General features: G+C 41.3%; 1 protein-coding gene and 1 long non-coding RNA gene across 2 annotated transcripts; both read right to left on the reverse strand.

Annotated features, from left to right (window-relative positions):
- Positions 1-6,720: 6,720 nt before the first annotated feature.
- Positions 6,721-31,002, reverse strand: LOC115007274 (uncharacterized). Its single transcript, XR_003832165.1, has 4 exons — positions 29,989-31,002; positions 15,262-15,350; positions 10,017-10,080; positions 6,721-6,739 (listed from the first exon to the last, which is right to left on the reverse strand). It is a non-coding gene; the product is annotated as an uncharacterized LOC115007274 (long non-coding RNA).
- Positions 31,003-32,167: 1,165 nt separating this feature from the next.
- Positions 32,168-58,797, reverse strand: LOC115006572 (guanine nucleotide-binding protein G(q) subunit alpha-like). The gene is made up of 7 exons (XM_029428842.1): positions 58,662-58,797; positions 44,909-45,093; positions 44,129-44,283; positions 42,863-42,991; positions 39,753-39,882; positions 37,804-37,957; positions 32,168-37,152 (listed from the first exon to the last, which is right to left on the reverse strand). Exons 1-7 carry the CDS (start codon positions 58,795-58,797, stop codon positions 36,962-36,964), a joined length of 1,080 nt encoding a protein of 359 aa, XP_029284702.1. The 3' UTR covers positions 32,168-36,961.
- Positions 58,798-72,089: the final 13,292 nt, after the last annotated feature.

Below are 72,089 nucleotides of genomic sequence, written 5' to 3' on the forward strand. Positions count from 1 at the left end.
ACACCAGAGGCTGCCACACCATGTGCCCCTGAGCAAGGCACTTAACCCTGAGTAGCTCCAGGGAGACTGTCCCTGTAGGTAGCTCTAGATAAGAGTGTCTGCTAAATGACCTGTATCATAATAATGATGCTATTTGAATGTGTTACTGTATTTACACGATGGTTCCTTACACTGGCTACCTGTTGCCTTTAGAATTGATTTATTGAAGTTATTCATCAGATGTCTTATTGCCCCTCCTCTTCCTGCACCCTGAGACCCTCCGAGGTGACAGAGACTTTGCAGTCAGGGACCTCCCTGAGGAGATCACGCCTTTAAATCACTTTATTTTAGCGTTTATGCATTTAGTTAATTTCATTTCATTCATATTTATTGTAAAACAACTTTCTAACTGTGTTTTGAAAGATGCTTTACAAAATAAAGTGTATTATTTATTATTATTATTATTCATACCATGTATGAGCACCGAGCACAAGAGCAAACCAGCATCGCTTGGTGTCAGTGACGACGGATGAACTCCCCCAAACAACTTGCCGTATCCTTTTTAAAACGTGCTTTTCAGAGCAGAATCAGAGGCCTCCCGTTCTCCCACAGATCTGTGTCGGTGTTGTTAAAACTCAGCAGACAGCACTGTACAAATATAGCTGAGTAACTAGGCCTACTGCAAATAGAACAGAAGTGAATTTAATCAAATCAACACAGCATGCTCTATGTTCAACATTCACCCTCTGGCTGCACCCCTCCTCCTGCTTCCTCTTCCTGTCTGCTCTGTCTGCTTCACTTTCTCACTCTTGCCTCCTTGCAGACGCTGAAACGCACATGCACAAAACATGGCCTTATTCGCCCCCCAACAAACCCAAACGTTCAATCCCTGAGCGAGCTCACGTGATTGCACGAGGATTCAACGGTCAGACTATCATCAACGTTGTTTTAATTAAATGGGTTGTTTTTCCAACATATAGGCTGATTCATCTTTGCTAATAATGTTACTGTACTGTGTATTTTAATTTACATTTCAACATTATTGAACAGGTCCTCCTGCAGTAACTCTGGTGACCCCCTAGGTGTCACGGACCCCCTGTTGAAGACCCATAATTTACACCGCTTTCCTTCATTTCTGGATATAATAATGTCATTTCCTCTCTTTCAGTTCATGTCCACCAGCTATGTGCAGCTAAACGCACACTTACCCACATGCAACACAGAGCAGCACCTTCTGCATTTTAACAACATATATCATAGTTCCCTAAATCACTACAAGTACCTCGAGTCAGGACGTTAATCACGCTCAGCCTCACTGACCAGCTTTCTGCAGGATGCAAACATCTCATGATAAACGCTGTTTGGTGGTATTGTCGGATTATTTAGACAACAGGGAGCATTAAGCTGGAAACAGAGCAGCAAGGTGACACTGATGTCTGGCCTGCGTCTCCACTGACACACACTATAGTTTATGACAGACTCGTGGGGTTGGTAGTGTGTATATGTGTGTGTGTGAGTGTGTGCATTTGCTCGACCGCCTCAATTACTGTACGCAGCCGTCAGTCAGTCAGCAGGCCGACCGGCTGGGTCCAGACGGGGTGAAGCAGCAGGCTGGTGAGCAAAGTGAACCTCAGCGGCAGTGCAAACAGACCACAGTCGGACCACATCACAACCACACAGCCATTTACAGCGTCTGCAGGGAGGGAGAGCAGCACGGATAGAGAGAGAGAGGAAGAAAGGGAGGGAAGGAGGACTGGTGGGACGACGAGGGCCAAGTTTAAAGGAGGAAGAGTGAAAAGGGAAGGACACAAAAAGGGAGAGGAGGAGAGGCGGTAAGAAACGTTAAAGGGAGAAATAGAAGAGCAGACATTTACACAATCCAAGAACCCAATTTAAGCATTAAAAAAAGAAGCTTTCCATCTTCACCCCATCTGTCGGATGACGGCTATATTTACTTCTGACAACTGAGTCACCTGACACAGTGTGGAGAAACGATTTATTTTAATAGCCACCTTCATGCACCCATAACGACATATTGCTCAGGTAAGCAGAGATATCTACACGGCAATGCAACCAGTTCATTTGAGGTTTTCTGTTTCAGTCCCACATTGAAACTGTGGTTACATGAAAGGCTGACGAATATACTAAAGAGGTTTAGATTTGGTTCATCGTGGATGTGCTGCAGGGTTGTGTTTGGACCCTTGTAGCATCTAAACATCCAGCCTTTGAACATAACCTTAGTCAACAGCATGTCGTTCAGTTTAATCCGTGCAGTTAAAATAATCCAATGTCGTTCTTTATGAACAGTTTTTAACAAACAATAAATGTTTCCAACTCTAAAATTAGGTTCACATACAACTCAAGGGTTAATATATTGTAAATTATTAAAAAAAAAGAGCTACTAAGAAGTACGTTTGTGATGTTATGTCAGCTGTGGATGTAAATTGAAAGAAGTGGTTTTACATCAATCCAGCCTGTGCTCCTTTCTATGCAGACGTCCGCAGACTATGATTAGAAGCGTGTTCACGATACGACAAAAACAAACATAATCCAGGAGAAAAACGTCCCATCAAAACGTAACTGACAGTGCAAGCTTCGTTATGTGGAAACTTTATTCTTCAGGAGAGCGGGCTGAGTTCAGACACGGCTGCAACAGGGACAGGGAGGAGCAGAGTTGGAGATTATGAATAAGGGAAAAGCCAACAGTTCTGATGACGTACGCTTCCACAGGTCACCGGCCCGCCCAAAACACTTGACCTGACGATGACACTCACTCAAAACCAGAAATGTAAACCTCATGGTGACAGGATCTCCACTGTGGATGATTTATTCTAGACACTGACGTCTCTAGTAGAGCTGCAACTTCATTAATAATCGACTAATTGGTTATATAATCTTTCATGCAAAAATGCCTCAAATTAGGAGATTCCTTGTCTGAACATCTTTGGGTTTTTGGATTGACAGAATAAGGATTTTGAGAAGACATTTTTGACACTTTATATAAACCTTTTTACAGACCAATCGATTAATCTACATGGGCAGATGAACCGCTCATGAAAACAATAGTTTTAGTCCTAATCCCTAAAACGTTCCGCTAACACGGGTGTAAACCAGTGTGGACAGACTCAGATGGGCTGTGGGTTGGCGAGCTGACATCGGGCAGCACATGACAGATGACAAGCTGAAAACACTTGTATTACAGAATAATCATCATTTCAGCTATTTAGCCAACCTAACATTTTACAGCCTGACACACCATATATTTATGAAGTCATGGCAAATGATTTTGATGTAAAAAAGAAAAAAAAGATTCAAACTTGATTAAATGCCTTCCACTGCAGGAGCTTAACTTTGATCCCTGCGCAACAGGCATGTACATTTTTAATATGAACAACAAACCCTGAAAACCAACATAATTATAATTCTCAAGTACAAGTTGGCAGGAATATATTTGTGAAGCACACAGAGGAGCTGAGAGGATCTAACATTAGCATCGCTGTGTTTAGGAGAGTAACTACAAGCAGACCATTATCTTGTCTTTGGCACTCACTGTAATGCCTGCTTTTAGGAGCGAGCGCGGATAAATGCTAGAAGAGAAAAGCAGAGAGAGAGGGGAGAAAAAGAAAAAGGCAAAAATAACAGTATAAACAGAGAATAAAGGCAGGAAACAAACAAAAAAAAAACGTGGATAGAAACAGAGACATGTGATGACGGTATTTTCCTCCAGGTGTATCAGAGGAAAGGAAACAGAGAAGGTTTCACAGTGTGAGGAGGAAGCCAGGCCGCTGCTGTAGTGCGTTAGCCCGAGGTGTTTTCATACTTCAGCTAGCGCTGATGGATGGAGGTCATAAGCAGATGAATTAGTGATGAGGATCAGGATGAAAGTGCTTTCCAGAAATCTACAGGGCTGAGCAGACAAAGGGATAGACACGGTAGTGCCCTGCCGTGAACTGTCAACACATATGATACGTGCCAACACTTCAGTACAATCTGTAGCCTGTCAGTGTGAGCGCTGGTTCATTTTAGGACAATCTGTATTTCAGCTGAAGTTTTTTTACTTGATTTAAAGCAACATAATGTAACAATTGCTATTTGTGTAATTGCTGTAACAATACATGTGCATTTGTTAGATATTACTTATGCTCACAGTCAGACATCAAGCCAGTTAACAACTAAAGATATTGCAATCCAGCTAATATTACTAATGAGTGCTCCCAGGCAGCACAGCTAACTGAGCTAACAGCTAACTGAGCTAACAGCTAACTGAGCTAACAGCTAATTAGCTAACAGATAACTAGCTAACAGCTAACTGAGCTAACAGATAACTTAGCTAACTGAGCTAACAGCTTAACTGAGCTAACAGCTTAACTGAGCTAACAGCTAACGGCAGCTACAGTTAGCAGCAGTTGGCGTACATTTGGCAACAAGTAAGGTTTCTGTCCATCAGGAAACTCCGTAAATCACAGAGTCGAGACAGAGAAGCTGGATGAAACTTTTCCTCCGTTAAATATGATCCAGCTTGATATTAGCAGTCGAGAAAACAAGCTAATGAATGAACCTGATGAGTTGTTGCAGTGGCAGAATGTTAGCATTATAAGTTCAAAGTTATTTTTGAGCATCAAACACAACATTTAGCCAATTTATTTAAAGAACATTTATATTCGTAGTAAAATACCTTTAATTTAACATGAAACTCATCATCAGATAGTAGACAGAAATATTATAACAATATCAATTTGTGACTTTCAGATATTCATTTGCGAAAATTTTTTAGCACTTTCACAGAATAACTTCACGAGAGAACAGGTGAGAAGATTTACTGCCAGCTTGTTCTGGCATGCATTTATCGCAGGACGGCCTTTGTCTAAATATACACGTGTCTGCAATGTGCTTTGGTATTTTAAAGCTTCTGTCAGTGGGAAGTTTGGTATCCACCTCCTCTCCGATGAATTTTCTCTGTAGGACTGTGAAATATTGGCAGCAAGCTTTGACCTCGTTCATGAATTTTGTTCAAACTGCCGTCAAAGTCGGAGGTTTGCTGTCGACATTTTAGGCATCTGAGAAGAAAATAGCCGTCAGACATTTTAGCCAAACTGGAAATATGTAAAAGGGAAGTCAAACTTATCACGTGGCCAAAGTACATACAGTATCCATGACATGGTGAGCAAACTCCAGCTGTCGAGGAAGATCAGAAATAATTGTTTGAGGGTGAGAAACACAGAAGCAAAAGAAAGGGAATAAGAAAGAAAAAGAACAAAGAGAGAGTGTGAGCGATTAAACATGTGAAAGAAGAATTAAAAAAAGATGAGACTGAAGTTAGAAGAGAAAAAGAAGATCTGGTTTCTGCTCTAGGAGCCAAGAGATGAGGAAGAGGAGGAGCAGGAAGAGGAGAAGGAGGTGGAGAATGAGGAAGAGGAGGAGGTGGAGAATGAGGAGGAAGATGAGAAGGAGGGTTAGTTGCAAAAAGAGCAGGAGAGAGAAAGCAAGGGCACTTGCTAAATTAATTTGGCTTTCAGCAATGGGGGGTCTACTATATCCTGCTGTTAATGTGTGTGTGTGTGTGTGTGTGTGTGTGTGTGTGTGTGTGTGTGTGTGTGTGTGTGTGTGTGTGTGTGTGTGTGTGTCTCTTGTGTGTGTGAAAAACATTAGCATGCATGCTTATAGATATCTTTTGGACAGAAGACTAAATAATGAACCTGAACTCTGGTGTGTCAGGAGAAGACAAGGCAGGGGTGTGTTCGTGTGTGTGTGTGTGTGTGTGTGTGTGTGTGTGTGTGTGTGTTTAGGTGCACTGCCACCAGGATTGGAAGTGACAGGCAGGAAGTATCAGAGGCAGCTGTGTAACAGCCCACTAACCACACAGGGGAGGGCTCTACACTGGAAAACATTACCAGGGGGTGGGGGGGAGAGCAAGACTGTAGAGAGAGAAAGACTATAGAGAGAGAGAGAGAGAGAGAGAGAGAGAGAGAGAGAGATAGAGAAAGAGAGAGAGCAGAGACAGACAGAGACAGAGAGAGACAGAGAGACAGAGAAGAGAGAGAAGAGAAGAGAGAGAGAGAGAAAGAGAGAGCGAGAGCGAGAGCCAGAGCCAGAGCCAGAGCCAGAGAGAGAGAGAGAGAGACAGAGAGAGCGAGAGAGAGAGACAGAGACAGAGACAGAGAGAGAGAGAGAGAGAGAGAGAGAGAGAGAGAGAGAGAGAGAGAGAGACAGAGACAGAGAGAGACAGAGAGAGAGACAGAGACAAGAGAGATACAGAGAGAGACCATAGAGAGAGACAGAGAGAGAGAGAGAGAGAGAGAGACAGAGAGAGACAGAGAGAGACAGAGAGAGAGACAGAGAGAGAGAGAGAGAGTAGATATATAGTATATATTATTCGACACACACATACATATACATACACACACACACATATATATCTATAAATACGTGTCACATTTGTGAAGATTTTCAATCATGAAGTTAAATCTCGGTAATAAAAGGCTGAAAATAAAGTATCCTTCAACACAACGTCGACAAAGACACCTGCATGCACACATACAAAGAGAAGAGAAGACAAATAGGAAAAGGAACTGAGAGAGAAAAGGCGATAGTAGAGAAAGAGCTTCTGTTGTGAGTGAGCGTGAGAGTGTGTGTACGTGCGTGTGCGTGTGAGTTCAGTGTTAATGAGAGGGCCACCCTCTAGGCGTCAACCCTGTTAATCACCCACTCTGTCTGCAGGGGGGGACTGGCTCTGTCACTGGAAAACAAACAACACACAGATCTCTCACACACACACACACACACACACACACACACACACACACACACACACACACGCACGTTTCTGTCACAAGCTTCCTCTGACTCACGCGCACACACCATTGTTGTTTCTATTGGATCTCACACTGACACTATCTTGAAAGTGCACGCACATGCATAGACACACTAAACACACACAAACACACACACACACTTTTTCTCTGTAGCTGCTCGCGCCCACGCTGAAGCTCCCTAAAGTAATTACAGCGCTGGGGAAATGGAGGTGCTGCCGCTGGCCGGGGGAGTGGGGCAACCTGATATGCTATTAGAGAAGGAGTGGGGGGAGGTGGTCGTTGTGGGGATACAAGGCCGTGCTTGCCACTGATGGAGTGGAAGTGCAATTGAAAGTGTGTGCGTGCGTGTGTATGTGTGTATGCATGTGCACGGTGTGTCTGTTTGTGCGTGCATGTGTTTAGGGAGGGTGTGAGTGAAGGAGGAGGGATAAGCTGTATTGCATTCATCGTTCAATTTGATCGCAACATTTTGATTTGAATCTGAAGACGGTTTTGACTGGAGAAAAATATAACATTACAAAAGCTTCCATGCTAAATTTGGTTACAACTAGATTAAAACCTGGTTTGTAGCGAGTGCTGCCTCACACAAGTATCACTCATGGGGAAGCCACTTTAAAAAACACATACCCTAATCGTAAAATACGTCGCAGAATTGTTTAATTTGTTGTCTCGTGAGTGACAGGTGACCATGGTCAGTTGCGTTTTTAAAAATGTTGGGAAACAGCGCTACGATTTTTAGCAACATAATAGATTGCATTTTGATGGAAAAGCTAAGGTTTATAATGCATGCATGTCGAGGTGGAACATTTAAGGGGTTAAATCCTACACAGAACAGAGAAGACAGAGCTGAAGTTCCCCATCAATCTTTCAATTACTCTTTGCATGTATACAGCGTCGTCTGGAATCTCTCAGGGTTTGGATTTGGCACATGCACACATTAGGTCAGAGTGAACTGGAAACAACGCAGTGTTTTTAAAACCTAAAAAAGACATGCTATGGCTAGCAGTGAAAACTAAACTATTCTAGGAAAAATAAAAACCCAGCTGAGTCGCAGTGCTCTTTATGGTACACTACAGACCGATCATTACAAATACCAAACATAATGAAAACTCTTCATTTTCCTTTCCTTACAGATAACATCAGCCTGTAGGCGAGCACACATCCTGCCGGACATTTATCCTACCATCAAAGAAATCATGTAAACTCGGGAAGCTGTGTTTCTGCAAACCATGTAAATGCTCACTTCAACCCTTAACTTAATCAGGATATATTACATGCAAAATAAAAAAGTTAGTAATAATTTAGAGACGGAAAAGTTTGCGTCCGTTTCCATGATTGTGCTTTCCTGTTCGAACGTGTGCGTTTATGCGTGTGCGCGACTGCTATCAGGCAAACAACGAGTGTATCTGTGTGTGTGAGATTGTATGCACTCACACCTACCTGAAACGCACAGACAGGAAGTGTGTATGCGAGTGTGTGCATATGTGTGTGTGTGTGTGTGCCTGCTGGCTGGCTGATGGTGGAGAGAGCGGTGCGGCGGCACAGATTAGATGAGATTAAAGCCAGTCAGAGGATCAATTAGAGGCAAAACATCAGACGGCAACACAGCCACGGCCAGCAACAATGAGATTAGCCCTGAGGTGGGGCAGAGAGCGAGCGAGCAAACACATCTGTGTGTGTGTGTGTGTGTGTGTGTGTGTGTGTGTGAACGTGTATGTGTGAAGAGAGATGGGGGGAAAGAGAGGAAATGAAGGGGGTTGGAAAGAGAGAAAGCACACAGTTCCTCCAGAAACAAAAGGAGAGGGAATAATAAAGAACGATTCCGATTTATTGCAACTACGGTCTTATTTTTGTCGCTTTGGCCAACGTTGCTTAAGATGCAATTGTCCTATCGTAGTTAACTGCTGTTAATAACGTCACCTGACTTCCTTCTTTGTTCTTACTGGTCAATATTTCTATGGCCACTAGGGGCCTTTGTCACTTTAATGTAAACTTTGTGAAAAAACAATCTGGAGAATCTTAACTTAACATCAAACTTTAAGCACTTTTCAAACATTTCAAGGTGCATTTTTTTCAAGCATCTTACCGCCGTTGTAAATAACATATCTATAGACAGTAGATACATGCATTATATTAAAGTTTCATGTCTCAAAATGCGCCACCTGTTTGTAAGTAGACCTGGCATCCTATGCAACTGTTTCATTCAAAATACAAGCACTTTTCAAACCTTGAAACATTAAAATTCAAGTGTTTTTAAGGATTTCCAGCATCTGTAGGAACCCGATGTATTGCAAGAGCACAGAGCAGCTTACAGACACGACAGTCACCTAGAGTTCATCTTGAATTAAGGCAACTGCCTAGCATGCTCCACTTCAAGAGATCTACGCCCATTCAGTGCTGTGGAGGTCGATGGGTTTCCTCGTTACACAGAGAACGTCCTCCACTGCTGGAGTTATAACGTCAGTAACAGCACGGTGGAGCACTCGTATTCCATAACACGTAGTTAAACTTCCGAGAGGCGAGACATTCCAGTAAATTACACTTTAATTTCTTTATTTCACAGAAAGGTTATTATGAACTTCTTTTCATATAAAACACACTTTTCTTTGCTTTGTGTGTTCGGTCAGACAGTGACAAGGCCAGTTAGTTGGGCTTTTATTCAATTTTATATATGAATGAATGGTTTAGCACACGGTAAACTGAAGCACGGGCGCGTTCTTTTCCATTTCTTGAATCAATAATGCATTACGAATTGAAAATCTTGACACCAAGAATGATAATTGAATTGTGAGAATCTGACCCCTTTGTGTTTGTTGTATGACAGTTCATACTGTCTGACTTGTGTAGAGCAAGGTCATCGCATTTAAAGATCTCAGCAATCTTCTGACGGTGTGCAATTTCTGTAAGTACAAATAGATGGCCAAAGCTAAAGAAATATGAAACAAGTTGTAATAACCCAGAACTACCTTTTAAGGAGAGGCTTTTTATAACGAGTAGCAAGAAAAGAGAGCTATTGTAGTGCAAAGGAAAGGTGGTGGGGGGAGGGGAAGGTAGAAGTAAAGAAGGGCTATTCATTTACAGAGAGGGTGAAAAACATATAACATATAAACATCAACATGTAAGAATCAAATAGTACATTGCTCAAACACACTGTGGCAACATGACACAAACCATCATCTCTGGTGCTCAACACACACACACACACACACACACAGCTTCACTCACCATGATATAATGGCGTTGCATCTCTGACTTCTCACTGGCCAACTTGTCACACTCAAGCTTCAAACTGGGGAGAGAGAGAGGAGAGAGAGAGAGAGAGAGAGAGAGAGAGAGAGAGAGAGAGAGAGAGAGAGAGAGAGAGAGAGAGAGAGAGAGAGAGAGAGAAGAGAGAGAGAGACAGAGACAGAGAGAGAGAGAGACAGACAGAGAGAGAGAGAGACAAAGGGAGAGACAGAGGGAGAGAGACAGAGGGAGAGAGAGAGACACAGAGACAGAAAGAGAGACACAGAGAGAGAGAGAGAGAGACACAGAGAGAGACAAAGAGACAGAGAGAGAGAGACACAGAGACAGAGACAGAGACAGAGAGACAGAGAGAGAGACAGAGAGAGACACAGAGAGAGACACAGAGAGAGAGAGAGAGAGAAAGAAGAGTGAGACAGAGAGAGAGAGAGAGAGAGAGAGAGAGAAAGAAGAGTGAGACAGAGAGAGAGAGAGAGACAGAGAGAGAGAGAGAGACAGAGAGAGACAGAGACAGAGAGAGAGACAGAGAGAGAGAGAGAGAGAGAGAGAGAGAAGAGTCAGACCTTGTTAGTCAGCTCGACAGTCCTCCCTGTAAAGTGCTGACACCAGGTGACTTCTACCCCTTTCATCATTATCACCAACAGCACTGTCATCCCTCTCATCATCACTTCTTCAACCCTCATCATCAGCACCACCTCCGTTGTCATCATCTCGGCTGCCATCACTGCCTCCATCATCATCATCATTACCGCCGTCATCATCCTCACCTTTACTAGTCGCAGTGGCAGCGTTTCCACAGAGCTTGACAAGGTGCTGTTTGACACGAGGAGGTCAAACTGAACTCCGGAGATGGTGTCTAGCCAAAATGTCTGCTTTCTAAAACTGAGAAGATGCAGTGAAGTAAAAAAATAAAAATAAAGTCTAAATATAGTGTTGGGAGCATTTCCCGCGACCCAGTCCCTGTGACAGCCATTAGCTGTAATCATGTCAGCGCTGATGTCACGCGAGGCGACAGGACAAAGGAGGACGCGTCAACAAGTCACCCAGATCGTCAAATGAAAAAGACAGGAGGGGGGGGGGGAGAAATTCCCCTCGCTGCCTTTTGACTGAAGCAGCCAGTTACGACGTGCCAGTCTCAGAAGGCGTCATCCGATGTGAGGACGGGATAAGACTCAGATCAAATAAAGATATGCGCACGCACACGGTGGATAGCTTCAGATTTAGGATAAGTCTGAAACCTGTTTGATGGTGTGTGTATATTTATGCTGGGATGTTCTTTTCAGCTGTCTGCAGGAATGACAGCTCGATTACAGCGAGCGCTGGCTGAATCTTCATCGCTGTTAGTCTTAACTGGCAGACTGAACACAGTGTTACACGGGGCCAATAATGTGAGCTCACACATACACGTATTGTGCTTCTTCTATAATTATCGCAGCAGCTGCAGTGTTAGCTGGAGTTAACTTCAGCTTTGGTTGAGTGTTCATCCTCGTTTGATGGATATTTAACACTGAAACATATTTATCTTATTTGATACCTTAAAAAGAGTTGAGTTCCTGCTTGTGCTCATGTTTTATATATTAAAATCTGTATTTTCTTTGTCTTATTTGTTCTTCAGAGCATGCTGAATTAATAAACTGTCTATTTTTCTATCCCTACAGAGGGACTGGAGCCTATTCAGCATGTATTGGGGACATGTTGTGGGATAACACAAGACAAACACGTTCACAATTTATCAGAGAATCCAGGAATCCCTCCAAATGTGTAATGTGTGAGGACCTACTTTCTGCATGTTGACGGCCCCACCATGCCACCCAGTTAAGAAACTATTGCTTAAAATATTTATTCTGAAAGAGAGCACAGAAATCATGTAATGACCCAGAATCCCTCGGCGCTCATGGTGCTCCAAAAAAACTCTCATTATTCAGTCCACTCAGTCCAGAGAAGCTCTTTCCAAATGCAAACGTTAATAGCCTCATGTCAGCATCCTGATGCGTTCTGAATTTTGCAAAACGTGACTGTCAGCTGCTCATTCACGGCGATCAATTACCTTCACGGGAGTGGTTTTTATTCCTTCTGAAATTGAATAAGGACAAGCAATGGCCTAGTGTGCAATTATCATTATTTGAAATTATCTTGTGGCACATTAAAAGTAAAAAAGAAAATGCTTTTAACAATCTCAAATGGAGTAATTATTCTGCCTAACAGTTGTGTCATTGTTTTAAAGATGTTTCTGCACCACGTTGACCAGAGGTGAGTCTGCAGTTAGGGAATGTAACCAGTTTTGTGACATTTAAAGATGATTCTCTGCTGTGTGTTTATGAGGTTATTGCAGCTGATGCTAACTGCCTGTTTCTCTGTTGATTTCCATCAAACTGTTCTTGTAGCGGCTGAAAACCAGGACATCACTAGGTAGGCGTGATAATATAATGCAACATTTGCATTAAGGATAAAGAGAAACAATAAACGACTTAAAGGATTTGTACAGGAAACGCTCATCGTCGACTAAGTCGCCGTGGCAAGCATCTCATAGCCAACTCCTTTTTGAATATGAACAGAATCTACATGTAGATATGGATCAACTTTCAATAATGCGAACAGATGCAGCCAGAAGCAGTTTGATGAAGATGTGCAGCTGACAGGCGCCTGGAAGCCCAATACATAATCAAGGTGAGAATGTGTTCTGCTGTATGGAAACAGTCCGCCACTTTACAAGATATCTGTTGTTTATGCCACGGCACGCAACAGATATCCAACCTGATCGACAGTCATGGAGGGGGGGAGGGGTATTCTGCCACCTATTCTTGTGTGTGTTTGAGCACCCTCCACTTATCCAAAACGCTCCCCTTCCCTCCTACATGAAACCCTTCCTGCCATCCCTGTGTACATGCGTAGGCCGTGTGGTGGGTTGTCATGACGACTGGCCTCCCCACTGACAGTCTACCTGGGATTGGCTTTGTGCCTCCTCTGATTGGTGCTCAGCAGCCCCCGGGCCTGCACCGCTGCTCTCAAACGACACTTTGATGGAGTTTTATTGCCGATTCTTCCGTCTCTAAATCGCTCCTGCTGTCATTTTTATTTTGATTTATGTATTCCCTGATCTATTTATGCATGTGAACGAGGGGGGGGGAGAGAAGAGAAGGGGAGTGGGAAGAGGAAGACAGCGACAGCTACAATGCTCGCTACTATACCCGGGGGAACGCCTGCGGTACATTTGCCTTTTAAAGGATTCAGCAACAGACAAGCACGGCGCAGCAGCAAAGTGCTACAAAGCCTCGTCTGTGGCTCCCGAGCCCCCCGCCTCATCTCAGCCCCCCTCCTGAGTCAATAGGCACTGTATGCATGTTCTGTATGCTCAGACAAAAAAGGTATTCTTTCAACTGTGCCCCGGCTCTCTGAAGAGGGTTAAACGGTGCTGCTCACCGTTGTGGGAATTACAAAAACCAAAAGGCGAGAAAAAACACGCACCGGGTGTTATTGCCGCTTCAGAATCCTCCGCAAACACGAGCGATCAGACCAGAGCGGGGATTTTGCACACAATTTGCCAGGCTTTCATCTGCCTTCGCCCGTCTCTGTAACCGGCAGAGGCAAGCCTCTGGAAGGTTCTGGGAGAACAGGTACAGAGGAACAAACCATCCTCCTCAGGAAGGAAAGCGGGCTTCAAAGACTCCGCTCTCACAAAGAGAGGATCTCTCGCTGAGATGCCCCGTGGCGTCCCCCTTCTTTATAACTGCTATCAAACAGATCAGCTGAGGTCGAACCGGGCACATTGGAAGTGCCTCAGACTTCTGGTAGTGCAGCGGTATTTAAGCAGCAAAGGGAGATCAATGAGCGAGGGTAAACGAGATTGATTAAGGTACGAGTCAATAAAGGATGTTGCCTGTGTGCAGCGTGGTGCTAGAGTGGAGGAATGGTGGAATAAAGGCAGACGTCTTCTTATTTTTTTATCACAGTTGACAACTATGTCCCTCAAGCTCATGCTCATGCTCTTCTGCAAAGATTTATTTTACGACTTATTTCCTAATAATTTCAAAAAAGTTTCTTTAAAGTCAGCCCCCAGGCACGTCATAAAAATACTCTGTTATGATTAATATGTGGGTTTACCATGGGTATCCCCACATAGATATAAAAAATAAAGTGTTTGAAGATTCAGCCGTACACGTTTGACTCGGATGAGTCTGCTGTGCACCAAAATCGGTAACGGATCAGAATGCTAAGTGTAGTTAGCATCTTTTATTTGTTTACGTCATTTGTTAGCTTGTAGGATGTTGCCGACACAGCGTTAGTGGTTGTGAAACATACAACACTATCTAGGGGGTAGATATGGAAGGAAGCTTCAGGTCTCAGTCCTCGACACAAAACTGCCAAAGAAGCCCGTTTCCCTGTCGATATGTGTTTCAAACAACCACCAGCGGTTTCAAATTTGTGACGTACCTAATCTAGTTTGCCCAGGGTTTGTTTGAACCTCAGATTTTAGGAACAGACACCTCGCCCTTCAGCAGAAGGGAATGTGACAACACCTCTCAAGGGACACACTTTACACAGATACAAGTCGGTATAGTCAAGGTCGGACATTTTAGGGAAATAAACATAAGAAAAACACATTTTTGAGTGCAAGTACAAATTAAATTCATGATATAAATTGGAGAAAGAGACTGAGAAATCATTTGAGTTGTTTGTTTTTAGTTGTGTTAAGTAGTAAACATTTATTTCAACTGAGCTTGCCTTTAGACAAAACGCATATTTTTGCATGTTCATCTGATTTACTGTGCACTGACCAAAAGTTACAGTAGCTTAGCATCTGATAGGAATTTATTTTTTGGAAGTGTACCAACTGAACACTTTATTTTACTTTAATTAGTGTCAAAACTCTACATTTCTTTCCAGGGAACTTTCTAGGAAAGACAAGCGAAGTAAAAAGCGGGATAGTTTCCAAGTATATGTGACATTATGTGAAATGAAGTGTTAGAAAAGGCCATACATTTTCATTAAAACCTATTTCTGGTCAAGATTTGGCAGCCATTTTGAAGCTCAATTCTGCACTTTAACATTGGCTCCCGTTACAAAAATGTGTTCAATAAAGAACAACACAAAGTGATGCATGTGTAGCCTGGAGATAGGCTCCTTATTTCAAAGAGCTGCGGTCATCAGGCTGTGGTATGCGACGGCTTCTTCTTTGTATTCGTGTGCGTTTGCATGTCAGTGTGCATGGATGTGTCTCTGTTTGCACCTGTGGTATTGTGCTTGGAGGAACTGGAACTCATCCTTGATCCTGTCACAGGAGTCCGAGGTTGTGAATTTCAGCTGCTGCGATGAAGCCTGCCAAAGAGAGAAACACAAGAGAAGGAAAAAGTTAAAACACGGTGAAAAGAAAGAGTAAGTAAGATGAGAAAGAGAGCAGAGTGAGAGAAATAATTAAAAACATGAACATGAAATCAAGCAGCTTTCAATTTGATGCAGTCCAATAGGTACGACATTACTAAGAAATTGGTTGCCAAGAATGTTTCATCACACAAGGGGCCAAATGCATAAAACCGTGTCGATTCAAGACTAAAACTGTGCACGCACAAAAGCAGAAACATGCATACCTATTGTTCCTGACAGATTTTTAAACCCCTGTGTATGCACTGTTCTGTTATATATCTCAATCACTATGAAATTATGCGCCTGCACACGAGCCTAACCCACACACCGACACAATTAACCATAAATGGAAGTCGACACACCCCTAGTTAACCTTCTATATACACAACCCAGACTCTTTCTGTCCGCGGTCTGGCTCCGGCAGCGTCTTTACAGTGTGGAAGCAACCGTAAGGAGTTATTACACACGGCCATTGTGAACAAAAGCATGTGTTGTGAGCCATAACAGCCTGATGATTGATGACACATGGAGTCAAAGTTAAAATCCAATGTGTGATATTATTCCAACATTCCTTATGTTTTTACAACAAATTGGGCGACAATACATAAACCCTCTTGCTCAAGCTAGAGTAAACATCGCAAGTATAAATAATGACGCAACACACATTTATAAATATTATTATTACAGGGAACTTGGTTGAGTCCAAGAAAAGATTTACCTCCAAATACAAAAGTCTCTTCAAACATAGACACGCTTGTTGTAAAGCATTAGTGGAGAAGGGGGAGGTGCAATGGACATATTCTTCAACGTACAGGTAGTGATGTACGGTATAATATACTCAAAGTCGATTCAAACATCTTACAGAAGAAGAATAAGGTAATAAACACTAAAATAAAAAAATACACAAAGATTAAGGTTTGTGTCGCAGATGCGTCAAAACAAGGACGCCGAACAACTGGCGTGTCGCAGAAGTAAGGACACTACACACGGCCAGGCAGGGGAAAGAAAGTTGGAATAAGATTACAGCACAATAAATTAATACAATGCACGTAATGGAGCAGCTGAGGAAATTAAGTGGGTTGAAATGGAGATTAAACAATGAGTTGGTTAATCTTTTAGCCAGTGGACAAAATATTAATCTGAAATAATTTAGATATCGTTAGGAGTCATTTGCTGCTTTTCTCGATTTTATGTAGTAAACAGAATATCTTTGGGTTTTAGACTGTAACACATTTCATTTTATTGACAATTATTAACTAACAGAGAAGTTTGGACATTAATTCATAATGAAAATAATGAGTACCAGATTATTTTGGTAATGATTACTAACGTGTTCCTGTGTAACCAACAGAACTCTCGTGAGGGTTGGTGGTTTGTTTCATAATTTGGCCTTTCATACTACGAATGTTCACAGAAAAGGTAAAGTGGATAGAACTGTGCATTCATTTGCATATATGTCATGTCAAAAAGACTTTGTTTGAGCGCTGATGTAGCTTGCTGTGAGCTCTTTCACCTAGCCTGGAAGTTGCCATTAGCCCTTATTGTAATTCTGTCCACACTACATTCCCCAGGCAGTGGTGGATGGCCTGGCTGTATGTTAGAGCACAGAAAGCATCAAACCCAAATAGGGACAAAATCTCATTATTTCTCAGCAGGCTGCATAATGGGTCAGGTGGGGAAAGAAAAGAAAAAGCAACATTTTCCCACTGCGATTGAGCAGGCATAAAAAACACCATCAGAAATCTGATTGCAGCACTTACGGGAAGCTAGCCCTCCGCTGTTAGGAATGACCTGTCGCTTTGTACCCTGCTCCCCACGGCATGTTGCTCAGCTTCATCTTTAGCTACAAATATGCTGCTTTGCATTCACAGAACCATGGCCAGAGAATATGCTAAGCAACAGGATTGCTTCAGGTTGTAGGGAAGAACCGGCTTGCTTCAAAGGCTGAATTATTTCTTTGCTTTGTGGCTCAGCAGGCAGAGCTCAGCTCTAACATGGTTAAGGGTTGGGGGTGAATTCTTAGTAAAGCCTCCCGGGGTAAACATACATACTCATGGTATTATATTGGTCAGTCAAAAAAGACAACAAAAAAAACGACAGTCCCGCAAAACAGGGATGAGCACAGTGACCTCAGCTATTACATTTTCAAATGTCATGAGAAGTGCTGACATTATCATGCTCACACTCACACACACACACACACACACACTCCGAATGTAAAGCAGAATAACCTTTTCCATTATCTCTCCGGCCGGTATGGCATGGACCAAAATCAGCAAACAGCTCAGCTATATGAGTCTGTGCCACGTAACTCACACTGCAATAACTATTCCCTGCACCGGTATGGATCCTGAACACTGTGTGTTTGTGTGTGAGCCTGCCTACAGGTTACCCCCTGTGCCTGAGGGTAGAGTTGTTGCCCTAGATCCGATTTCCTCCCTGTGTAGTGCAGTATGCAAACGTTTAAAATACCAAAGTTTCTCAGTCAACAGCCCCAGGTAGGGCATGCTGTTCCACGGGGAATACAGAGAAGACCGACAGAAGAAGACAAGGCAACAGAAAGTGGTGGACGGACCAACGTTGCCGTCTCTAGAGCCAGTCAGAAGAATTTCTAAATTTACTGCATTGATTTGGCTGTTTTCTGGGGCTTTTATCACCAATATCATGATAGTGTGAACTCCTGAACGACAACTCTTTGTTATAGTTTGTTTTGATCTTTATAAGCATCATTATAGTTCATAACAGGCCTTTATGTCATGAAGAAGAGCTCTAGAAACCCCAACATCGTCAAGCAGGGCCCAAAAACAAGTTTTAAAACTGGCTACAAGGTTGTCACCTTTTGTTTGTTTGATTGCTACTAAATTTGAAATATAACTGGAGTAATGCTAGATCCGTGTATGCAGTAATCAAGCGTATGCTATATACAGAAATGGTTATAGGGCATGTTTTAATGTGGGTGTAATGGTTGCAACCAGACTAAAGAAAATAGTTGGCAGAAGTCTACATCTGGATGCCTGGGGGAACCAGATAACCGTCACACTTCACCTTCTACTGGAAATGTTTCACAGATTTCTAACATAGATCAGAACTCTACAGCGAAAAGGATGCATTTACTGACCCCAGCTCAAATGTGGCTATATTTGGCTGACGGCTGGTAATAATTTGAAAGCTTGGCTGGAGGTGATGTTAATGTGCACATGCTAGCTTAAGACCCTGCTAACAGGACGGGAAGCAGGACGATTTAAGGCCAGTTTTGTTGTTAAAAAAAATACATGAAACACAGAACCCCTGCACCGAGGAGAAAACACCCCCACAACAATTGTTTTGTTTACCTAATGATGTAAAATGTGTTACTAAGTACAGTGTAACATCAAGGTCACAAGGCAGTCAGAATCCTGGATAAAACGTTGAGCAACGAGGAAGAGTTTGAAGGACGATCCTCACAGTGCTGCCCTGATACTTTTACCTCTACACGACCAGACTATGCAGGCCTCTCCTGGCTCCATGCAATATACACAGCTAACAATGTTTATTATCCTTCTCTCTGTCAGTGACCAAAACAAGGTGCTCTATGGGGGCCTGAGAGCCCACAACAGATGGATGCCCATAATGTTAATGAAATACTGCCGTAATATTGTGACACATGCCATCTGCTGTGACAAAAAAAAGGTGCCTACACGCTGTGAGTGAAAATGTGTTTGCGCAAGAGAGAGGCTTACGTGTGTGTGTGTGTGTGTGTGTGTGTGTGTGTGTGTGTGTGTGTGTGTGTGCTCTTTTGTTTGTGTTACAGAGGAGTAGCCTAGACAGTTTGAATGTGACAGAGAAAGATATGTGTGTTTTAGAGCAAAACAGAGAGCCTTAACATTGAATAGGTGTGTGTGTGCGCGCATCTGTGTGTGGGGTGTGATAAGCCGGAGAAACAAATATTCACTGCTATGAATCATACACAAGGATACAACAGCCCACACACACTCTCCCTCACATACAAAATTTGCATAGCGCGCGCACACACACACACACACACACACACACACACCCTAAATGTAGGACAATCTCTAATTTGATTCTGCCCTGCTCCTTTGAGACGTAATTAAAGCATTAAAAAGCTTTGTGCGCTGGTGAGGCAATTGAGACAGTCTTCAGCGAATAAATGGGATTCATCGTTTCAGGAAATTGCTGCCCCACCCCCATCCTCCACCCACCAACCAACCCAAAGCCCCCTCATAGTCACCCCCCCCACACACACACACCCCCCCCCCTCCTGGCCTCATCATCTGGTCCAATCCATGTGAAATCTACTGTGAAACATAATGTCTATTTTAAATAAGAATCAGGCTAAAGCCGTTTCTGCTTCATAGATCAGTCGACAAAGGCGATGGGAAGAGATGGCGATTACAGTGGGGGGGGTCGGCTTCACACACACACACACACACACACACACACACCGACCAGTGATTAGACACACCAACAATACAGTACATATATCCAGTAGAGTATTTAAACACACATGCAGAGCACATACACAGTTACAATACGCTCAGATAATAACAGCAGGATACATCGGAAAACATCCTTCTCAGTATAAATCCTGCCTGAGGGTAGTGGCAGTGTGGGGATTGCGTTTCCTGGAGCACTGCCTGACTGTTTACATCTCAGTTGGAGTGTGTTTGAGTGTGTTTGAGTGTGTTTGTGTTGGGGGCAGGGATGGGGCCTTGGCATTGTAATCACTCACTAATGACTGGATGTTATCTCACTCCCACTTTTAAATGAATGCAGAAGATCTTCACTGTTGAGCAGTTGGCCTATTTCTCAACGCCAGGCTGTCTGTTTGCTCCATAGCAACAGTCTCATGGATGCCATTTGAGCCATCCTCCTCTGTCCATCTCACACACAGACACATTATTATTCAAAAGATAACACTATGACTGAGAAGTAGGGAGAGTATTTCTGCTGAAAGCAAAATAATCATGAGCCTTTTGGTGGCGAGATTTGAAATCATAAAAGTAAATTAAAGCCTAGAGCGCAGTATGCGTGTGGTTTAGAAATATGCCTTTGTGAAAAGTGCTGAGAGCTGGTACAGAAAGTGGTTTTTAGATGCGATACATTTGGAGTAATTCAGCACAACTCTGCATTTTCTGGCATTCACCCTACTGAAGAGGATAATTATGTCCGGCTCTGTGTATTGGTGAATACAACACGTGGGGTATGTGTTTAACATGTAGGCAAACCTCTCAGCAAAAATCCATCATGACATGATTCACTGAGCCAGACGTTGAGGGCTTAAGCCTTTTGCTAATACACCAGCACCAAACAAGATCACATCCTCCATCTAAGAATAGCTCCAACCAAACAATTCCATCTAAATATCTCAGATTAGTGTTTGGACTAAAGCGTATGTGCCCAGTGATCTGAGAGAGGGACAGGGCTAACTGGCCAGCATCCAAGCTCTCCCCGGCCAACTCTGTCTGGGCCAAGTGCGCCTTGCTATGTTAGCTGCTCAGTGTGTGTGTGTGTGTGTGTGTGTGTGTGTGTGTGTGTGTGTGTGTGTGTGTGTGTGTGTGTATGAGAGGAGGCTGAGGAATAGGATTGTGTCTTCAGCCGCTCTGGACAGGGGCTTTAGAGCGCGGGCAGAGTCTAATCCTGTTTGGGCCAGGAATTTGATTTTGATTATTATCTCTCACGAACCAAGCCAAGGCTTACCCCCATTTCTGCAGCATTATCCCCACAACACACACACAAACACACACATCTCCCCCTTGCAGCCCAACAGATTTGACCTCGTTAAGACGCTTTAAAGAGGATTATTCTACTTTTATCACTTCGAGTGAAGTGCCCTTGCAAACATAGGCTTGGCATGGCTCGGCCTCCCTGCCCACTCTGCAGAACTGTTTTGACCCCCCTGTGCAAGGCCAGCCAAGCGCACAGTAGAAACACACAAACATGACACTTAAGGCGCACTGCCCTGCACACACAAATGCACAAAAAGGTAGTAGACTTTACCAACACCACACACGCAGGTACGTACACAAACATAGCAGCAACGAGGTAGGGATACTATAACACAACACACATAGCAAAATAGTGCAGAGATTGCAAAGTCGAGGGAAATGGGCAATTTGTCAAGAGTGTGGAAAGTGGTGAGGCCGACAGGGCTGTGGGTTTGGAGACCATGGCTGAGATTAAAGCCAGCCTCGCAGAGAGGGGGCTTTAAGATTACACCCAGTACGGTTGTGCAGATGATTGATGCCTGCTTGTAAAAACCAAGGTTATTACTTACAACAGCCGGCGAAGGAGGGAAGACATGGAGGGAGGAAAGGAAGATTAGTCCCAAAGTTCGAAACAAATAAGTGGACAATGAAAGCAGAAAACTGGAGTGTCGGCATGTGGCTGACACCAGGGAACTTCCGTTTCATCTGCTCAACTGAGGCGCCCGCACTAAAGTTGTAGTGCGTGCGCATGTTAAAAGTTTGAAACGGTAGAGCTATTTTTTCCCCTCGACTCCAATCCAAGCCATTTCATTTTGACTACGAGGGCCAATCTTATCTTTGTATTAATTACAATGAAATTTCAGCACGTTGTTGGCCACGCTCACACAGACACTATTACAGTGTCAATAAAAACACAGGCTCCCATTTCATTTCAATGACAGCAGTGCATTGACAGGGTGGTCATTGCGTGTTAAGCACACTGATGGTGTCAGATGGTCAAACAGCATCTGAAGCCTCCCCCTTTTCTTCACTTCCAAGTTGTGCGAATTCGCCCGACACCTTGTAACTTCACGAAACAGACCCAACAAGCATGTCCGCTTCACACAATAATTGGCCAGGAGTGCATAGTGAGAAAGTAAGGATCTAAACTTCTCTTTTATAGTGTTTATTTCTTCTTTACACTACTACTTCTGTCACTATTTGTATGTTCAAACAAGTGCCTTCAAGAACAGAAAGCCTTAAAGTGGGCACAGTTATCCAAATATTTGAAAGATTATGACATCTTTCCTCCCTCTATGACAGCAATCTTTCCCCCCCCCCCCCTCCTACAAGTGTGGCTATTATGAACGAAACTTCTGCAACAGCACAATGCCATTTCATCCAGCAACCCACTGGCTGGTTGGGACTGGTTGCACTACTGATGTCACAGCAGGGTGGTAATAACACGTATTCTGAATACAACACGATATAAACCAGTCCCGTCTCATACATGACGTCTGTCCTCACCATCTCCCACCTCCTGAACGAGGGAGGTTTTCATTGAGTTGCTGTGAATCCTCATGGTGTCTGAATGAGGTGGCATATTGTTCCAGTCTGGGCCTTACTGCTCTAAGGCACACAAACAGAGCAGCTAATTCTCTTGTCTGAACTGGTGTGCCTTGCGTTTTGGCAGGTCTAGGGGCCCTGGCCGGGGCAGGCCAATCCGGCAGCCCCCCGCCGAGCCGCTTTGTTCCATCCCATCGCACCGTTCTGCTCTGAGGAAAGGCTGCCCTGCCCACCAACCCACCCTCCCTCCCTCCTTCCCACACACTCCTCGTAGGGAGCCACTGCTGAATACTGATGCAGCCACTCCACTCACCCCCCATCTTCACTCCCACACAAAAAAAAAAAACACACACACACACACACCACCCGTAGAGCTCTCGACTGCGTGTGTGAACATGCACGTAAACACACACACACACAGTAGCAAAAATTCATCATTTTACTTTTTTCTCTTCACGCACAACATCTTTCAGTCATGCACAGATGCGCATGCCCCCACAAATCTGCACACACTGCGATAATTCACACGCACACGTCCACAGATGCCACAGAAACACACATATTTACATCAGTAGCTCCTACAGACTTGAGCAAAAAAAACAAAACATGGTACGACTCAGTTTACATCTGTTTTTATTTATATTCACGTTCTTTCTGGTGAATTTGCGGCGGTACTTTATATAAAGGCAAAACAGCCCAAGTAGAAAAAGAGGTTCAGATACAACTTGAAAATCTAGTTTTCATCTAATTACATGGGGACATTTATGTTACTGCACGTGTTCTGTCTCATAACAGAAATAAAACACACATGAAGTGGTCCTTTATTCCCTTGGCCTTGCCTGCATGCTGTGAACATGCCACTGCTTGTTTAAGTGGTCTTTTAATCTGTAAAAATCTTAAAGAGCCCATACAGATTCTTCATTTATTTCTGTCCAACACAATGAATAGCCACAAGGTGAACGTTGTGTAACTGATTGGCCCAGCAGGGACTGCATCATTCACAGAGTGGTGACATGTTTTCTGTCACCTTGATTCAGTATTTCCATCAAGCCAGAAGCTACTCTGGTGTACGCGGTGAATTCCAAAGGGATGGTTCAGAAAGTGTGTGTTTGTCTGTTTTTCTTTAGCTGTATTCACACTAATGTGACTAATGTGACGAATGTAACACACCTAAACCTGTATAGCATAAGGCACCAAACACAGAAACGCTCTCCAAAGAGAATGCATTTGAAAATGCTTACATACACTTTCATATAAGACATCTCAGAGTCGAAATCTAAGATTCATCACTCGCCGACACACTCACTTCATCATGCTCGCTTTGTAAACAACTACTTACATTTTGGAAAGAGAAATGATGACAGAAATTATATAAAAGCTGCTGGTTTATGTGCTCTAAAGCATGGCTAACAAATGCACATTTGAAATACCAGAATTTGCATTTGCTGTCTCTTTTGGATTATATTCAGTGGAAACGCTCAAAATTCAGGGGAACATTTTTGCACAGTTCTTTTGTATCAAGCCAGCAAATGAGAACTGATGCATCATCTGATGAGGCTTTTATAGAATATCAGCTGATAATGATCAGTAGCCGGGGGTATAAGTCAGCATGAATGTGTATTCAAATGTATCTTCTCTGCCTACTTGAGTCAGTGTGTGTTCAAGAAAAGAAGGGCTGCACCAGTCTCCACCCATGCCTTTCAACTAACCCCAAAGCATTTTGACAATCATCCACTGTGGCCCTTCACAAAAATCAACATCACCTGTGACCCATGGCCTCAACTCGGCCACTCAAAAGCAGGGCCTCCTGCAGGGTGGGGGGTGTCTGGGGGCTCTGCGGGGCTCTGTTTGTCATGCTAATCAGCTGGCCTAACCTTAACGACCCAGACATCTGCTGGCCTGCGTGTGTCAAGCCCCACATTCAATTTGTTCCCCAGATACAAAAAGCAGATAACACCCTTGAGGCTGGTAAGAATGTGTGTGTGTGTGTGTGTGTGTGTGTGTGTGTGTGTGTCCTTGCTGTTGATGGGTGAAAGAGAAAAATCCTTTTATTTCCATGCATGTACTAGAGCAATAATTACCAGCAGAGAAGAGAGCTAAAGTGTATGTTCGATGCCGTGCTCATGCTTAATTATGTGTTGTATGTGTGTGCAAGCTTCAAAGTATCATACCCCCCACCAACAAACACACACAGCCAGGCTTGTTGCACACACACACACACACACACACACACACACACACACACACACACACACACACGAGAACACGTGTGTGCGTATGTGCGTGTGTGTGTGCAGCAGAGCGACTGAGAAGGGGTGGGGGGAGTTTGTTTAATGGGCGAGACAGGGGACCATGGGGATTAAGCTCCCCCCAGCTGGAGGCTTTAGAGGAAAGGCTGGGGGTTGTCCTGTTAATTCAAGTGGGCTTAATAATGCCTGTGCACCCTCTGCCCCTGACCCTCCCACCACTACATCAGATCTGGGAGGAAACGCATGATAAAGGGAGACAAGCAGGAGGAGGAGGGAGTGTGTCTGTGTGTGTGTGCGAGTACAACCTGTGGCCATCTCTACAGTGGAGCATGGGCTCAGGGGACTAGAGAGATTTCGCCTCCATATTACTTCTCTACTCTCCGGCTTTGGCACCGGGCCTTTCTGTTGCTCCACTTTCACGCCACAGCCAGCTTTGTTGAAGCTGCATTAGGATTAATCAACACCCAAACAATATGGCAAAAGCTATCAACTGGGTCAGGCACTGTGCCACCATCAAATGAGGCTTTTTCCTATTAAACCAATGAACTGTGCCTGTAACAGTGGATTAAAATGCACCCATCGACTTTAAAAGACAAATGAATCCTTCCAAAACCTTGGTCTTCTTTTTGTCTAAAAGGGGACAACCATCGGAAATAAAACAAAATCATTGCAATTTCGCTATATTTTAAGTTGTACCATTACAACATCGTAACGAACATCACAATGCATGTTTGGAAAGAAAACATCTAAAGTGGGAAAGAAATGGCCTGACGGACGTATGAGACTGGAAAATATTTCTCTCGTTTCTAAATATGAATCAGCTAAAAGCCATTTATCATACACTGTACGTTAACTAAATAAATTGCTTTAAGTGTCCATGCAAAGGCAACATCTTCTACGGTTCACACAGGAAATGCCTTAACATTATTTTAATGCAGAGTGTGTGTGACCACACATCACCACCGCCGCCGCCAATACAGCTTCCTCTGCAATTCCTCTGCCGCTTTAAATTAGACGCATCACACATGAGAGGATCCTTGATTGTGCATATCCATAGTGGAAATGTAACGCTTTTGTTCACATCATATTGAACTTTAACGCTAATGTCACTGCAGAGAGAACAATGGAAAAGAGAAGGAAAGCAGATTCGGTGCCGACTGAGTCAGTTTGAGGGATCCATCATCTGTCATTATGAGACAGTGCTGTTACTCTCATCCTCCAGCTCCTTATCTTTGACACTCATATCTATACGAGTGTCACATATTCTCCCCGTCCCCGGGCCCCTGTGACAGCAGCAGCAGCAGCAGCAGCTGAGGAGGATTTGAAGAGAAAGACGTGTGTGTGTGTGTGTGTACTGTATATTTATGTTTTAAATCCACAGAAGAGGGTGGGGGTGGGGGTCAGCACACAGGTGTATTTGTGGAGGGTTGGAAATGGGTTGTTGTAGCAGGTTAAGACTAAAGCAGCTGCAGAACGAGTGAAGAGACGTCCTAAATTCCCAAAACCCATTTTTAATCCTGTGTGTTGGGTCTTAATACTCCAATCAAGCAGCATAAGGGCACTCAATTGGATTAGAAAAAATAACCTCCTATCAGACAGACAGGCAGGCGGGCAGGCAGGAGTGGCCCAGCTGCTCTCACCTTGGAGAAGGTGACTGATTTCTCACCCCATCAGGAGGTGCTTCACCCAGAGGAAGGAGGGTGGTGAAAACAGAGCTCTATATAGTGACATCTCGGCCAAGCAATTCCCTGAAATGAAGTGCAGGTACGTGTTATCTGAAAATAAGAAATTGGCATCCCCACCTTTAACTGAACAACAGCGTTTGACTTTAGCTTTAGGATATTACAAAAATGGCAGCAATACTATCTGTCTCTCTTAAGGGGCCACACGGTACAGAAGAGTGCAAATCACACGACTTTACCTCCGCCACGACTCGCTCATCAACGTGGGTGTGTGAGCAAGCCAGTAGCTTGTTATACCTTCCCCCCCCCCCCCCCCCAAATAATAGCGTGTACATGCAGGGTTTTTAAATATAAAAAATAATAAATCAATATACTCCTTTCAGATTGCCAGTAGACGAGTATGCCTTTCTGTCTTCCTGGTATGTCACGTTCAACGCCACCAACGTGCCAGAAAGCAGGGTTCCTAATCACTTCTATTTTTATTCATCGTAAACCTGGGTCGGAGATTGTTGGACTTGTGGAAAGCTTAACAAAGAAGGTTTTGATGCTTTTTATTTAGTGTGTCAGATTTGACTTAAGTGTGTTTTACAAGGACCGACGAGGCAAAAATCACAGTTTCTGCCAATGGTGGCTTTGAGGAGAGCATATTAATTGTGCATTCATAAGATTATAATAGTATGCCAATTGTAACTTTTCCAACAAAAGACAGAAGCAAGTAGTGGGTGTTGTTTTTGTCCAGTGGGAAATAGGCTTTAAATGTATAAATGAGCAACTTACGGCTTTCTCCAATAACGTTTGACAGAACTTTGTTTTTGTTTGCATCTATAAATGAAAAGATGTCCACAAAACTACAATAATGGCATTTATCCTCATCTAGTAAAGACTAAACTTCCTTTTCCAACACTGGAGTCACTTTTTTCTGCGCAGCACTTCAAAGCTTCCAGGTGAATTTCCCCATCATTTGTTTAACCTGCTATCCCACAATGCTTTGAGAGGCGCTAACTTGAGTAAAACAGAAAAGGAAAAGAACATAGCGTCGCACCACATTCAGTGGGTAAATACTTCACAATCAAAAACACTGCAACTACTGTGACATGGACCAAAAGATGTAGAAAAACAAATCTGTTTGTACTGTTCAAACCATGTAACTGCTAATATGAAATGGTCAATGCTGAGTTGTAATTTGAAAAGCACAAAATGGAGTCCTTGAAGTCTTTTGTATCCCAACTGTGTGTTTTTCCTTTTCATCTAAAAAGGAACCGTGATAACTTTATTTAATACAATGACAGATATTTGATTGAGGAAATGTTTACAGAGAACAGAGACACAGGTAGGTTTTGATTTACAGTTTGAATTGTTGTTAAAAAAAAACCCTCTTAAATCATCAGTTTCAGAACACTACAGTTGAACTCAGTAGTACGCGCAGCTTATACAGGATTTCACTTATCTGACAAGCCAGGCCAGAGGTTCCCAAATCCTCACATCCTGCTCCGTAGTCTGAGAACACACATCAGCAGCAGCACCACAATCAGGCTGCCACACAGACTGACTGCCAAAGGGCAAACCCATTCATGTCACAAAAGACATGCAGGTTCTGGCTTCAGCAAACAACTCTTCTGCTCAGAGCAGTAAAATAACTAGTGGTGCCAGGGAGAAGCAGTGGGCACAGCCCCTGGCAACATAACAGTGTCCTTGCTGTGGTGTTTACCTGCGCCGCACTGACACACAGGGCCTTTTGTTAGATATGCCCTTGCGAGGGAAAGGTGAAATGGCAGCCAAAGCTCGGAGGTAAAAAAATACAGGTAAGCCGCCATACTTGGGTTTCAGGCAGGTTTCTTATGGCACCATAAAAAAGCCAATTGAGTTGACTTTGATCTGCAATTTCAGAAAGGATCCGAACCAGAAAAGCAAGTTATTTTATTTATTTTGTTGCTGAAGATGTGCTTCAAGCGTCAGTAAGGCTGCAACTATTAGTCGATCGATTACAGAAAAGTAAAATCGGCAACTATTTTGAAAATCTATTAGGCGCTATTAACTAAAATCTTTCTCAAATGTGATGATTTTCTGCTTTTCTTTGTCGTATCTGAATATAAAACTGAATACTTGGGGGTTTAGTATTTTTCAGGCACCTTTCACTATTTTCTGACGATTGATCGATACCGAAGATAACTATTAGTTGCAGCCTTACACTCTTTATGTCCTGCTCGTTAGTCTGCACGATATGAGGAAAATATGTTGTTGAATATCACGATAACGAGATTAATAAACAGATAATAAAGTGTGCTGCTTAAATACAAATTGCTTGTTGAATTCAATAAAAAAGAAAGGAAAAGATTTCCAATATTCTTTTTAACATTGGACTGAACATAAAAAACAAATGACAGTTACAATTTAAAGTGCCATTTTCTACTGATACTCCAAAGTGCAATAACGAGGTGTTTCACAATCTTTTTATCGCTGGCATTGCAATGACGCTGTGCAGCTTATTTTTGCAATATTGTTCTATATGTATACACGCCACTCGTGCTTTTAACAACAAGTGTGTCTTTTTCCAATCTTGGAAGTGGATGCCTTTTTTGTTTTGTTTTGCTCTGATGTATTTCAGGAAGCTTCTTTGCATTTCTTTTTTTTTATTGTGTATTCATTAATTTTCACAGCCCCTTTTTTTTTTTGCACTGGCTGAACGAATCACTGCTCCAAAGCTGTACTGACAGACACAACTGGATATTATTTCTGCAGTGACAAGAAACACAATTTTGCCAGTCACTTAACATAAATGTTTGACCAATGGGCTGAGAGCCCTCATCACTGAAGAATACATGCCCTGGATGGAGTTTCTGTTACCATGGAAACTTGAGATTTAGGGGAACAGAGATGTGCGCTTTTTTTTACAGTCATAAAAACACCCACCTGCACATAATAGTGAAACATGAGAGGTTGACAACACCACTTTTTCCACAAACCATAAAAATAAATATCTGGTTTTGGCATTTTTTGGAGAATGCAGCCAATTTAAAACACTGAGAAAAGGGTGCATAAAAAAATCATATAATTAGGAAATATGACAGCAGTCATTAGAGTTGTTTGTTACAGGATGCCATCATCTGGGGAAGGTTTAACAGTTTAAATATAATATACAACTATAATAATTAAAATCCCCCCTACTACACATCTTCTGCAGAACTTACCAGAACTAAACAATGCAGTTATTACTGTCCAGAAAAAACCCCTGTTTCTTATCATACCTTTATTTAAAATACTATATCTGCCAAAAAAAAAAACAAGTTGCATGCATAATGTCCCTGCCTAACTAACCTGCCAGGGGGGGGGGGGGGGGGTCAGTTGGTGCTACTGTTAGAGCAAGTACATACATTCTGGGGGAATAAATGTGAAATTAAAAACCACTTACTGAGTGTCTTGATTGTGGAAACATCATGTCAATTCCTTGTTTGTAGCTCTCCTTCCCAAACACGATCAACTGAGTGCGTTGTGTTTATATTTTTCCTTGCGTTGGTCCTTTGTCCAAAGCTAGCCCTGCCTCGCACAGGAGCTGTCCAGCGTTAGCACAGGATAACTAGCTAACGGTAGCTAGCGACCCCCCCCCCGAAAAAAAAATTAAGCCGAATATAAGTGAAGCACGTCGAGGTAAAAGAGTCCTTGTCTGGTGGGTGTAAGACCACCGTATTTACTGTGTCTGAGGACAGGAAAGCTACCACCAGTGCTGGTTCCTCACCGGCTAAAGCTAGCTAATTCTTCAGAAGCTGTCAGTCAAAATGATCCATCGCAGTTGAAAGCCTTCCGCGTTTAACGCTCGAGCGGCAGCGGCGCGAGCTCAACGCATGTAAATTTAAAAAACGTTACGACAGTTGGTGTTTTGGCTTTTAGCTAGCGAGCAAGAGAGTAATGGTGTCTTCCGTCGTCTTGTGGTCCTTTTAAAAAGCCTTTTTTTTTTTTTTTAGTACGCTCGTTTCAGCCAGCTGCGACTACGCTGATGAAAAAGTAAAAGGAGGAAGAAGAAGAAGAAAAAAAAAAACGGTCTAATTCTCAGAAATAACAAAATGTCTGCGGGTTCGTTTAAGTTGAATCCCGTGTCGTCCACACGGCTACGAAGAAGTCACGCGAGTGAGAAAGAAAAGCTGTGTTGTCGCTCAGACGGTTCCGAAATTTAACTTCAAATTAAAACGACCCAAAGCTGGAGCTTAAACTCTGAACGTTTATCCGACGAGTCGTTGGAGAAACAAGAGCGGATTCGTCTGTGGCGGTGGGGAAGCTAGAAAGTCAGTCCATTCCTGGAGCTGGTGGGTAGATCTCTGAACGCCCCACACAGAAGCACAGCGGCTAGATGAGCGGGGCCGCGCGGATCTACACGCCGCAGATCTAGCTCCTCAGCCGGCTGATGTCTGAGCAACTAGCGCCCCGCGTGGACAGGTTCACCACAGGCACCGGAGGGGTCTGCCAGCATGCAGGGCAGGGGCATTATCAATTAAAATACATTAGAAATAATCAAATAAATATATTTTAAAAATATATATATAAAGCATAAATGTCAAACTAAATCACTATATTTCTCAATTCACAATATCTCTTACTATAAGTGCAATAAAAGGGTTATTATTTGGTATTTTTCCTCATTCACCCACCATATATAATTATATATAAAATTATTATTACTATTGATACTATTACATAGCACCTTATTTTGCTTATTGATACAGATCTGGTGTACTGTTTACATATATGCTAAACTTGCTATTAATCTACCACCACATCCACTTACCTCATAACTTTATCTTTATTGTTCTTGCATAGTTTCTACTCTTATACTAGGTGTATATAGGTTTACCTCTTATTTTCTTTATTCTTATTTCTCTATGCTTATTTTTGTCTTTGTGCTGCAATAAAGCCTCATGTTATCTCCTATACACCGTTCTCTTTATTATATATTGTACAGCCAAAGATATACCAAACTCTAAACATTAAAAATTATTAATTATATTTGCTGTCAATTTAATTATAACTACATTATGGACTAAATGTGTTTCAAAGTCTTAAGGATCAGGCTTAAAAATGTTAATTATTATTGAATTTATAGCCGATGTTCCTCTTCGTTGATGCACTTTGTAAAAAAAAAAAAAAAAAGAATCAATCTTTTACAATAAATGTTTACCTTATTCTGTCCGGTCCTGTAACTTGAGTTTTGTTTTCCATCAGTGATGATGAAAACTTAATGTTCATTTACAAGCAGGAAGAGTTTAGCGTCTTTCAAGGACCGTAGACGGTCACATCAGCCGCTGCAGGGAACAGAACCAGTATTTGTGCCGTCTATTTAATACAGATTACACATGTGCAGCTGCCAGCTAACCATTTTTGAAAGCAAGCTGTAGTTCTTCTGAGTTCCCCCCCCCCCCTTGCAGACGGTGAGTTCTACATTTCAAGGATCCATTGACGTCAATGTCACAATAGTATAAAGACCATCTTGTGGAGATCTGGCACCTTGAACCTCACATCTGGTGTGTTTCACAATCGGACTTGTAAAAGTTAATCCCAATATGAACTCACTGCAAAGGAAACGTACAAGGATGCAATAAGAGAGTATAGGAACATATTTTATTCCAATTTAAAACATTTAAAGGAGAAGGCTATGAAAATCATTTTCATGTTTGAATGAGGTTCAGGCAACAGTGGTTGAAATGAAACATACAAAAAGAGAAATATGGCTAAAATACTGTAAATCAAGAACCATTAGGACCCTCGTTCATGAGGGCGTTGCATGAATACAGTATCTCACCCACCCACTCCCTCCCCATCCTGACAAACACATGCAATTAAAATGACATTTATCTTAAAAACAGCAGTTCATCAGTAATCTTAAATATAGAATAAAATTGTCCTTTTTTTTTTGTTTGTTAATTAATCACATGTGTTTATTTGTTTTAAAAACTGGACCATGAAATTCACCGGCCCTTTGATTTTTCACAACATTGGCACTTGTTAAGAGTCTGGCTTTACAAAGAAAGGGGATTGGCACACTCATTGTACATAATTTACATTTGGTATACTTAAAAAAAAAAAAAGAAAAAAGAAATCAAAACAAAAATACATTACTTTCAATTTGTACACCACTACACAAAGTTTATTTTTTACTCTTTTAAAAAAGTCTGTCATCTTAAGTGGTCCTAAATACACGTGTTAAGGTGTGTCAACCTTACAAAAGAAATAAAAAGATGCAAAGATAGCTTTTTAATATCACTGTATGTCCATCCCTCTAATCAGAATGGATCTCAAGCAGAAGCAATAGCCATCAAAAGTGTACACATACACACACACACACGCACGCACGCACACCTCAGAGTACCAACGAGCGCTTTAACGGACATCTAAGTTGCATGAATGCAGGCCCATCGCAGTGGTGCAGCTTCAGTGCCTTCGACCCAGGGAAAGAATACACAGTCCAATCAAGTAAGAGAAATAAAGAGCGGGAGAATGGCGGACATGTAAACGCATTCATTCACTCACCCGCGATTATAACCACCACAATATTATATAATGGCCATTTCAGTACCTTCACTTGGCAAAATCTTTCAATAAATACAGTAATACAGAGGCTTAACACACAAGCTTCATTTGGAAAATAAAGACACCGTAATGTAAAAGTGGATTAAACTAAAGTTTGGCACAGAGCTCAGGGTCAGGACACGGAAAGTGAGGAATCTTTCATCGTTTCTGCAGCCGATTGATTTTGTTTGGCAAAGTGTTTTGTACTGGATTGTCGTACAAACTTCTGCACACGATATATGCAGAATAGGGCTGCAACTAAAGGTTATTTTTCATGAGTCGTTTGGTCTGTAAAATGGTGAAAGCCCAAGATGACGTCCTCAAATGTCTTGTTTTGTCCACGACTCAAAAGAAATTCAGTTTACCGTCAGAGAAGCAAAGAAACCAGAAACATATTCACATTTCAGAAGCAGGAACTTTTCCTTTTTTTTTCTTAAAAAAAATTACTCAACCAGATTAATCCATTACCAAAATATGTCAATAAATGTAATAGTTGACAATTAAAATGATTAATCTTTGCTGCTATAATGCAGAATTAAACAAAAACAGTACAAATCAATGGAACGGATTTGAGATAAATGACCCCGCTCGGCTCTCGTTGGTCGTGTTGGTCCTCAGCTGTGAGGGGCGAACCAGACAAGGCATGAGGTGCGGAGTCAGCTTGTGAAAACTGATTTTAAAGAGTACGACATCGTGCCAACACTGGTCACCTTCATTTTGTTTATCATCCTCATAGCAGTCCATTCAAATCCAGTCGCTGCACAACGTCTCATCTACAAGAGAACACAGGTTTCAGGAGGAGCGTGCTCCCTGAAAGCCAAGCTGAGGATTATAAAAACACAAACGGACATGTTATCCCAGCAGTGAAGCACAAACACAATACTCCTTTCCAACTCCGTTACAGGCAGCTAGTTTAATTCATCCACGTAAAAAATACACAAGCTCCTAAATTTCAAAGTGTGTTGCATTGTGACGCCCACAAGATGAGTTCTGTTAGCGAGGAAGTGTGAAAAGCGTCGCCCTGTACACGAGACTAACCGCTCGAGAAAAAGGCCTTTAAATGTTGCCTGAAGCACCGAAGATTAACCCACTACAAATACATGCTGGAAAAACACAAGATCTGTCCAAACAACTTGTCAAAGTCCGAGCTTTGCAAACCCCTCCAGTATTGTTTCAACTCATAGAATGGCACTTAGCATAAACGTCCCTTCTTCATTACGTGCGTCTAAACGTACAAGAGAATGGCTTCATGTACACAGTGTACACACGTGCACCAGAGAAGATTACTCTCACTGGGTGCATGTGGCTAACATGAAGGTTAAGTAATACACAGGGTGAGTGAATCCCCCCCCCCCCCCCAAAACTCAGCAGATGACTGCTTTTTTTTTATTTTGTAGAAAAGATCTTTTTAAATTTGTAAACCTTTTGGCAAACACTTTAAGATGCACAGAGGGAGCACGGCAGGATCTGTAATCATGTCTTTCTTTAAATTTGACCCTTCCCGCTCTTTTAATGTGCACAAAAAAAAAAAAGGTCAAAAGTGTCCCAAGCACTCCACTCCCCCCTCCGAACCAATGCCAAAGTCAAACATGGAAACACTACCAATGATAGGCCAAACATGCATAACCACATAGTGGAAAATATTATAAAGCCAAGAAGATCAGCACATAATTCATGAGTGTAAGAGGATGGTTATTTAGATTAAAATGTGGGAAACTCCACTTCTTTTGACGTTCTCCACTAAAAAAAGGCAAAAAAAAGATAGCGAACAAAGAGCCACACAGACTTCCCCTCGGGAACGTCAGGTAGGCATCTGTGGACTGCTGCATTCCTCCCTCACTGAACCTGCGGCCATCAGCCTCGACAGGACGTCAACACACTCTTGATTCAAAGCCCCTCGTTAATTAATTGCACCTTTTCGCTCTACGCCGTCCATAGAGTCCTTTCATTTCTACCAAAGCTGCTAGTAGTAGCCCTTGTGATGAAAAAGTTATGAAAACTTACCTGAATTACATTGTGAAGACAAAAATAGCCATCTATCAACGTTCAGCTTAATGGAATATTTAAACAACTACCAGGCAAGAGACACGATATGGGATCGGCACCGATAGCCAACACGTATCCTTTAAAGATTACAAAAGAAAACAAGCATCCCGTGAACACTAAATATTCAACCACTAACTTTTTTGTCTGTTTTCATTTTCCTATTTGCATAAAGCACAAACCCGACATGGAAACAGTGCCCCCCCCCCCCCCCCATTGTCAAGCATTTGAAAACAGAAACTGCAACAACTAAATATATGAAGTATCGTTAGAAAGATAGAACACGTGTCCATAAAATAGTTTTGATATTTTACAGCAGTATAAAATCCCCTCCTGCCTCGTCGGTTGGAAAAGCTTTGAGCTGAAAGAAGAGGACGTCTCATCGACTGCACCGACAACACGCAGATCTCATCCACTAATTACACGTAGAAAAAAGAAAAGAACTCTTGCTGTCCATTAAAGTTTATCAAATGTTGGCCGAATAAAGATTACGCAGAGAAGCCGTGTGGATGATCGAGACCAACGTGTGATATAAGCGAACTGGCGGCTACAACAGACTATTGCACTGAACTAATCTGGCATCATTCGCACGTCGTGCACAGGAAGATTATTCTCACCATCAAAGGGAACATAGAAAATAAATTACAGTACTAATACATGTGATTCAGACAACAGCCGACATAAAGAGACGCCACACAAAGTGAGTTGTTATCAACATCTGAATGATCCACTTAATTATTTAAGCACTTAATTTTTGCCAATACCAGTTTCCACATTTTGTGAGCATCTGAACCACTTAAGGGACGAACAGGATACTGGCAACGTAATTATATTTACAGAAACAAAAAGTAGGTGGGTTTTAATTTGGCAACGCGATACAAAGTGACAGGAGTCTTTTTGATATACAGTATGTGAATGCCGGTAGTGTCGTCTCTCTCTCTGCGTTTCATGGTAACACTTTGAACACGAGGGCGCCGTGTAAATGGAGCGTTGCATTTCTTTGAGTGGTCTTCAATTTAATTTGGAAAACAATAGCAGTAATAATAAAATCGCCAAGAAGTAGCGGGAAAAGTCTCCAGAGAAACATCTCCATCCAGCCCTCACTGTGTGAGCAGCAAGAAAACTTTATTTACATTCAACAGAGCTTCTGGGCTCTGATTTGGGGCGAAAAAAAAACAAAACACAATTCAAGACCCGGGGGGAACCAAGTACCTCACTGCACCCCAGCACGGCCTGATAATGTATTCCTATCATCGTAATTAGTTACCCTTTGCAGAGGAGCGGGGTCTGCAGCCGGGCCTCATGCCCTCCTGCTGTAGTGTTTAGCATGCATGGGTTAAATAAGAAGAAGGGGAGAGAGCCCTTTTTCCTTAACATCTGTAGTCTACCCAGAGAAGGCCCTCTACCCACCTGGAACACACAAGCACTGGTGATAATGTCGTGTAAAAAAAAAAAAAAGGGGTAAATGTGAGCCATGCCCGGGCCCTGAATGGGGACCGAGAAACCCCCAAGAAAGGGGGAGACATGGAGGGAGAGTTAGATGTGTGTTTGTACAAGAGGAGCAAATATTAGAGCCACAAAACAGATCACCATGGAACCAAAGAACATGGATAGTGTTGGTCTAGTAAAGTGTGAAGCAGCAGCGTGTTTCATGCACGTGTGTGTGTGTGTGTTTCTAGAAGTGGACTCTGCATTGTGTGTGTGTGTGTGTGTGTGTGTGTGTGAGGGGGGGGGGGGGGGGGGGCTGCAGGTCTCTCTCTCTCTCTCTCTTCCCGTTTCTCTTTTCACACCAGGTTGTATTCTTTGAGGTTGAGCTGCAGGATGGTGTCTTTGACGGCGGCGAAGACGAAGCGGATGTTCTCCGTGTCGGTGGCGCATGTGAAATGGGAGTAGATGATCTTGTCACTGTCTGGGTTCAAGTCCACAAACATCTTCAAGATGAACTCCCGACCCGCTTGGGCGTCCCGCTGGGGGCCTGGGAGAAAAGAAGAGACATTTATTTCTAGCTTCTATTGAGCGTCACATTTGCATAATTTCACTTTGATTGTTCTTTTGTGACATTATGTCATTTTATCAATTCTTAGTACGAGTTAAACAATTAGAAAAACCCTTTCTGGGATGACGTTTCCATTCTGTGAGTAAGAATTCATTTATAACCGTGTACCATCTGTTGGTAGTCAGTTCTACAGAACCAGCCGTGGTCAGAGGTCCAGTTATATGAAACAGCTTTTCTGTTTCACCTCACAGTCACTCCTCCTTTTGTATATTTCTGTTTCTTGTATACATCTTTATTTAATTTAAAGTTTTGTTTTGGTTTTTAATATTTGCTTTTATTTTTCCATTTTAATGACATTTACTGCGTTTGTATACTTTGTACATTTTATCATACACAAATAAAGAACTAGTTGAGTTTGCATTGTAGTACCTCATAATAACCACAGGGTGGCGCTGTGCAATCAAAAATATAAGAACGGTTTCTGCCTGTGTGCAAATAATGATATTAACACTTTTGGGATACACGTTCGATGTCTATTAAACTATAAACAAAGTAAATCTAAACTGCTCAACACTGACTGCACGTACAATAATCACATTAATACTGTGTTCTACTGAAAACTCAAATCACCATCAAACTCTGGGAAGTAGTCCACCAGGTGAGAATACATGATCTTCTCCTCCAGCAGGTCCTTCTTGTTGAGGAAGAGGATGACGGAGGAGTTCTGGAACCACGGATATGTGATGATGGTCCTGAACAGAGCTTTACTCTCCTCCATGCGATTCTGACAAACGGAGGACAGAGAGAGAGAAAGTAAACACAAACTCAGAATATGAGACGACTTCTCAAATTCTGTTGACTTTCAGAATGATTCACGATAACTGGAGCTGGAGAGCGTCCGCAACCAACACTGTGCAACAAGAGAGAGAGGGAAACCATTTACATGCAGCAAAAACACGACCAGCGGAACGAAACTTCAGTTTCTCTTCAAAGACAAAATACATAAAGAAACAAATGAATTGATTTACTTAAACCTGTAACAATATGTTAATTTAACTTATTATATGGTTGCCCACATAGCTTAGGTGTGAGCGTCGTGTAACTCTCCTTAAACTGCAGTTTTATTAGAAACAATACAGCATAGTGTCGCCATATTTTGCGCGGCAATATTATATCAATACACGGACTCCAAGTATCGATCATTTATTATATAAATGATACATTTGACTTTGAATTTGACGGGATTGGCAGGAAATTGCTCAAAACAAAGACATCGGAGAGAGACGTGAGAAAACTCTTCTCAGTGAAACAGATTGTAATAAATCGCAATATGTTACCACAATATTTAGCATTCCGCAAAATGTCGCAATATCATCGTGGGGCCTCTGGTGGATCCCTACCGTTAGCTTTAACCGCTAAAAGGGATGAACTGTAGCTGGACGGCAGCAGCTACAGGGTTTTGTCGTAACGGATGAGAAACAGTCGGGGAACACTCGAGATTGTCAAAACTAAGATTTATTCCTCCGAAGAGAAACTGTCTCGCCAACATGAAAAAGTGGAGCTGGAAACTCACTTATGTAAACTCCTAAAGGCTGAGAGCTGCTGTCAAACACGACTCTCCTTCCTCTTTCTGATCTTAACTCGTTGCCAGCATCACTCCCACAGTTTAGTCTCGGCGAGTCATAACATAATCCTGGACAGACTTGACCCGATGAAATCACAGATGTTTGAAAACAATCTCGTCAGGCTCCGACTGGTCTGAAGGGTCAAAGTCTCGGCTTCGAGCCCGTCGACACGACGGGATCATCTCTGCACAGCCTCAACCATTTAGAAACGGAGCTCGGTAGCGGCATCAAGGTGACACATTACAAGCAGGAAAAGCAGATAAATAGCAACCTGCAAGAATGAAAACATATTTCTGTGTGTGTACAATAAGGCCCCACACCTGAGCGGGCCCAGTGGAGATAAAGCACAGTGTGCTTTAACACACTGTTATCAGAGTGGACAAACATTGAGCTGCTATATAGTGAGTCAGACTGGCAGCTGGGTCTGGATTATGAAAGCCAGTTGTCATATGACCAGGTCACAGAAAGGAGCAGAGGCTGATCACATTTACATCCGAGGAGTAAAATGATTGAAGAGCCGGCTTCTCTTTGTGAGATTAACAAGCTGTGAACACAACACTGACGTATTATGACCTTACAAAGTGGATATGCTGAACAGTTGCTTATTTACACATCCAGCCGACACAGACCAACATTAGCAAGGGGTGTTTCTGGCCACCGTACCGATGTAAGCCTAACACCTGGAGACCAGCAGGTATTTCCAGGTTTCAATGCGGGAAAACCTGATTAAAATAGGCAATAGACTCCTCCCCTTTCCAGTGAACTAATATGCCTTTCTGGTTTGTTTGGGTTGTTGGTTTCGACGTCGCAGGAGAACAGGGTTGGTTACTTGTTTGGTCTCTTTTCCACACTCTCAAACCAGAGCTGGTGAATGTTGGAACAGTCCAAAGACGGTTTTGATAAAATGTTCAAACTATTCATAAAATCACAACTGTTCCCGTGTCGCCGTCTCACCTCGTTGTCCGACTCCACCAGGACCTGGTCGTACTCGCTGAGCGCCACCAGAAACATGATGGAGGTGACGTTCTCAAAGCAGTGGATCCACTTCCTCCTCTCTGACCTCTGACCCCCGACATCCACCATCCTGATAGGGACATGATGAGATGGAGGCCCGCCAAACAGGGGGCAGAAAGAATCACATGAAAGAGAAGAAATGACAATTATCTCTAAATCGATCACTCAGTCTTTAGCGCTTCACGCTTCACGCTTCAAACATCATCTCAAAGATTTAGCTTTTGTTAAACCCTGAAGCCCCCAGCCGAAGGATCTGGGTCACGTCTTTTTCACTAAGCTTTGTATCCAGTAGGGATGTCGCAATACCAGTGAAATTCCAAGATACGATACCACGTTAAAAAACAAAGCAGCATACACTCCTGTATTACTGTTTGCATATTGTTTGTTTGTCAGGAAGTTAAACAGGTCATAATTCCCTCTCTAATATCTTTTCTATATTACTCTGAAAACATTCAAACAACTCTATTTATTCTGGTTTCGCGCCAAAAAAACGACATTTTACAAAACTTCCTCATGATAACGTTACAATTCACCTTCGCCAAATATAACCTTTTACTGAATAGAGCTCGTGCACGTCTCTGGAACCTCTGTTCACCGGCTGCTAACGGGTAATGTTAACTAGTATAGGATGCCTCCCCTGGACGCGTCGATAGTGAGTTTAAAACACATTTTCTATCGTCCCTGGGACGTCATTAACAGAAGTGCTGTCAAGTGTTCAGACTATCGACTTGGTACTGAAGGATCTGTTCGCGTGACATCCAGTGGTGGCAAATCAATACATTTCAAGGCCAGTGCGGTCTTAGTATTACTTCCACTTTAACCGAATACTAAATCTAGAGTAGTTCGTACCCCTTTTGCACCGAGAATATAAATAAAAGTAAACAGAGAATTTGCCGCGCGGATCACAGAAAGGACAGAGCAAACCTCATCTTCTAAAATAACTAGAAGTGCGTGCGTGTGTGTGTGTGTGTGTGTGTGTACAAACAATGTCGTCATTCTCTGCAGAGTAGATGCAGGAGAGTCCATGCAAGAGATGGAAAGCAGTACGGATACATGTCGTTTAGAAGTGCCTTTAAAAACAGGAGGAATACGAAGAGGACCGAGGGAGGAGGACAACTGAATATTTAAGAAAAGGGAAATCAAGGAAATACATTGAAGAATGCGAGAGACTTGAAATATGAGCTCAATGTTTGGGGTTTATCCTCTTGGGCAAACTGGTTTTCTCCTCAAATGAAATCAATTACATTAGAGTGAAGAGCTAATGCTGCTGGATCAGAATACAAGAGCGGCAGAAAGGGCAAACGTCAGGTTGTCTGATCTGCCCCGATAACCTGCACACTCAGACTATTAATTAAACTCTGACTGGACTCCATCAGTTAAGTCGGTTCAAGTCTCCTTTACAGAAACGTTTACGCAGTTTATTCCAAAGCGAGAGGGCGAAACTTTGATCCCAAAAGGTGAGTGGGTCTGCCAGAGGGCATTGATAAATGGAGCCTGCAGAAGAGCCTAAAATAAAACCCCTTCACATTAGATGACCTCCTTTATCTTCTTCGAGCAAAGACACTTACTTACTTTGTGTGACAAGTTCTCCTACGCTGAATTTTCTGTGACTTCACAAGCCAATTAAAAGAGAAGGAAGCACGCCTAATGGAGATGCGTCTATGAAAGGCTTCCTTGTTGCAGCTACGGCCCCCGTCAACTGCAAGCAGAGGCAGCATAATGCCACATGCTTGTTACTATACACGAGTTTGAGGAACGTCTCATCCTGCAGGAAGTATCTTCCATGTTTAGTTTTAAAATGAGACAAATTCTCATAAAATCCCTAAACTACGAAACCTCAACAGCCGTGCTCTTCTTCCAATAAATCCTCACAATCATTCCCTCTTCATATTTGTATTTTTGCTCACTTAACACAACTCTGATGTCATTGAGAGCGTGCAGTGATTCACCCTCAGCAGCACAGCCCGGCAGAGCCTCTCGGCTCGCTGCAGCGGGGCTGCTGGGAAACCTCTTCAGCACAACCTCATTGCAAGCAGAGTTATTTCGAGCCTTGCCAAGCGTAGGAGGCTGACATGATGGCTTCCTATCGATTTGCACTCTTCTGTAATCACTCTTGTTCCCTGGGTCCAACTCTTTCTCCTCATCTTCTCCTCTTTTTTTTTTTTTTTTTTTGCAAGAAGAGGAGGAGGAGGGAGGGAAGCTGCTCTACGTATTGGTGGCAGGGTCCTAAGACTGTTTCTGTGCCAAGTCCTGGAGGAAACTTCATAAGAGTACAGCCTGGGCATCGTCATGAAGCATCTGTATACAATTATTTACACTACTTTATTTGTATGTAATGTAATGGTCATTAATTAATTAATTAATGACCATTACTGGGAGCCATATTATCTGCAGAGGTCTCCTACCAGGTGATTAAAACCAGTACAAATGGTTTCTCTGATAACTTAAGATCCAGACGTCCGAGGACTAAAATCATTTATCCAGTTAAAGTTAAAAGACAATTAATGACAGACAACCATAACACTGATGCGTGTGCAAAGCAGATACAAAGACATTACAGGCGAGCAAATGAAACGCACCGTTAACTTGATTAAAATTCTTACGTTTTCTAAATTTGAATGGAATAATGCAAACTCAACAATATATAAACATATAGTCTAGACACTTTTAAAAAGGTATAATATGTAACATTTCCACATTAAATTGCTTGTTTTGTCCTATTTACAATCAAAAACCCAAAGCTAGTAAGTTTACTATCATACAAGAAGTAAATTATGACAGTGGAAAAGTAACGTTTGGTATTTTTGCTTGAAAAACGTCTCGTTATAATCTTCCTGATTTTCATTTAACGTCTCTACTTAATAGATTGTAAGTGGTGGAGTCCGACATTTCCACGCTAGATTCAGATTGCCTGCTTATGTACGACACAGGAAACAATGCACGCATGTAATCCAGCACAATTTTATCTCTGTGTTGCTAATAATAATAATAATATATAACACTAGTAGGGTAGAGAAGTGCGTTTAGTCAAAGTAGTGTTGTTGTTCTACCTGAAAATGATGCTTTGCAAGTCGAAAGGGTATTCTATGATCCCAGTGGTTGGGATTCGAACCCTAAGCACGTCCTGTTGGGTTGGTAGATAGAACGGTTCAGCAATACGATCCAGATCATTTAGATAGCTAGAGACAGGAAGGACAACAACAGACAGAGAGGGAGGAGAGAGAAACAAAAGCAAGTGGATCAGTCCAGATGGAACCACACCATTCCCAAGAGTTCTTATGGGAGTAGGTGACGCTTTGTTCTTCTAGCCTCAAAGTTTCTCTTAGAAATGTAGCTCCATCGTTGATGGCAGCTCCCAAAGACAAAACATTCCTCAACGTTATCATCTGCTCCTCTTGTAGTGCTCACAGTGAAGGTTTTAGGGAAGCAGGAAATCTGAAATTGGCTCAAAATGATGATTTAGCACTCAAGAGGCCAACTTTGACTGCCTGGATGAAAATAAAAATGACTTTGTAGCGAGACTTCACAGGAGGGTTGAGGCCAGTCTTTGAGAGTGTACCATCAGGGATGTGTTAAAGTGCTGAGCCCTGCTGCACAGGGTGGATGGAGACCGCGGCGTCGGCGGTTTCCAACTGGCTGACTGTCGAGCCAATCAGTGGCGTCATCAGAAGCACTTGACACCAGCACCTGAAGATAATATTCTCCAGGTCAAATGGGTACTCAATGATGCCGGTGGTGGGAACTGGAACCCGCAGCACGTCCTGCTGAGTGGGCGTGCACCCCGCTGATGCTATTCGTTCTGAATCGTTAAGGTAACTGTGGAAGGGGAGGGGGACATATGGCTCAACCGTACGAGACCACATTTTTTATTATACGCCTTCTTACGTGGATGAGTGAAGCTTTACCGAAGTGTGACACTGTACATTATGTATATATTAAAAAAAGATAATTAATGCATAAAGCCAGCTCATAAGATATATACAGAAATATGCATAGGCTTTATTCCCCCCCCCCCCCCCCAATCCTCATCTTTTAAAGATATTATTAGCAGTCGTTTATAAACCTGCCAACATTTCCTCCTTTCTCCGACTCTCCCCATCTGTCTGAACTGTCTTCCCTTCTTCCGGTCGACTGCACGTTTAAACAGGTGCAGAAAGTCTATTAACAACTTTTCAATTTGTCTGTGATTTCATTACTCATGTCTACACTATGGAACTATTGCATTAGATATCTTGGAGGCTACTGTTGCACAATGATACTGCTTCTACAATTCGACACCAAGTAAATAATCAGTCATTCTAGATCGGTAGACGTACTATTTGGTTGAGTCGGAGAGCTGGTACTCTCTCCTGCGGTCGTAGGCCTCCTGGATGCCAGGGTCAGCCCACAGCATCTTTATCGCACTGGTGTACGGCTGCTCGAATGAGGAAACCTTCTCCACGTCCACCTCGCGCACCACCAGGGCATTATTCTGGAAGAACAAGAAATAAAGCAACATGTCAATTTAGTAAATGGGGAGTGAAAATCATAAGATCTCCAAATCTGAAAGATGCTTTCTTAGTCAATTATGACTAAAAGGTCCAGGAGGTGTCTTTCTGTATTTGCCACATTTACTACCTATATAGTGCTACATTCCTTATACACATACGACATACATTTCCCTGCTTTAAACCCTTTTCTATTATTCATATTCTGTGGCCAGAATTCAGTTATATTGAGGAATCAGAGGCAACGGTTCACTCCACAAGAACTATTTATTTAGGATTTATCTGACTGCAGTTTGCATTAGGGAGCTCCGATTGTGAGATTCTGGGTTGATACTTATACGGATGTTTCAGCAGACGCTGATATTTTTTGTTGTTGCCGTTTATTTTGTTTCAGAACGGAAGTACACAACATCACCTGAAGGAGCCTCGTCCCCAAAACCAGCGAGACCATCAGGAAAACATTATTTAGAAAATCCCAAATGTGAAATAACCAAAACTTGTTCCAACTTCTGCAGAAAATAGTAACCAGCAAGTATAACCCAAGTATTTGGATGTGGACATCAACTTCAATAACACAACAATATTTTCACGCCAACACTTAGTACACACCTTGTTCTGTTCGTACTTGTACGGGATCTTGAGTGTCTCAGTTGCCCGGATCATGGCCTGCATTGAGGTGAAGATGTTCTGGTACACCAGTTTGGTGAAGCCCTTCTTATCCTCATCTGTGTAGCCTGACCCATGGATTATTCTCATCTGCTTGATGAAAGTGCTCTTGCCGCTCTCTCCAGTACCTGAAAGGAAGACAAGAAGAGGGTTAGGAGACAACTTAATGAACACAGGACGGTTTGAAAAGGTACGACATGATCCGGTAACATAACACAAAGTTCTAGTGTCCGACCGTGCTGAACTACAACTGGAAAGAAAAGGAAAATCAAAATGAGACGTTGCGACAATTCTTGTGTGCAGATAAATTAGGAAAATTAAAAGAGAGTAAGGTCAATGCACTGCCGCTCATACCAGCGCTTCATCAGAAAAGAAATCCTGCGGCACGCGAGTTTGCTTTTTATAGCCACGTTTCCACTGCATGGTGCGGCTCTACACGCTCTTTTTTGGTTTCCATTGGGAACAGTTGTGGGTAGTACTAGAAGTATCACCTAGCACCTAGACTAGCATCACCACTTTGCCTTTTATAATCTATTTGGGCAGCTATCGGTTTGTTTGACAACGTTTTTTCACTTTGAGCACCAAGCGACAGTGACAACACCAGCGCCTTTCTGAAAAGTTTAAGATTTTCCCCCTAGGAGGTGTTTGGAAAAATAGTCTCTGCGCTTTGAACAAAGACAATCCGTGCAACGCTTTCTCTCAAGGTTCTTTTCGGCATAAGATCTCTCTCCATTGGGAACATTGATATGTGAAACCTGCTAATTGAGGGAAACTATACTAGAAACAGAAGTACGAGTATTTCAAACATTTGTTGGAAAAGCAGGTCAATGCCACGATACCCAAAGATGAGCTCTAATCCATCCACCCTTGTCTAAAAAATACAACGCAGTTCTTTCACATTAATGTAGAAAACCAAGCAGTAAAATAAAAAAAGAGCAAGACTTGTTGGTTCTAAGTTGTTCTAAACAGATTCAGCAAAGCATAACAAACTTTGTCAAATTGTAGCCCTTTTATACAATTCATATTTCTGTGGTAAACCGGTCTTTGCAACAGACTGACCTCGTCTATCCACCTCCAACCTACTGTTGATACACAAGGCTGTGAAGAAATCCACACCATCATGCCAGGCCTCTACAGGAGGACTGATCATTCTTCCACATGGCGTCAGCTCATGATTCACTTTTATTTGCGTGTAATTCTGGTGATCAAGACATGCGAGTTACATAAAAGTAAAGGACTCTAGAGACGAGTTTAAATCAAAAGTTTAAAATATATGGAGAAATGTTTCAGGGCCTTGTTTTGGTCAAGTCATTGCCTTCTGGTTCTAGTGCACCAAGTTGTGCAATGTTACAATGCAATGTAATCATTGTTTTGGCTGTGGTGACCACAGAGGCCCGACCTACAGTTGTGGTAAGTGGAGCAGTACCACATGAGTAACCACACGAGGGATGCACGGCTCACCTCAGCGCAACAAAGAGTCGGGTAAACAGAGTTCACTTCTCCAATTTTGTATCACAGTGACCATGCATATGCACACATGCATAAACACACAGATGGTGTTTTTCCATACACATGTAATGGCTTGGCTTGACTCAATTTTGCGCGGCACGTCAGCCCAGCATGGCGAAGATTTGCATTTCCATTACCTGCTTGAAGGTGCGTCTTTAAATGATCAATGGCTGTGACTAGTGGTCAAAGGAGCGGCTGTAAAATGGTGGATAAACACAAGTTATTGCCAATAAAAGCCCCCCCGTTATTTTTTATGCTTAATTTTCCTCCCTGGAGTATTAGTCTTGCTTTTATTGAAGAATAGCCCCTAACAAAGCTCCACTAATTTGGTGATGAGCACATTTCATTTCCTATAAATTCTTCACAATAAAAGTCCCCCTTTTATTATTTATTCTATTAGCAAAATCAGTAAATGCTAGGTTTTCATCAGCAGTAACTTAACACAACTCGTAATACAGCAAAAAGTAAAATGATGCGGATATATGAAAGTACAAGCAGGGATGCAGGAGAGAAACATCTGTCTCTCTGGTCTCCTGCACGGGCACGAGTCGAGTTGCGCTCCAAACTAGGGATGTCAAGAGAACAGATACTTCGGTACCAAGTCGATGCTAAAATTCTGAAAATACTACACTCATTTTTCTACAGGCCGCAGGTATCGTAGTTCCCTGTAGTACCATCAGAGCTTGATACTAACGGCAACCTGTCGGTCCTGGGACGATAGAAAATGTGTTTGGGACGCAGTTAACTTACTATTGACGCGTCCAGGGGATGCACCCTGATAATGCTACATTGTGGACAACAAACTGGGGTTGAAACCGGCAGGAGGACATGTAGGTCATGTTAGCTGTTAGCAGGGAGAAAGAACCAGCTCCAAAAAAGACTCGAGAAGGAAACCTGTTTGAATACGCAGAGAAAGAAATGCATAGAACCCCACTATCCCTCACCCACCCCCAACTTCTCCAAGAGAGCTTTATATGGGCATATTCAGTGGTAACTACCACTCCAGGCTTCAGGGTCAGATGAAGAGTCAAGATGAAAGATGAAGAGTCAAGATGAAAGCATCAGAGTTTTGTATACTGTGGTCATCAACTTAACAGGGACATTCAAAAGATAACGGTCTAAACCAAACTCAACCTCTACTTTCACAATGCAGCTCTTTCTCTCTTCCACCCCCATTCCCACCACCTATCGTCTTCCTCTACAACCCTGCTCAAGCTCTCCACCGCTCATCTCTCCATCTCACTTCTCCCAACATTCAAGTGTGAGTCACTGCAGCTACACAGTCTCTGTGATTTCTGTCTTTCACTCTCGTCTTTGTTTCTACTGATGTCAACTAGGGCTGCTTATTGACGATTATTTTCATTATGAATTCATCTACAGATGACTTTCTGCTAATCAAATTATTCTCTCGTTAGAAGAGACAACATTGATGTCCTTAAAGCTAACAGTCGGTTTGAACGGTTACAAAATGCAAACATATTTGATTTACATTAGCAACAGTTGGTATTTTTCTGGACATTTTATAATATAAATCAAGCTTATCATATGTGTGAATTGTCCATGCATGCATAAACCAATATAATACCCAATGTAGCATAAACAGAACTGCGTGCGCATTCTATTTTGCTGTATATAGTCCTTAAAATGGTAAATGGGCTTCATGTATATAGTGCCTTTTAGGGCTGCACAATATAAGGAAAATAGGCATTTAATATCATTAAAGTTATTACTTGCGATAAATAAACAGGTTACAGTATACCGCTAAAATTGCACATCGGGAATCGATAATATCAAACTGGGAATAAGGAAACAAACACTAGTGCCGCTGATAAGGTTTACAGCCATGATGTCGAGGCAGATCCGTAGTGGAAGATTAGATAATGAGATTTGTGTGATAAAGAACAGCTGGGTAAAGAAGCTGAAATGTCTTGCAAGGATGACGAGAGTCAAGGATGACGAGAGTCAAGGATGACGAGAGTCAAGGATGACGAGAGTCAAGGATGACTGCCGCTGAAAGAAGAGCCCGGTTGAGTGTACAGTGAAGGAGCGCCCTGAGCACCGCCCGCCCTGTGAACACAGGTCAACATCGGAGTTTCCCCTTCAGACAGAGTACGTCTTTGAGAGAGCGACATAAATAGCAATTGTTAAGACACAGCAGTGGAGAGTTCACTTTCTCATTGACTAAAGAGCTGAAAATAAAAGGGAGGGGGTGATACTGGGATGTAAGAAAAGAAAAAGTGCATTTACTCTCCTTTCATCATTTCCAAGCAGAAACATGAAGGGAGTTAAAATGCGATATATACATCAGCTTTGTTGATCAAGTGAGTGTGTATTCATGTGCATTTGAAAACACACACAGGAGGAGAGGGGGGTCACGGCAAGCAATGGTGGAAAAAGACAGAGGGTGTAGTATACGGTACAGATTGCAAGGCCCCTGAGGCAAATTTGTCATTTGTGATCCGTGGCTGCATAAATAAAAATTGACATGTCTTGCAGGCATGATCAGCTTCATTCAACAGATGCCATTGTTCTCGCCGTCTAACTGGAAAACCCAGCAGAAGCATTTCTCACGGACAAGCTACTGTACATTCACTGGAGCTACTCCTGAGGGGTAATGCTAGTTCCCATGGCAACTCCAGCACTGGACTCATAAAAACATGGCAGAAAACACCAGCTGATCGGCTTCAGTACGTCTTCACAGAGCCCAGTCAAACATTTCTTAACCCCACAACATCCTGAGCCAGTTCTTGACTCAATTCAAAACTTAAATAGCCAGAGACATAACTATTTGAATGGTATAAGCATCTTATTCTCCTTATTCTTTTTGGGATACTTGAAATTTCTATCTGAATTTGTGAACCCTAAAGAAAATAAAAAATAAAAATGACAGATTTAAAATAAACTTTATACAAACGGATATTTCTGGTCCTTCAAAGCCGCTGTAAAATACTCTGTAAAATACTCTGTAAAATACTCTGTAAACATACAGCTGTGATCTCGTTACTATAGTGTCACTTGGCCGTTAGGGTGCTGGGTTCCATACAGGCTTACCAGACACCTTGAGCAATTTTGAAATCCCAACACAGCAGAGCCGGAGGGAGCAGGATGAGGAGAAGCTCGATAATCACACAGCCGTAACCGTTAACCAGAACCGTGTCACTCTGCCCACATCATGCACTGACCGGGGTATTAGTCATTTGGCTAAATAACCATTAACTCACAAATAACAGGGGGGAAACTAGTTGAAACAGATCTGTTTCATTGGGTCGGGTCAGCACGGCGAACACGGGGGACAGTTCAGCTGTGGTTTACATGAAGAGTAATAACTTGAAGCAGAGTTTGGCATCCATGTTGAAAAGGGAAAGAACAGAAGAGAGTGGAGGAGACGAGAGGGAAAGGAAGGAGGTGCAAAGTGTGACAGAGTGGGGGAGAAGGGAGCGCTAAGTAAATGATTCCTTAAAACTTCCCCCAAGCACATCAAACAGGAAGCTTCGTCCACTTCAGCGCAGTGTTGGGAAAGGTTTGCTGAAGGACTGTCTGACTGTACAGGAACTGAATGACTGTCTAGAGGCTCTTTTCACCCGCAGGGACTGCTCCAGGAACATAACATGCATTTTGACCGCAGGAGCAGGGTACTGAGTTTAGTCCCCGAGTCATAATTTCTGCATCCTAAAAGGTTCCTGCTCTCTACTCGGTTCTATTGAACCAGGAAGTATTGGGGTTAACTTTGCCATACTGAGGCCTGTTTACACCTAGCATGAACATGCCAATCTGTATCATGTCTCAGTTTGTTTGGGAGCGGCGCCATCGCAGAGAGAAAAAACGCTCAACAGCATGGCGCTAGTAAACCTGTGTGTACTCTTATTACCCAACACTTCATCAAGAAACAATGAGGGAATCGATAAGAGGAATCGATAGATAAAATCTCATCAATCCATCCCTATTTGGCTGTTAATACTTCTGCACTTATACTTAGTAAGGTTTTGAATGCAGGATTAGTTTTACATTGCTACTTTACATATACTATCCAAATGCTTCTCTGATGGTATTAGTATCAAGTATTGACATTTAAGTTAATGTTTTTTATCAATATTTACATAGGAGGTTGTTTTTAAAGGAGAAAGAGCAAGAGAGAGTCAGTGAGGGAAACTGACATACAAACGATTGTAAACTTAAACAAAGCGTTGGAGGGTTGGACAAATATAAAGCTGAAACACAAACAGCTTCAGAGATCCTTCTCGTAGATTTGCCAAAGTCTCTGGAACTTTACTCCACTATTATTCCTTTAACTTGTCAGCATTCAATGCAACGAGGTACATCATTAAAACAGAACAATTAAAAAGGAGTAGAAATTCAGTTTAACGCAGTTTATGGCTAAAAAAGTATTGTTTTACCATGGTGGTATTTTTAAGAATCCTTTCCACTTCTGCTGTTCTCCTTAATTTAAACATCGCACAACAAATACAATGAAAAGAAGCCTTTGCTAAACTATTGCCTGTATATTTTTCCTACTCTTTGTAGTACTTGAGATGTACTGAAGGAACGTTTTAGTACTTAGTTCCCGACTGATTCTGCAGAATAAAAACACCATTTGCCCAACTTTACAGTTTGTGCATGGGCTGAGCGGCAGTGACACAATATTGGCAGATGCTTCAGTGTACAGCTGCTATGGATACAGTAGCTCCTGCTAGCTGGAGAAGTGTGTGTGCGTGCGTGCGTGAAATAAAAATGGTTTCATATTCATTTCCCATGTCACACGATGAAACCCCTCCACCGCCACCACTTATATGTATAGCTACAGAGACAGACCACATGGGACATATTAAGGAAAAGGAAATTAGTAATAGGTGGATAACAGGAGGAACAAGACTGTGGAGGATAACGACGCACTGTATTTCATAACAGCATGTCTGCTCTTATAGTAAGAAGGCCTGAAAGCTGAAACTGTGTCATCCTTGTATAAAATGGATGGACATGATAAAAAGAATACAAATACAACAGCCTTCAAATTAAGGCTGCAATTGAGGAGTATTGTTATTGTTCTGTTGTCTTGGATAGCATTGTATTGTAACTATACATTACACTGTAAGATGCTCCTGTAGTGTAGTCCCAGCTGTGCATGCCTCACATGCCACATTTATTGCACAGCTCTTGTTTTGTCTTGCAGGCTCATCATTTCTCCTGCAGTGAACTAAGGTTGTTTGTTTACAAAAATGTGCAGCATGTGGAGTTGGAGGAGAAAAATAACACAACTGAACAAATGCTGGTGGGAGTTTGTTAAAAAAAAAAATATCCTGGAACATTTCTTTGGCCCATGTCAACATCTTTAGAAAACATGAATTGATCGTAAAATTAAAAACACATCCATCTCCTAAAATGAAGCTGATGGGCACCAGGCACCTGCCAGCTAACCGTCCATTTCCATCTTCATCTAGTCACTTCAAAAGACGGTGGTGGGGGGGGGAGAGGAGCCTGTTCCGTGCTCTGTTTGAATGTTATCTCGTCCTCTTGTCTCCTCCCATAGACACTAAACGTTTCATTAACATATGCTTTACATTAACGCACATCTTTGTGAATCCTTAAACTGGGAAATGAGTTGACTTCCGGTTCTCTCGTCTCAAAGTCAGTTGCTTTTTGAATGTTTTTTAGGTTGGATGCCTGACGTAAGGTCTGCGGTTAACACAAGCTTAAGAGATTTTAACATTTTGTTCTTCAGTTGTTATACGTTTAGTGAATTTCTGAAGTTACTACGAGTCTTAAAAACAGTGGTGGCTTAACGAGACTGCTAAACACCATCACGCTGAAGACGAGTTATACGACCGTGGTGTAGTCATTTTATAACCTAACGTTAGCTTTTTACGATTGCATTTACTCTTCAAAAATCTAAATAAAGTGGTAATTTGTTAAGATTATCCCGCTGGACAAAACGTGTAAGTATCATAAACATTTGTTTGCCTCCAATAGAAAAATCCCATTTACTGTTTGTCGAGGGAACAATGATGCGAACTTCAGGGACGGCCTACAAAAATACGTCATCCCTGCACCACTCTATAAACGGCACAGCACTTCCACTTTTATTTGGATAAATTGTACATATATTTTCACAGTTATGTCATATTTTTATTGTTTTTTATTATAAATTTGCTCTTATTTTTCTATTTATCTTACTGCGTTTATGTACGCACCAATAAACCAAACCTGATTCTGAAGCGTCAGCGTGGAGCAAGTTGACTGTAAAAGCACATCTAGATCTATGCCCAGAGAAAGACAGAGACAAACACAGGATCTCTATTCCAGTTGAGAAAATTCCTGGCATACTTTTCCTTATAAAAAAAAGGGAAAAGGACTTGGAGGTCAATTTAATCATGTTTGTTCCCATTTAATCAAAATACTAGCTGTACTGAGACGGCAGTATTTCCCACTGGACAGAAGTTTTGCTGCAGATTGCAATCCTCAACTAATTGTGATCCGTCTGCAACTTCACTTCCTTCTTCTTACTCCAAGACATAGTTGGGAACTTGCCCATGGCTGATGTGTTCTTGTGTAAACACACAAAAGAACTTGTCTTTTAAGGTATCGAGACCTGTTTGATTTGTATGTGCACACAGGTACAGGCACTCAGCTGATAAAACAAGTGCTAAGACTTCAACAACTCAGTCTTTTCTTAACTGTACTTGAAATAAATAAACATTTGTCTCCGTCGTAGATCTCAGACATAACTTAAAACATTAATCGATGAGAAGGTTTAAAATGGGACCATACGCGTCTAATAACGAGCCAGACCAACGTGACATGCACTGGGCCGTCTTTCATGTGCCACATAACTGCAGAAACTCTGGGTGTGTCAACATCAGTTCGCTCAACCAACAGAGCTGCCAGACAAACAGTTCACAACTACGAACACCTACCTTCATACCAAACTGTGAAACTAAATGTTTCATCTCCCAGGCACAGAAGCTCAGGACTGCATACATATACCTCTGGAAGAAATGGTTGGGATGGCTGCTGCGGGACAGGTATACTAACAAAACAAGTCCTTATTATACATCAGAGCAACTAATACAAATGGGGGCATAACAAAATAGTTTAAGGAGGCCTAAAACAATTATAAGACAAAGCCCTGCCATGTCGAATCCTTAAGGTCAGAGGGAATTTCTTTCTATGTTCATCTGCAGCATTTCTCACAGCCTGGTCAGTGTTTCCCACAGGATTTTGTGAGACCTTGGTGGGTAAACCTCGGACCCTCTAGGGCAGTGATTCTCAAAGCGGGGTCCATGACACTCTGAAAAGCTCGCAACCCCAACAATAAACGTTTTGACTTTTTGGCACTGCGCCCCCGCCAAAGGAGCCCCGCCCCGCCTGAAATTCAAGGTGTTTTTTGTTTCAGCTATTCCTCATTTAATAGCAAATACATAAAACAATTTTGAGACTTCTTGAGTTGTTATTAAAATATTCGCTTCAAATGTTGCTCCGACCTTTTCTTTAAGTTTGTATTCAACACTGATACCTTTTCAGTTAATGAAATATACTCAAACTAATGAATATCTGGTATTAAAAAAAAGGCAATTTATTATTTTAGCAGGCAACAAATATGCCAGGATCAAACTTTGTAAGATTCAAAGGCTTTATTGCCACATGCACAAAAGCTACAGGGTAGTTGTTGGCAATGAAAAGTCCCAGGCTCCTCCAACAATGCAGTACAGTATACTTAAGACATTAAAAAAAGAGCAAGAGACTTCAGGGTGCAAGTAAAATGCAGGAATAAGTAAATATATATATATATACTGTAATAATATATAAATAGCTCTTTATATACACACATTAATTATGCATTTATATCCATTTTCTCAATACCCAGCCCCATCGTGGCTGGTAATATACCAATATGCATTTGGCTGAACTAACTGGCAGTAAGTTGGAACAGTCACACCACAGTGCCAGGTCAGACTGCATGAGTCTAGCAATTTGAGATTTCTGGGAAATAAGCTCACGTGGGTGATGATTAGCATTATCAGCCTTGGCTGAGAGTCAGTCAGTGCTGTTAGACATACAGTAGTGGGAGTAAGGATGCAGGAAGAGATCTGCCAACTCTGCCTTGAGCATTGCTATTGTGCTTAAGAGGAAATCTAGGGTACCACAGGGCAGCCCTATGATGGACTACGATGCATGTGCATGTACACACACACACACACACGCAGTCTCTTTTGGGGCATTTTATCCTCTGTGTGTGGGTTGTTCATCTGTACCGTCTGTAATTTTGTTATTTCTACAAAACTCTGCCATGCCTGCCGTTACCTTGGCAGCAGCTAACAGGGATCCAAATAAATATGGCCAACACAGGGCTTATCTGCTTGGCTTACTGAAAGACTTACTAAGAGAAACCATAATAGGCGTAGGTAGGCACCATGCATGAGACATCCTTGGGTGTTGCCAAAAAACAAACACTCATTAACCCAGATACTGCAGACCTGTTTGAGCGGCGGGCACATTGACAGAGGAAGTGTGTGTATGTATGTATGTGCGTGCGTATGAGAGACAGATATATATATATATACATATACATATACATATACATATACATATACACACCATTTCAATTATGAGTTCAGGTAAATATCATGTGCAGCCTGGGCCTCAGCTCGTTCAGGTGTACAGAATGTGCTCATAGCCTCTTGTGCCGTCTTTCTTTCAAACTATTCTGGCTGTGAGCTTTTTCTAGTGGTTCCCTGAACTACAATTATTCGTTCTCATATGAACAGTGCAAGTGCAAAATGTCACAAATATGTCTATGTTGTCTAAGATATTATTCTATTACTTTTCCTGATGTTTTAGGTTTTTGCCGTGGCGTTGTTTCTGTATGGGTATCGAGATATTCAGGCAGGTATCGAAGTCATCATTTTGGTATCATAACAACACTAATTGTATTTTGTGGAAACATAATGGATAAAAGGAAAGTCTCTGTTATTGTTTGATGTTATATATTTATAATTATGGTTCTTGATGCATGTTGAAAATATATCTAAAGATTACACTAATAAAATCCCAAATCTGAAAACTTTATTTACGAAACATAAGACCTATACTTGAGCATGATGGTTAGCAAAGATTAACAATGCAGGTGACATGCATTAATGTTAACATTGTGTTGCATCATCAATGTGTGTACAGTGCAAGACTTATCCCTCGTCTAGACATTAAATCTATGGCTTTTCGCAGGGTGATGTGGCACTTCTGCTGTTATATTTCTTCTCACATTAGCATGGGTGGTGTTTATTTCTATGTTACTTGGCTGAAAAGTCTTTATTTATCTGGTTTTTCCTAAAAGCTCTGGATTACTGTGGTCAAGAGATAGTATTTGACCATTACGGTTATAAAATGATGAGACATAACAATTAATTTCTCAGAGACTGGTCCTCAAACATACACAAACTGGTGCTCCCTGGGCTCCGGCTGTACACATTTAATTACTTGTGACTTTAGACAGAGCACTGCTCCGACCCTGGCTCTTCCTCAGCCTGCATGTCTACCATGCACTAGTTAACCACACTCCTGTTGCTGATAAACAGCTGGAATAATTGCCTCCGCTTTAAGAGTCATACAAAACCAGCAATACTCCTTGAAGGTCGCAAGTATTTCACACTAGGGATAGGTCAGGACTCAAATTTTCAATGGTCATTCAATTATATTAAAAAAAGAGTTTATGTGACTGTCGTCTCGTCTTAAAAAATATATTTTCCCTTGATTTTACAGTCGCAGGTAAAACGTGTAAATGCACATCCTTATTACACACTGCATCAACCCAAACTATGGCCATTTAAATACAATTTAGCATAATCAACAGCGTAATCAACAAATGTCAGTCCGAGCAATACATAGGATGAATATTTCCAGCTGGAAACTGAAATATTTAGTTACAGCTGCAATTGTTCTGCTCTACCAGCAACAGTATTGAGCAAATCACCAGCACTCTTTGTTAAAGTTTGTCATTTTTCCCCCCCAATCAGTGACAATATAAAAATTCCACAGTGAATTTAAGAAGTCAAAATGCACTTAAGACATGATATGTAGCCAAAAACCTAATAAAAAGCTACACTATGTGCAGAGGTCTATAAAAAGAATCAAGGAGGTCCATAAGATTTTCCAAATTAAGTGAGACAACCATAGTGCACTATAACTCACACTGTAGCTACATAGAGCTTAGATCCTTTTTACACAACCTTAAATATTGTGACAGCAGACTCCCACCACAAGCTGAAACCGAAATGTCTCCTGCAAACAGTACTTTAGCATTTTAAATAAGTCCAAAATAAATTTGGGTTGCAAGGACGGAATAGGGATACCATCCAAATCAATCTCTTTCAACGAGTCACCATCCCAGTATCTCAGGAAAAGAACAACAACAATACGTTTCTCCGCCAACAACACTTGTACATTTCTAATCAATGATTGGCGATATGTCGGCCAACCGAATCAACAGATGCCTTTTGTTTGTAGCCAAGCAGGACTTAAACCACTTTATACACACACACACACACACACACACACACACACACACACACACACACACACACACCTTATTAGGTGCGATTCCTTTCAGTGTTGGAAGATGTTGCTGATATGAGTGAGAGCATCCTTTAAACCAGAAACTGTGAATTCAGTCACTTGAACAACAAACCTGACGTGTACTTACAACATGACACTGACTCCTTGCTAGTTCAAGTGATGCGTCTGTAGCTAACCCTAAACTTTGATGTGGAATTAACAAAACAACAGCTTTCTTCGTCTATATAACATTACATAAAAACGCACAATGGCTCTGCTCCGCTCTTTAAAAGATGAAAATGAGCAGCCCATTCTCTCGAGAACAGTTGTTTCCCAAAGTGGGCCACCTCAGTAAAGGTCTTTTCTAGACCAGACACCAGGAGAATGCTGGTCGCAGACTTAATTAAAACCAACTCTTTCTTTATTTAAGCCATGTTTTAGAAGGCAGATAAAACTACAGTAATGTGAAAGACGACAGGAATAAGAGGGAACTGTTGACAGCTGGTTGTAGCCAAACGTAAGTAAGTAAAAGACTGAATTATAATGAACTCATACAGAAGATAACCACGCAGACGTCTATAACTTTAAACGGAAGAGTTGATTTACAACAGACTTCAAATGTTACACGTACGACCCATTTTCTAATGCAGTAGTGTCTTTGTTTTGTGACTTGTGACACACCATAGCCATAACGAGGCCTTAAGGCTGATATGAACTAACCACAAACCCACACAGCAACATGTAAGTAAATAGTCACCAGGAAGTGAAGACAGTCCTGTGCCTCTGCGAGTGGCGTCTAACTTGTCTCGTTTATTAGCTTGACATCAACTTGACAGTCAATGTCAATGGCTTTTACTTTGGACGTAAAATTAATTCAAGACGACTGTTACACACGCTGTGATCGGATTTTTAGCTGGGGAGATGTTTCCCCAACTTTACCCGTGACCTCTGACCCAAAAAGGTAGTTTTGAAGAACACAGGTCAGACTGGTCAGGTTGGTGTGAATTTGATTAAATTAAAAAAATGTAAAACTGAAATTCGTAGTTGTCCAACACTCATAGGATTTTGTCAACTTATTGATTTAATTAACAAATCTTAAATCATGAAGAAAATCATGCAAAAGAACCACTTCTAAATCTTGTGTTTACCAGAGATGTGCTCATAAGTTTCTTGGAAACAAGTCATTCAGCAAATCTCACAATATGTTTTGATCAAACACCTGGATATCAATACTGCAGGGTTGGTGCTTTCACAAAATAATAGGACTTTTCATATATAATCATCAGTAATGTGGATATAATGACAGTGGGTAATACAACAGTCTGGTAAGTTTAGAATTACACCACTTTACTGTAATGCAACCTTTAAAATCCATATTGTGATATGCAAAATCTATATCAGTGGGCTACTCTTCCACTACAACACTGGAAATACCATCTAAACCACATCTGCATTTTGAGTTGCATATCACATCACACACAAATCTTGCGGTGACTAGGGTAATGTGGCTTGTGTATGCAAAGCCTTTTACAATGCAATCAAATTAATAGCTCAGTCATTATCTGGTCTGTGTTTATATCAAGGAGGTAGAGATTATCTGCCCAGCCATACCAATGTGCAACATTTCAGATCATGCAAGGCTTACCCAGCAGAAGCAGTTTCAGCTCCCTTCTTGCATCCCTCTTGTCTCGCCGGAGTTGTTTCTCGATCTCAGCGTTGATTCGTTTGGACTCCTTCGCCTCCTCACTCAGGCAACAAGCCATCATGGAGTCTAAAGTCATCACCGCATGAGCTGCAAAGCACGTCTGACAAGGGGCGCCGGGCTACACCTCCCAGAGTATCAAATAAATCAGCAACAGTCCACTTTCAACAAGTTATATCCAAACGCTGATAATGGAGCTTGCTGCAGAATCTGGCCTTCTTTGTTGATGGTGAAAACGGCTGTCAAGTGTCAAATATGTGACAGCTTAGTCAAAGTCTCGTGTAAATCCTCAGGTTACAGGGGCTGACAGCTGATGACAGAAAATGTGCAATGCAACATGTCTGCAAACATCTCGGATCACTACAGAAGGTGCACTTATTTGATGCACTTTCCAAACAAAAAGAGTAGTTTGGGTAACGTTGACTAGCTTGCAAGCTAACGTTATGACCAAGCTAACGTGACAAGTTGATGATTTTTTTTCAACGTGCCAATACTTTTTAATCCTTTCCCCGCGAAGCTATTAAGATTTTTAATGGTTTTATTTCAAATTACCAACTTCGGTCCCAGAGACAGTGGGACACTACTGGCTGCCACATTTGTAAAATCCCTCTGCTGGTTGCCCGGCCGAGTACAAGGCTAGCCGCCCCGAAACCATCACTCTACGCCCGCGCAGTGACAATGAGCGCCCGTTAAACTGTCCATCTACGGAACAAACACAAACACTAGCACGGTTGTCTGAAATACTCGACGAACGATAACCCTTGTTGTAATCCGAGAACAAAAATCGCTTTATTATTCCGCTCAGAGCAGTTATGCTGTTGCAGACCGAGGCACCCAGTGACCACTGGTAGCTAAATGGGCAGGCTAATTGTTAGCTAGCAAGGTTAGCTCAGCTAGCCATCCCTGGAATTGCAGCCAACTGGCTAAAAACCAGAAAGCTCAGCCTGACAGAAGACCTTCATTGTATCAAGATAGTCTTCTCCAAAAAGGATCAAATCTTAACAATGGCCAAAAAACTGACAGTCAAACGGACCCTTGTAGTCCGTACATTTTTTTTTTATCGCTCCTGGTATTTTTTCCTGGTGGTGCTGATTGCTCTTCGTCTCCCACTCCTCAGCCCCGGTGTGGTGCTGCCTGCTGCTGACGTCGCTTGGGATAAAATTGATTGACAGGTGTGAGAGCGAATGAAAACAGAGCTTGTAGGCGTTTAAAGGCGGGACTTTACAAGGATGGTTAACTTCTCAAGTTTGTTTGAGAGGAAGTCTTCCTTTAAGAGGCGTGTCAGGGAACGCAACTGACATTTGGCCGCACGGGCAACGCCCATCTCCTGTCAAAGACAGCACATCCAGCGGGGCAGTGGAGCCTGGAGGAATGGGTACAACTATTTTATTTTATTTTTACATTTTCCACAACCACAAGAACAGATGGACTGTTTCCAAACAGTCTTCTTTTTTTTTATTCTTTTTTTTTTTTTACCAAGAACTACATAAGAAACCTTAAGAATAAGATGGCAATAAAAACTAATTGTGTATTTTACAAATGATACAGTATTTTGAATTTGTATCACCTTTTTGGTGTTTTTCTCCTCTGTATATGTGTATGAACAGTTTTGTGTGTACATTTGCTTTCTTAAATAAACAAATGAGAAAAGAAAGTATTCAAATAGTAATACAAATGGTATGAAAAGATTTGAATAACAAATGTTCTTTCTGCAAGACTGAACAAGAAAGTATAATTCTTTATTTCTTTTGTGGTTGTCATTGTTGTATGTATAAAATATTTTCACTTATTCTGATTGTGATGATAAGTTAACCTTTTTATCTAATTATGTCTTATTCATAAAGCTACATTTCTTAACTCAACCCCATATTTAAATTGTTTTTTATATATTATTTTATACTCTTATATTTGTAACAAATAAGAAATCCAGTAACTAAAATGTACCCAGAGTGCCACCATTTTATTTTTCTATTATTATTTATACTAGTTATAATTAATTTAATTGTTTTATTATGTACTGTTATCTCAATTGTAAGTTTAAATGAATGCTTTATATGTTAAATGTATATATTGTTACACATCTTCCTTTCTTTTTTCAAAGCCCGTCCAGCAAAGGATGAATGCCCTGTACCTTTTGTTCTAGTATTTTGACATTGTCACTTAATTTCTGCTGCTTCTTGACTTCAGGGAGAAATAAACTTTATGAAATGAATATAAACCACAGAATAGATGCAGATTTTGCAATCAATTCTGGCCCACCGACTGAGACTGTGAGGCAACGAGCCTACTTAATTATGCATTCTGAGTGAACTATTCTTTATTCCTTTGTCCATACAAATGAAAACTCTTCTTTCACCTTGCAAGAAATCTATAAGATGGTTGTTTTGTTAGTTTAAAAGTGCGTACACACAATGCAGACGGTGCACGTACACACCATGTAGAATAATAACAGAACAGTAGGGGCTTTATTCCTTTATTCTTTGTCAAGGATGTTTTCTCTTGTGTAAAATAAAATAAAATAAATCAAATCAATCTTTAATTCTTACTCTCTAAATACCACATCCACAAATTCAATGGGTCTAAACTTTTCTTTCCTGTTTTTAAGAATGAATTAAATGTATATGTGAGGAATTCGCTATTAAACGCAGCTTTTGTGAGCTGGCAGGACTGAAGTCGGTGCTTTGATTTATGCAGAGCCTTGTTGTCCTTGGTTATCTACTCGTACACCTGTGTGTTGTGTTGTTGACGTTGTATGTTGTGTGTCTTTGTGTGCCATATATGTATTGTATATGATATTTTCTTCCATAAAGTGTTAAATCCACACACTGTGAGCGACCTACAGCTGTTGCTCTTTACTGTTGCCTTCAAGAGTTTCACAAGTTCACTTCTAAACATATTTATTTATCTGTCTGCAAACAAAGAAGTACTTAAGGCTACTATTCTGAGGTTCTTGTACTTTACTTGAGTATTTCCATTTCTTAGATTCAGCTTCACTTAGTGCACGGCCTGCAGACAAATTCAAAAATGTAAATATGTCTGATACACATTACAGTAACATGAGTCAAATATATGATCAACAAAGATACATTGGCAGTATACAGTAAGTATAATCTACATACAGTAGAGCAGTAGTGGAAGAAGTATTCAGACCCTTTACTTTGTGACCCCAAGACCACCGATGTTTAAACGAAACCTTCGCCCCTGCATATTTCATGTTATTGGCCGGTCCAACAGGGTGGGGGGGGGGGGCTCGTGCCATCCCTGGAATTTGATTGGCCCTTGGGTTTTCTTATGTTTGTAGAAAACTGGGGCAAAAATTAAGATGCAGTGAAACATTTTGTGCACACAAACCAAAATTATAATTACAGCAGGTGAAAGTGAATAAAATTGTATTTATTTTTAATTAGTATTTGTATTTCTATTATTCTATTATTTATCTCTCTTTTTTTAATTGTTATTATTTCTATTTTTATTATTATTATTTTTATTATTATTTTTGTCTATTTGTTTTTTTCCTCACTTAATAAAACTGCTTTTGGATTTAATTCATATTCTTTATTTTCGCTGTATTTAAACTGTATGACATTTTTTTATTTGTGTTTTAAACAAAGTACAATATGGACAAATTGAGTCAAAGTAAATATATATAAAAAAATATATAAATTATATCTATTTTGTGTTTAAAATCTTCATTCACAGTAACTGCAGCTGTCAAATCGAGATATTCGGGCAAAAAGAACATTTTCCTCTCAGATTTAGTGAAGAAGAAGTGTGTTTCCCTGAAGCGCCCTCCTGGGCATTAAAGGTGTTTTTAAGACAATATTAAACCGTCACTTATTGTAATGAACATTTATTTAGTGGCAAATACTGCCGAGTGTTATGCACTGATGGATTTACATGCCAGTGGAAGAACAGACCTCTCATCACTTTTATTACTGCCACTTGGTTGCTTCAAGACTTTAAGATGCATAATTACCGTATATTATTGTGTATTATTGTGTGCCGCCAGTGCCAAATACACATTTCCATTTTATGCAAATCTAATGGACAATAAAGTAATCTGAATCTGAATAAAGTAGCAGAAAATGCAAATAATCAAGTAAAGCATGAGTCAAAATAATAACTGTACTTGAATAAATGTGATTTATTACTTTCCACCACTGCAGGAGAGCTGAAACGTTTTTAAAAAGTGAATACAGACATGAAAATACTTGATAACCACAAACAAACAAACTACTAACAGCTGTACTTTCTATTCATAATAAAAGAGAAAGTCCTCTTCTACGTCAGGACATTATTTATTATTAATCCTGTTGACGGGGATTATAACAAAAACAAAGGTCAAATATTTCTTCCTGGTTGTCACATTTAAATCGTTCAGTTTGTCAGACGATACTGTTGAGCCAAGTGACATCGTGTGGATGTGTGATGTAGTTGCAGGAGGTGGGTTCAATAACACATCATTTAGGAGTCTGGTAAAAATGAGCTTCCAACATAATAACTCTCAGAACTTTAATCGGAGCCTGTTCCTTTCCCTTTTTCAAATCAAAGAATCCCTCGAGGCTCAAATCGCATTCAAATCTTCATTCATAGACATTTACTGAAACAGGTGGAGTACATACAGGTGTAGCTGCAGGTAATAAAGCATTTAAAATCAACCACCCTTAAACATTTTAATAATTATATTTAAAAAATACATATAGATTGGATTTTTTCTCGATGCTCAAATGTCAAAGACTCATAATGTAAAGGAATAAAAACCTTAAATCATGCCACAAGTTTAAAGAAAGGCTTTATTCATGAATTAATTCAGAATCAGAAATAAAAAAGATATTTTTATTATATACAATAAAAATATATAGAAACATAGAAAACTCAAAATAAAAATGTACACATTCTACTATAATATATAACAATAAAGATGTGAGAAAAATTAGGATTATCTTCAAATCTTTGTAAAGTTATGTTAAATAAAATGCACTCCACCACAGGATGTATGTAACCTGAGGAGTCGCAAAATGCTGCTGTATTTAAAGGCAAGTTTATTTAAACAGCACATTTCCACAACAAGGCAATTCAAAGTGCTTTATACAAAATATTAAAAGCATTAAGACATAGTGCAAAAGAAACGCATTAAAAAATGACATTTAAAGGTTCAATGTGTAGTTCTGAGCCACCTGCTCCAAAGAAATAGGGGGCAGTATTTCACCTCTAAACGGGGTCCGTGCAATCTCTGGTGTAGTGTGGAGCAGGGACCCCCTACTGTGTATATTGTATAGAAGAGGCTTGAAGAGGTCCGTGCGACGGGGGTGGCACACATTTCTTTGAGTTCACTCCACAGTCTCTGACTGTAGGTGTGTCTGTCGGGAGCGAAGTCCCGCCCTTCACAAAACACAGCAGAGGTGGGAATGTGAATACGCAAAGCAAAAACAAAAAAAGTGTTTTATCTACAAACAATTTCGCAACCCCCCCCCCCCCCCCCCCCGCAGTACCTCCGATGACCCCCTGGGGGTCGCGGACCCCCTGTTGAAGACCCATGCTTTAGATCAGTAGTCAAATATAAATCAACATTTACAACTCTTAGGTTTGAAAGTTAAGGTGTTAAAAGTTCTACTTTTAAAGGCTAACTTAGCCAAGCTGCATCGTACAGCAGCTCAAAACAGCTAGCTTAACTAGCATCACCGCTAACGTCCCGTAACTTAACCTATCAGTTATCAAATATTTATTTATGTTGCCAGCCGCAACAAGTAATAAACTGGTGTGTTTATTGTGCAATGAATGTATTTCCGTGATGAAAGAATACAACGTGAAGCGGACACTACAAATAACGGGCTCAGAGGAACGGAGAAGGAAAGTACCGGGACCGCTAGCATCAAGTGACTTTTGGTCGCTTTTGCACGGAGCAAGAGAGCCACGATAGCATCCCTGCTTTTATCTCCTCTCCTTTCCTCCGCTCTGAGTCTGACTGACTGTAGGTGTGTGCGCACGTGTGTGTGTGTGTGTGTGTGTGTGTGTGTATGTGTGTGTCTTGTGCCCATCGCGAAACAGCAGAGGAGAGAATTTGAATTTTGAAAACAACTCATTGTCTCCTTGGTTTTAAAGATGCAACATTTTGCACTTTTGTGTGAAGCCTTGTGACCACAGCTTTCCTACTTCTGTATACGGACTGGTTGCTTTCTGCAATGAATTAAGGTGATACAATTCAAGTGAAAGAAAAGGATGCACGTGACAAGTTCATTTCATGTATTAGTAACTATTAACACGAATGTAAGTAAGAGTCATTCATTGACACAGTATTGTGTGGCCCACTAACCCCCGGTGACCTTCCTGTTACTTGCTGATGAAGCTGAACAGCCCTGATGTAACGCATCGTTTGGTAGAGGATCGTCTTCACTAGCTTTTAGTGGGAACCTCCATTTGTTATTGATATCCAACATAATATATGAATTAATAGAACTGTAACAATGGATTACTATAAGAATCCTTTATTAATGATTTATTTATAATTGACAAGCTTTTTCTGATGTCTTATTAGAAATGGAAAAGCTCAAGACCCTTTATTAATAACTTACTAACATTTGTAACTTACTAGAAAGAGACACATGAGCATTTATAAGATATTAAATTATCCTTATAAACCATTCATTAGGGCTGACTTATCACAAAGTAACTAGTGGGTAAAGTTATCTGCTGGCAAACTCACATAGAAAAGATAAAAGAAGTTAGAAACGTGTGACGAGACAACAGCATTCAAAATTACTCTTTTATTTTATGCTAATTCTTGTGGACTGAAATGACCGAACTGATAAGTTGACAATGATGAACTTTATTGAACAGTTCAAAGGATCAGAAGTAAACAGTAAAAGTGAAAAGTGGTCGGGGATGGGGAGGAGGAAGAAGCATCTCTGGTACACAGCTCGTGGAGAAGGAAAGTATCCTGACGGCTCTCGATCATCTTCTGGTAGATCTTAAGTCTGTGAAGTCCAACAGGGTCTGGAGGAGGAGGAGGAGGAGGAGGAGGAGGAGGAGGAGGAGGAGGAGGAGGAGAAAACGTAAACCGAACGTAAACAGAAACGCAGCTTTAAACTATCTGCCCAGGCAACTATAAGTGTGTTTGCATGTTAACTGAAAGATCATAGTGTGTGTGTGTGTGTGTGTGTCTCTGATCCTCGCTGCAGCTGCTCCTCTTCCCAGATGGGTACATTCTTTTAAATAATTCTGTCACACTCAGTCATAATAATAATAATAATAATAATACATTTCATTTAGAGGCGCCTTTCAGGACACAAGGTCGCCTTACAGAGCATTTAAAAGTTAAAACAGCAGATTTGAAAGTGGTAATGGAGTCAGACTGTTTGATGTGTGGAGGCAGAGAATTCCAGAGCCTGGGCGCGGTGCAGCTAAAAGCCCTGGCTCCCATGGTGCTGAGGCGGGAGGTGGAGACAGTCAGGAGTCCGGCTGATGATGAGCGCAGGGAGCGGGAGGTGATGTATTCCTGGAGGAGGTTTGAGAGATCGGTGGAGGCGAGGTTGTTGAGGGCTTTGTATGTGAGCAGAAGGTTTTTGTAATCAATCCGGTGCTGAACAGGGAGCCAGTGAAGTTGGATGAGGATGGGGGTGATGTGGTCAGACGATTTGGTGCGGGTAATGATCCGGGCAGCCGAGTTTTGAATGATTTGGAGTCTGTTGAGTAGTTTTGTGGGGAGGCCAGAGAGGATAGGATTCATACTCTGCCATACTCTGTCCCACTCTGCAAGATTCTGTCACACTAAGTCACACCCTGTCATACTCTGCCATACTCTGTCCCACTCTGGCCAGATTCTGTCCCACTCAGTCACACCCTGTCACACTCTGCCAGACTCTGCTGCACTCAGTCACACTGTGTCACACTGTGACATACTCTGTGACACTCTGCCACTCTCTGCCACACAGAGGTACACAGAGCCACACAGAGCCACACAGAGCCACATAGAGAGCACACAGAAGTCCCACAGAGCCACACAGAGGCACATTGAAGTCACACATAAGTCCCACAGTAGTCCCACAGAGCCACACAGAGCCACACAGAGTCACACATAGTCCCGCAGAGAGACACAGAGCCACCCAGAAGTCACACAGATACTGAAGAAGAATTCTCACACACACTCAGAGACTGTGTGTGAGAATTATTTTTATGACATCAGGTAACATTCTGGATCCATAGAATTCTGAAGTGGAATTATGTCCATAGAATTCCATATCAGGGAAAATACTTTAAAACTACTGTATGTACTCCAGCTTTATACGTTTTGTAGTCATTGTGTGTCTCTTTGTGCTGTTTTGCTCCTTTCTTTGATATTTTCTGTCTATTTGCAGTTGCTTTGCGTGTCTTTGTAGTCGTTTTATATTTCTTTAGTCGTTTTTAAGTTACTTACTGACTTTGGTGATCACAATAATTTACCCCTGGTGCCACCACGAGGTCTTTTGGGTTTTACAGTTTTTTACGATTGCTAAAACACATTTCTTGAAACCTTCATCCATTTTCTCAAAACTTTAAACACAAAACACAAAACTCAAGCTACATTCACAGAACCACAGACTCCTCTGGCACAAATCAAACAATGCTTTCACATCATGCACTTTTCCAGACAAAAAAGAAAAACCTACAGAGCATTAGACATAAAACAATTAGAACACTGCATCCAGTGCATGTAGTGTGATTTAGTTTTTAGTTTTTTTACATTTTTGCAAAACTAAACAAAAGTACAATTATCCCAACTTATACAAATAACAAAGAAAACTTCATACAAAAATGAAAAGCTCATTACAGGTAAATGAAAAGCACATTACAGGTAAATGTAAAGCACATTACAGGTAAATGTAAAGCACATTACAGGTAAATGTAAAACACATTACAGGTAAATGTAAAGCACATTACAGGTAAATGTAAAGCACATTACAGGTAAATGTAAAACACATTACAGGTAAATGTAAAGCACATTACAGGTAAATGTAAAACACATTACAGGTAAATGTAAAGCACATTACAGGTAAATGTAAAACACATTACAGGTACATGTAAAACACATTACAGGTAAATGTAAAGCACATTACAGGTAAATGTAAAGCACATTACAGGTAAATGTAAACACATTACAGGTAAATGTAAAGCACATTACAGGTAAATGTAAAACACATTACAGGTAAATGTAAAGCACATTACAGGTAAATGTAAAGCACATTACAGGTAAATGTAAAGCACATTACAGGTAAATGTAAAGCACATTACAGGTACATGTAAAACACATTACAGGTAAATGTAAAGCACATTACAGGTAAATGTAAAGCACATTACAGGTAAATGTAAAGCACATTACAGGTAAATGTAAAGCACATTACAGGTACATGTAAAGCACATTACAGGTAAATGTAAAACACATTACAGGTAAATGTAAAGCACATTACAGGTAAATGTAAAGCACATTACAGGTAAATGTAAAGCACATTACAGGTACATGTAAAACACATTACAGGTAAATGTAAAGCACATTACAGGTAAATGTAAAGCACATTACAGGTAAATGTAAAGCACATTACAGGTAAATGTAAAACACATTACAGGTAAATGTAAAGCACATTACAGGTAAATGTAAAGCACATTACAGGTAAATGTAAAGCACATTACAGGTAAATGTAAAACACATTACAGGTAAATGTAAAGCACATTACAGGTAAATGTAAAGCACATTACAGGTAAATGTAAAGCACATTACAGGTAAATGTAAAGCACATTACAGGTAAATGTAAAGCACATTACAGGTAAATGTAAAGCACATTACAGGTAAATGTAAAACACATTACAGGTACATGTAAAACACATTACAGGTAAATGTAAAGCACATTACAGGTAAATGTAAAGCACATTACAGGTACATGTAAAGCACATTACAGGTACATGTAAAGCACATTACAGGTAAATGTAAAGCACATTACAGGTAAATGAAAAGCACATTACAGGTAAATGTAAAGCACATTACAGGTAAATGAAAAGCACATTACAGGTAAATGTAAAGCACATTACAGGTAAATGTAAAACACATTACAGGTAAATGTAAAGCACATTACAGGTACATGTAAAGCACATTACAGGTAAATGTAAAGCACATTACAGGTACATGTAAAGCACATTACAGGTAAATGTAAAGCACATTACAGGTACATGTAAAGCACATCACAGGTACATGTAAAGCACATTACAGGTAAATGTAAAGCACATCACAGGTAAATGAAAAGCACATTACAGGTACATGTAAAGCACATTACAGGTACATGTAAAGCACATTACAGGTAAATGAAAAGCACATTACAGGTACATGTAAAGCACATTACAGGTACATGTAAAGCACATTACAGGTAAATGTAAAGCACATTACAGGTAAATGTAAAGCACATTACAGGTAAATGTAAAGCACATTACAGGTAAATGAAAAGCACATTACAGGTACATGTAAAGCACATTACAGGTACATGTAAAGCACATTACAGGTAAATGTAAAGCACATTACAGGTAAATGAAAAGCACATTACAGGTACATGTAAAGCACATTACAGGTACATGTAAAGCACATTACAGGTACATGTAAAGCACATTACAGGTAAATATAAAGCACATTACAGGTACATGTAAAGCACATTACAGGTACATGTAAAGCACATTACAGGTAAATGTAAAGCACATTACAGGTAAATGTAAAGCACATTACAGGTAAATGTAAAGCACATTACAGGTAAATGTAAAGCACATTACAGGTAAATGTAAAGCTTGCTAAGCAACGGGGGAAATGCCACTGCCTGTAGGATGTTTACCCTGGTGTAGGGGTTCCGGTCACAGACCGTCCAGCGCCACGCAGAAGAAAACTCCTCTATTGTGTTGAAGAATGGGCAAACATTTATGAAGCACCGGTTGATGTTGAACCATTCATGTATGCGGACTGCACGGTGAAAGCTGACATTGTCCCAAACTACAACATAAATAGGACGCCCAGCCTGACGAGGAACCTGCTGCTCACGATCAATCAGAAAATCCCGAAGACCACTCAGATATGTGAGAAGATGCTCGGTGTTGTTAGGCCCCAGGGTTGCATGATGGTGGAGAACCCCCCCAATTACTTATGGCCGCACAAAGGGTCACATTGCCACCACGCTGGCTAGGGACTTCCACAATTATGTTCCTGCCTCTCCTTCTCCTCTTCGTCAGATTGAAACCTGCTTCATCTACAAAAATGTATTCATGGGGCCATAGAATCAAATTCAAACAATCTCTAACTGTACCTGTTGTCTTCTCTGGATGCTCTCACGATGGTGCCACAGAGAACCTACTCTGTGTCCTGCTTCCCTCATTGTCAAGCCATGAACAAGAACACGGGCTGTGACCGTTGCCCGGATTGCATCTGAAATGATGGTTCTGGTTCTTCCTCGGCCTTGATATCTTCCTCTTGGCCCATCACCTCTTACTTGTACTCTTCCTCCTCTTCCTCCTCTGCCTCTCAATATGTTTTCATCCATTGTCGGTATTCACATGTGCCCTCTGAACTTGCTTATATAGTGTGTAGTGTTGGTTGATCACATCATTAGAAACGAGTGTGAACAGTTTTGAGTCGTGTTTAAACGATGACATGTTGTAGTTGTGTTCAACTTTTGCTGCCTTTGCAACACATGTGCATCACAGTGTTTTATAGTAAAGCAGAATGTGTTTAGAGTTTTGCAAATAGTGTCTAACTACTTGAACTTGTTTGGGTTTTACTAAAAGAGAGGTTGATTCGACAAGAGTTTAGGCACCTGATGATTTGAGAATGGGCGTTAGTGTTTGAGCAATTGTAAAAAACTGTAATCAAATGTCGTGACAACTATTGGATGGATTGCTATGAAATTGAACACAGTGATCGGTCATGTAATCGATATATGGGCATCCCGTATACACTCTGGAGACCCCCCCAGATGATGCCCACCATCAGAAGACACCAGGGTATTGTGGTAGCCCATCCAAGTCCAGCAGCACCACCATGGACTCCCTGCTCAGCCAAACTGTATCTGTATATAGTGCAGTGTTTCCCCTACCATTGTTTCATGAAGGTGTTCTTCAAAGTTGTCTTTCTGGAGAACTTTCCTCAGTAAACCTTTCTCTGCCTGCTGCTTAGGAGAACATATAAAACAGATATAGCGCATGCTGCTTGGGCTTTGGTGGGTGGTTAACTCATCTGTACTGCTCACCCTGGACACGGTTTTGACGTGTCAGGAGAGAGAAGTATGAATATTAATGTGTGCTGTGCTGTAGTTATTACACCTCGTATTTGCTCAGGAGCTGATTTAGTTGACTGAATACAGATATTTAATAACAGTTATCAGGAAGTACATACCGTTTATACGGACTATTATGTAAATATGAGTATCATCAGTTAGTTTAAGAGAAGACATCATCACCACATTTACTGGAGATCTGATCTGGATGAGAAAGAACACATTAGCAGAATCTGCCTCACAAGAAGAAAAGGTCACTTTGCTGCCTGGCAAAAGCTATAAGTAAAAGCCAAAGCTCGCAAGTCTTCAGTGCAGAATGTGATTTGAAAATGAATGAATGAATTGCTACGTGTTTGTTGACAAATTTGCATATTGACATCTGATCACAATGCAGGCAGAATCGAGATAACGAGCACTCTTCACGTGGACCGAATGTAAGTATCCAGTGACAAATCAAAGAGTGTTTAGTGGAACTAAAGCTGTAGGAATTGTCTGACATTTAAAGCTACTCTCATGAGCAGATTGTCTTGCATTGTCAGCACCTTGTTTCACTCTTTTACTGTGCTATGTTTATTGTGGTATTTTCATTGTATTGTTAATTACTTTGCACGGAAGGCTCTATATAAATAAATAAAGTTGAAGTGCATTCCCCGAAACAATAATGCATTAAAAATCTTCTTCTTCTCCTCTTGCTGAACAACAGTTTGCACAAGTGAATTCATTGCTAGCAGTGAAGTTAACATGAAAGTGAACAGAGTGCTGCGCTCCATCATCTCCACACGTCACCGTGTTAATCATTAAACGTCGTCTGTTTCCCACAGCAGCCGGCGACAGAGGACAAAGTCTCCTCACGCTCGTCTTCCTGCTGTGCTCTCCGCCTGTAAGGATTCATACACACTAACAGACGCCCTGAATATACAAAGAGCCTCATGCAGGAACTTCCTCTTAAGAGGAAATGGAATCAGAATCAGAATTCGGTTTATTGCCAAGTAGATTTTCACGTAGAAGGAATTTGCTTTGGTGTATTGGTGCATACATAAAAATATAAAAGGACATTTTAATTTAAAATACAAACAAGTATAGAAAAAATAAAGAA

Source organism: Cottoperca gobio, chromosome 4 (genome assembly GCF_900634415.1).
Source record: "Cottoperca gobio chromosome 4, fCotGob3.1, whole genome shotgun sequence".
In the NCBI taxonomy this organism is placed as follows: domain Eukaryota; kingdom Metazoa; phylum Chordata; class Actinopteri; order Perciformes; family Bovichtidae; genus Cottoperca; species Cottoperca gobio.

Bases quoted from the DNA above. Each gene is read 5' to 3' on its own strand.
- LOC115006572 (XM_029428842.1), bottom strand. From the start codon at position 58,797: ATGACTTTAGACTCCATGATGGCTTGTTGCCTGAGTGAGGAGGCGAAG. The intron at 37,958-39,752 runs GTGAGACGGCGA...TCCGTTTGTCAG, and splicing joins TGGTGGAGTCGGACAACGAG to AATCGCATGGAGGAGAGTAA. The intron at 37,153-37,803 runs GTGATTTGAGTT...CTTTTCTCCCAG, and splicing joins CTACTTCCCAGAGTTTGATG to GCCCCCAGCGGGACGCCCAA.